This window comes from Lissotriton vulgaris, chromosome 2_1 (assembly GCF_964263255.1).
Source record: "Lissotriton vulgaris chromosome 2_1, aLisVul1.2, whole genome shotgun sequence".
Taxonomy (NCBI): Eukaryota; Metazoa; Chordata; class Amphibia; order Caudata; family Salamandridae; genus Lissotriton; species Lissotriton vulgaris.
Window position 1 is genome coordinate 498,158,022 of NC_141687.1, and position 72,089 is coordinate 498,230,110.

Consider the following 72,089-nt stretch of genomic DNA (forward strand, 5'->3'; position numbering starts at 1 on the left):
GGTGAAAATAGCGCATAAAAGTGCAAAGCACCGACTGTGTTTATCTGGTCATGCCAGACCTGGACAAAGTCACAAGTTCTGGCCGACTGTGAAGGAGCGTGTGCCGGGTATCAGGACCCACCTGTGCGCACTGAACCCAGTACCTTCATTCCTGGTGAGTAATCTGCACTGTGTTGCTTTGCAAAGCTTTGCGTCGTCCCACATCGGTTCTAAGAAGTGGTCTACAAAAGGCAGAACACCTTAGGCCCACTTCTAAGGGACTGGGGTGGAAGATGGTAGAGACCAGGTGCTCTAGCAAGTGAGTTGGAAGTTGTTTGAGCTCATGAGGCTTCAGAAAACAGGAGGAAAGCCAGCAAGTCCTTGGAGTCACTTTGGTTCTGGGTTGGGGAGATGCAGGTCCAGTTCTTCTCACTAACAGGCAAATAGGGTAGCAGGCCAGCAAAGCAGAATAGGAATCCAGCAGTGTGACAGTCCTTTCTGTAGCATTGCAGTCCTTCTTCCTGGCAGATTATCTGCTGGTTCAAAAGAGGTCCAGTATTTATAATGTGGTGCCCTGGTCCTGAAAGGTGTGAGATGCTTCTAGACAGTGGCTTTGAAGTGCAAAGATGCCCTGCCTCCCCTGTCCTGGCTCCAAGCTGGCTGGAGTGACAATGCAAGATTAAGTCATTTTGTGTGTGGACAGGGCACAGCCTATTCAGATGAAAGTGTGGTAGTTAGTGATTAGCTCTGCTCCCCCTGCCTCTCCCCACCCGATCAGGCCAGTAAATGGCTCATTGCGGCCCATTAAGTCACACCTAAGCGCCCCTTGTGTGTGACTGTCTAAAGTGACTGAACAAGGCCCAGTTTGTCACCCACCCCAGATGTGTATTCCTAGGAAGGCTGAAGGCACAAAATGGCTAAAGTAAGAAAATGCCAAAATGGCTAAAGTAAGAAAAGGTCAACTTTCTAAAAGTGTATTTTCAGAATTACAATTTAAAATCTGACTTCCCCATTAATTGTGATTTTAAATTGTGAGACCAGAGACACCAAACTTGAAAAATCCATCTTTTCCCAATTTGGAATTACACGTAAAATGTGTATTAAGGTAATCCCAATGCTATTCTATGGGACAGATATGCCTTGCAGTAGTACAGAATGAATGTCAGTCTTTTTCGAGTCTACTTGACCCACAATTTGAAGGAAAAACCCTAGACTTCATGCATGGACCTGTGAAAGTTGGCAGCTATGAAAACCTATTTGATTTAATTGACTATAATGTTTCTCTATCTTTCTAAGAATCTGGACACATCCAAGGTTCTCATGACAACTGTCTTTCCACTTAGTTCACAAATGGCACTGTTGCCCATGAATTCAGACCACTCGCTTTGTTATAGCAGAAAAGGCCACTTTATCCAGGATATAAATAATCATAAAATTTCCCAACAGATCATCAATCATGTAACTTTGGCATTTGAACGCAAACCATTTATTTATTTATTTATTTATTTATTTATCTCATTTCATTCCAAATTTGGACTTTATACCGAAACCATCAACTAATCATCAATAACTTCCCCAACATTTTCCTTCCATTTTTTCCCCTCCATTGTTGTGTCTAGTTCCCCCTATCTAACTACTAACTAGAGGAGCCCGCTCTAGGCTTCTCTTCCCTGGGGATTTTATGCCGCAGCCATCTGTGTGGGAAACGCATCCTGAAGTGGCAACTAAGATTAGAACTCTTAACTCATGAATGTACCAGCCTTCCAACAAGTACATCATGCGTTTTTTTTTTTTTTTTTAAACGGGTGGGTGGGTGGGATTCTGTTTTTACTGAAAAACTCCCTCTCTATCTACCTACGCCTGCTCTCCTCACTAAAAAACGCCGTCTAATCTGCCCTAACACTCTCCCTGCCTCGCGCTCCTGGACCCTACCATCTGTGCAAAAATCCGCAGGGGGAGACGTCTCGCGCCGCTCGCCCCTGCGGAGCCATTGCCCATGAATTCAGACCACTCGCTTTGTTATAGCAGAAAAGGCCACTTTATTCAGGATATAAATAATCATAAAATTTCCCAACAGATCATCAATCATGTAACTTTGGCATTTGAACGCAAACCATTTATTTATTTATTTATCTCATTTCATTCCAAATTTGGACTTTATACCGAAACCATCAACTAATCATCGATAACTTCCCCAACATTTTCCTTCCATTTTTTCCCCTCCATTGTTGTGTCTAATTCCCCCTATCTAACTACTAACTAGAGGAGCCCGCTCTAGGCTTCTCTTCCCTGGGGATTTTATGCCACCCAGGAAAACCAACGAGTTTTCCTGTCCCCACCTAAAATAGCACAAACATCTTGTTCATAACTTGGAATTGCACCAAACGTTGACCTGTAGTTCTTGTGCAAGCATGTCTCTTATTTCCACTAAATAGTAGGCCATGCCTATCTGGGACAGATGGACCCCGTCATCCCGGAAAAGGTGGCTCTCGCTAGCCGAGATGCTCTCATGTCGCAAAACCCCAATCTTCATAACCTTACAAAAAACTTTCATGGCTTTATTTAGTTTTCTCCTGGCCTTTTCGACTGCTCCATGGGACCTTGCTTGCCGCCACGATTGTCTGTAAACGAACTCAGTCCAAAACACACGAGTGGTCGGCCAATTTATCCTTAAAACTGTCAAGTCAAGTTGCATTTGCTTGATGAGCGTGAGTCCTGACATTTTAACCAAGTCATTCTCACCCAGATGTATTACCAGTTGATCTGGGCATCCTCGTACGTGGAACATTTGCGATAGAGTAGGAAACAAATCAACCCACTTCATTCCTCCTTTACCCTTCCATACTACCTCGTGCGTCGCACTAGGGATACCCAATGACCGTCCATAAATCTGCTTCTCCGCAAACAGGGCTGCCCACTTTATAAACGAATGTCCCACCATCCAGGTCTGTTTCTTAAACTTCGAATTTGCCCCCCGCACTGTACCTGGAATGAAATGAAAATTAGACCCACACAACCTATCAGTTTTTAAAAACAACAGCAAAATCATTTTCTAACATAACGTTTGTAGCTGCTAGCTTTCCATCTGCCTATGCGTTTTAGCACATCCACACCTAAACCCAACCTGCCAGCCTCTGTAGCCTCCCCTATCCGAAAAGAGTGTGTGGCAAAAAACTGCGGGTTTTCCCCCATAAAGGTCAACGCTTTTCTTAACACCACTAAGAATTGAGAACTTGTAATCTTCCTCCCAGATTCATGTATGAAAATCGGTCCCTTCTGAAACTTGTCCCCAGAAGCAAAATGAACCCACTCTTGCACCGGGCAACAATCTGCTACCCCACTCTTGTTCAGAAAGACCCACGTCCCTCGGCCTAGCTGATCTGTTTTCGACCTCCTCACCCAAATTCCCAATCTGTGTTCTCTTACCGAAATCTCAGCACTGGATAAACCTGTGTCCTCTCCCACCCCCAAAACCTCCGACACCCTGAAAGCCCCAAAGAACATCCAAATCATAGCTAACCTAAAACGCCCCACCTCCCAAAGATCATAACAAATTAAACCCAACTGATCTAACAACTTCTGCAATAAGTCAAACGTGATGGGAGCTCGCGGCTGCTGAACAACACTTGACCCCCTCTGTACACCTTTCAACATTCTTCTAACTAATTGATCCTCAACCGGGTCAAAACCCCAGAACAACTGACCGTAAAATGATAAACCTGACAGTTTTCCTGCTATGGTTGTATGTGACAAACCTTTATCTATGAGAGTCAAAACAAAATCACAGATACTACCTTTGACCTTCCCCAATGACTCAGATCTGCCCAAACTCTGTGTGTACTGTACAAACTCTTGCCACGCCTGCACATAGCTTCTTCTAGTCGAAGGGGCAATGGACTGCTCGACTATCTGACGTATCCTCACTCCCCTAGGGCCCATATGTTGTGCGGCACTGTCGTTTTGTGGAAATCTGCCCCTGGCGCCAGCTCGCGGAACGTCTGCCACTGAAATCGGGAAAGAGCATCAGCGATGGAGTTATTAACCCCTGGGACGTGTTTAGCCTTAAACATCATGTTGAAACTCAGACTTAAAAGCATAAACATCCTCAGTAGTTGCAACACTCTAACATCCTTAGCCTTTTGGTTATTTATCAAGTTCACCACTGCCATGTTGTCAACATGAAATAACACTGACCTGTTCTGAAATTCTTTGCCCCACACTAGCAATGCTACAATCAGTGGAAAGAGCTCCAAAAAGGCTATGCTCCTACCTTGACTCTTCCAATGTACTGGCCAACCCTCTGCACACCACCTGCCTTCCCAGAAGATACCAAAACCAATGGATCCCGCTGCATCTGAGTATATTTGAACTTGCCAAATGAAGTTGTCATCCACATACTGTAAAGGTACACCATTAAAATTGTCCAGGAAGCACAGCCACACTAGCAAATCCTCCTTGATGTGTTTCGTCACTCGCACTCTGTGGTGTGGGAGATACGCTCCCGATAAAGCCATGCCTAGACGTCGACAAAACGTCCTCCCTGCCCTCACCACCCGGCAAGCAAAGTTCAGATAACCCAACAAACGCTGCACCTGCCTCACTTCAATCTTATTGGTATCCATAATGGTGAGGAGAAAAGCCTTAATTTCACAAATTTTACTCCGTGGTAGGCGTGCATACATCTGTTTGGTATCCAACTCTATGCCCAAAAAGGTTATGACTGTATCCGGTCCCTCGGTCTTGTCTGGTGCTAACGGGACCCCCAAAACTTCAGCCCATCTCTGAAAATGCATCAATGCCTGTTTACATTGCCCAGTGTTTGCTTTTCCTATGAACAGAAAGTCATCTAAGTAGTGACAACTGACACTTTCAGGACACGTCTGGGAAAAAATCCATTGTATGAATGTGCTGAACATTTCAAAAATCGCACAAGAGGCCGCACAGCCCATTGGCAATACCTTGTCGACAAAATAATGTCCTTCAAAGAACATTCCTAATAGTTCAAAGTCAGTAGGGTGAATTGGCATTAAACGAAAAGCAGATTGAATATCACATTTGGCCATTTCAGCTCCCTTGCCCATTTTCGTCACAAGCTCCATTGCCTCATCTACTGTTGTGTAGGATACTGATGTGTCGACTTCTGATTTAAAATCATTGACAGATCCCCCTTCTGGCCAGGATAAATGCTGTATCATCCTATATTCTCCAGCAGCATTCTTGGGAATAACTCCAAGAGGGGAGACCATCAGATTCGGCAAAGGGCAATGCCGGAAAGGGCCCGCTATTCTACCAACTTCGATTTCAGTTGCAAGCTTCTTACGGACCACCTCCGGCAGTTCCTGCGCCGAACGTAAATTGTCAGCCCACCTCTGGTGCCTGGGTCCCTGGTATCCCAGTTTAAAACCTTCTTGAAACCCCCAGAACAATCGAGCTGCTGAATCAGTATCAGGATATCTATTCAACCAGGGCACTAAGTTGTTCAATTTAATTGGAGTAGGCGCCTTTCAGGAAAGTATGGAAAGGGGCACCTCTGCCTCTTGTTGCCCAGCCCCCTTGCTCTGGGACCCGCTGCTGGTCACCGCCTCTGTACCCACCGAAATTCCCTGCCGGTGCATTACATTGCGTAAGCGGATGCCGTCCCCCACAATGGGAACAGTCGTGTTTGAAACAGCATAATGGCCTGTTGCACATGCCCCTGTTGTAATTCCAGCAGGCTCCTGTACCTGAAGAGAAACCTCTTCCCCCTGTACCCGCTCCAAATTGAGCGGGACGCCATAGAAAGGGCCGGTATGGGACTGGCAAGCCACTCGCTGTATGCGTCGTAGCTGATGGATGAGACGTGGACATCCATTGAAGCCACAACTCTGAATCCACATCACCCCAAGGCTTTTCTACACAGATGCTAATACGAGCTCTAAATTCCTCGTCATAATTCAGCCAAGAGTATCCACCAAAATGTGAATGTGCCTTCCTGACTATGTCCATATATTTGTACAAGGCCACAGATCTTTCAGGATACCTTTCACAGTAGATGCTCGCATAAATCAAGAAAGCTGAGGTCCAGTTCTCAATCGTGCGAGGCACCCTGGGACGTCGCGCCAACTCCCATTCTTCCTCTTTTGACCCCTTTTTGGCCTGTAGATCTCGGTGAAGCAACTTGAATATGTCCACAAACTCGTGATTTCAAATTCGCTGTTTAGTTTTTTCTGATAAGTGGGAACCCAAAGGCATCGCCAGACCCATATAGGGAAGCTTCTGCCTAACATTAACAGTTACTCTTTGATCGGACGCCGCCTCCTTCGTATTCCCTCCCACCACGACCAGTAACTCCTGGGGTAAATCTAGCGTGCCTGTTGCTGAACTGGACGGCAGCTTACCTGGAACTGCCGCGGCACGTGGTACCACAATCTTTCTGCCCTCTCCTCCCCCCACACACTCCACCACAGGTAGTTCCCTGACATTCACTCTGTCGCTCCTTCCCTCATCCCACACTGCCCACCATTGATGCTTACCGCATGGTAGCTGTCCTGCCCGCCGCTGTAATTCAGTCGGAGCCATCCGCTCTTGATAGTCCCGTGGTGTCACATTTTGAACCGAAGAGTCCGCACTTGACCTCTGGAACAACAAAGAAGAATTTGTTGCCCCCCCCCCCCAATCCTGACCTCTTTCCCCACATTGCCCCCAACACTTTGTTTTGAATTTACACTCTTTTTGCTTTTCTTGAAATTCCCAGCCTGACTCCTGGATGCCTGACTAAACTCCCCACTCCCTTGAAAACCAGCACTAGTCCCTGGGCAAGCCCCGTCTCCCACCCCCCCATCAAACTGTGACCAAATCAGACTTGAACTCCGCTCTTGAGGCCTATCTGATCGCACAAAATCCGCTCTGGATTCGCTAGAGTAAACTTGATCAAGCTCCCCAGTATACCTTGACACAATAGGGGCAGCCGCATTAACAAATGGCCCATTCAAAGAATTCACCATTTGCGCTTCAACCATGTCGCGCTGTGCTCTCGAGTTAGCCACCTCTCTGGAAACATGGCGCACATTTTGTTTGTCAGTGAACATTGGGCGCTCCAACCAAAGCAACTGACCGTCTCCGCTCTCGCCCTGCGCGCTCTTCCTGTGTGGAATATCATATGGTGAAGGGCGTGCACATGGAAAAACATATTGAGTGTGCCATTGCCCGGCGTCTTGATCCCTAGACAAAAGTCCATGTCCTTGGTCCTGCTCGCACTCTACTTCTGAGTCAGTCTCTTCATAATATTCTTCCTCTACCTCAGAATCACTCACATCCTGAGTCCCCTGACCTGAGCCATCTCGCTGACCTGTCTGATGCCCCACCGCCGAATCCAATGGGGGCTTCCTCGCTCCAGTCTCCACCACTCTTGTCAGCCTGGCACTATTCTGAGGTATAGGGATAGGAATCAGCTGAATGAGGGGGGCACTGGTGGGTTGCGTGTCATAAACTATTTCTTCTTCGCTGTCGCTTGAATATGCCACTAAAGAACCCGACCCCCCTCTCATGATGAAGTTCTGACTGGCAGAACTCTGCATATAGTCCTTGCCCGTCGCATCCCGCACGGGAAGACAGCTAAAGGGGTGGGAAGGTAATGGCAACCCCTGTTCACCTATTCTGTCTTGCGTAAGGGCCACCTTCTTAATAGCTTTTTCTTTCCCTTTTCTCTTCAGGGCTACCTGTGTACCCTTCTTAGCCGCTCCTGAAGGTACCCCCACCACCTGCACATTTACCTCAGCTCCAAAGTCACTTGCTGCCTTCTGCCGTGTGAGGGAAGACGCTCTTCGCTCCTCTGTACCCCTTTCTATCTCCACAGGTCTTAAGGCTGCTTCCGCACCCGCGCTCAAGGAACGAGCTCTCACCTTCTTCTTCTTGACAGAAGCCGGTTGACAGGCTTCAATGGCAATTTGAACCCCTTTTGCCGCTTGTCTCCGTGGTGGGCGCTTCGGGGGGAGCATTTCCTCCAGTGCTGCTTGTGTCAGCATGTCCTCCCTACCTTCCTGCTGTATTACCCTTAAGGCAGCTATTAAATTTTCACTCATATCCATTTCTCCCCTTCAACTAAACCCTCCCTTTCTCTCACTAAATACACTATTTTCTACAGTAATATCAATATAAACACTATCTACGCTCACTATTCTGTTTTTACTGAAAAACTCCCTCTCTATCTACCTACGCCTGCTCTCCTCACTAAAAAACGCCGTCTAATCTGCCCTAACGCTCTCCCTGCCTCGCGCTCCTGGACCCTACCATCTGTGCAAAAATCCGCAGGGGGAGACGTCTCGCGCCGCTCGCCCCAGCGGAGCCATTGCCACGATGCGGTGGGAAAGGAATGGTTCTAAGTCAATGTTTAAAAACTATCACTTTTATTAAGTATGTTTAAAACTATCACTTTTATTAAGTACGTCTAAGTACAGTGCTACAATGTGATATATTTTTGTCAAGGCTTCCACGTGTTAACGAAATACACTTTTTTAAAAAATTATTTCTATAGAGACTTTATGTTATTGTATATGATGTCTGTTGTATGATTTACATGGGAAACATTTTCGTTTCTCGGTTTGTGCATAGGCACTAATTGATAAACCAGACCCTTGACTTAGCTCTCCTTGTAAATTTACTTGCTCGTCCACCTCTAAACTTTACCCGTAGAACTTTCTTTCTTGCGTCATTCAGAACAACTGTGTTTACACTACCCAACAAAAAAAACATCTTCAATCAAGGTACTAATCACTGACTTTCGTCATAAATGGCTGCAGGCGGGGGAGTAGGGTCTGTACTAGCGCGCATGCGTCGTTGCATACTTCCGTCGCTCCATTCGACGTCCGGATTTAGAGTCGCTCGTTCAATGACGGCGATTGAAGGTGTGCAGGTCAGCGGAGTAGTAGGTCGATCCTTCCGCCTGTGCGCTTTCCTGGGTCGCAGCAATGATGGCGGCCGGTAGGACAAGCGCTATCGCTGCGGGCGTGTGCGGGGCTCTTGTACTCGGTTATTGCATTTATTTTGACAGAAAAAGGCGCAGCGACCCTGGCTTTAAACACCGACTGCGGGAACGTGAGTATTTCTGGTCCTATCTTAGAGGGAGGGCGGGGTCTCTACTACAGTCACCAATTGCTTCCCAACCTCCGAGTGCCGAGCCAGGCTTGTTGAACGTGCTCTATTTTATCTCAACGGCTCTTGGATAAGAGGGCGTTGAGAAAAAGTATCTCTCGCCACCCGAGAGCGGTATTAATGGAGCCACACCACCTTATCGTTCTTGAGACATCTCCTGCGCCCCGCCCCTCCATTAATGGGGTTCTCTTTTTTTCGTAGCTCACTAATACCGTGGCTTTAAGAGAACGGTCAGAGCTGGTGTCCAACTCCACGTGAAGGGGCACAGCTTCCGATCAGGTTATCGATATTTGTAGTGCTTATTTCCTCGTTAGCACTGGCTAGCTACCACTCTCGTATGTTATTCGTGATATTCAATAGAATAATTTCCATCAGTTTACATGTAAGAGATTAGCAGTAACCAATAGTGTGCTGAATTAGAGAGATCGTATGCGGCATAATATTTCACTGACAGCCAAGTGAATACAGTTGAGCCCTGAAGAAGTGTAATGGGCGAACCAAGTTAGACAAATTAGAGACAAGTCAATACAGTGCATTCTTAAGGTGTTGCTAGTTTAAGAAGCCGTGAGATCTGTGAGTGTATAGACTCTTATGCGCGCAGCCCAAAGTAAGTCTAGCTGCAATGTAGTACCAAATAACTATCAATATGAGTAGGGCAAACCTATGCGATATACAATTATAGACGTTTTTTGTATATCAGAAGTCTTATGTACATTTAAACGCTGGGACGTTTGGCCAGTATTATGTAAAGATGCTCACCCTTATTAGATACGTGTAAAATAATGTTCATAGAGAGAAAGTTGACATGGCCCTGGGGATGAGGTAGTGCTGTGGAAAGTTCATTTTCGAACTGATTGACTTGTTTCGTTAGTTGAATAGTTGTAGAACATGTGTGGTCCAATGTGTAAAATGTATTTCTTTCAAAATTCCACTGGCCACCTTAAGCCCACCCCTTTAGGCATCCAAACTTTATTGTCAAATGAGACATCAATATCTACGTGTAACCTATTGAGGTGCTTAGTGAGACCACAGAGCATGTGTCCATATGTAGAATATTATTATTGAGCATGTTATGAGCATGAGCTATCTGTAAAAAAATAAATACTTTACACTAATATTTAGGGATTACACTTCATTTATAGTGAGTATTAATTCATCCTGATTCTTGTGCTAATGAGGTTCTGGTGCTAGTAGCTCAATCTCTTTGTAGATGTTAGGCAGTATTGATTTGTAAAGTCTCCTCATATTCAGGAAAGCTAACCAGTGCAGCATCCAGCATGTGTGCCTCCGTTAAGAGTGGCTAATAATGGGAGACGACTGACATTCCAGCCTCTCCACCTGACAGCAGTTGTCTTCACTTTATTTAGATGTTCCCATGGAGGGATTCCAACCGGAAAGATGTGGTGGAGAAATATCAAACTTAATGTGGGTTCTGACTAGGCTGCCATACTACTAACTCCTAAGGAAGGGTATGTGTGACCTACTTTTAGTAGCCTGGCCCAAGTACCAAGGCAAAATACTTGAGACACTTGTCTTGAGTTTTTATCTATCTATATCTACTATTATAAAGGAAGAACTTTGAACCTTTGAGGCGGGTAAACTCGGGAACCACAGCGCCAATCCACACACGCGATACACCGTTGTAATCGTCAGGGTGTGCAGATGGACATAGGCTATATAAACGTAATAAATATACGTTATTTAAAAAATTTACCGAAAAAAAGTAGTCCCTTGGAAGAAGCGCCGGCCGCGACGTGCGTGCTGACGTTAGGAGCGGCGTCCAGGAGCGCGAGGAGGACCGGCGGACATGGCGCTGGGAGGACCGGCGAACATGGCGCCGGGAGGACCGGCGAACAGGCGGGGGAGGAGTGGTGAGCGGCTGATGAGGTAGGTTATTTATTTAGTTAGGAGCGGTGAGCGGCGGAAAAATGATGCAAAAATTACAATTGTGAGCAAGAGGAAGCAAACGGAGCATTACGAAAGTGAGCCAAACAGTGCATTACAGGAGGAAAAAGTTACTTGTGCAGGTTACAAAAGCATACATCGTGAGCAAGAGGAAGCAAACGGAGCATTACAAAAGTGAGCCAAACGGTGCATTCCAGGAGGAAAAATGTACGTGTGCAGGTTACAAAAGCATAGAAAGTAAACATAGAGGTATAGGAGGAAAAAGTGACGTGTACAGGTAGCAAGAGGAAGCAAACTGAGCATTACAAAAGTGAGCCAAACGGTGCATTACAGGAGGAAAAAGTGACGTGTGCAGGTTACAAAAGCGTACAAAGTAAACATAGAGGTAAAATACTGCAATATATGGAGGAAGGCTCCGGGGGACCCACGGACAACGTCGGGGCGGGTGGGGGCCCTGAAGCCTAATTGCTCCCGGACAACGTCGGGATGGGCTGCTAGTGTGTAATAAACCACCCAAACAATAATGCAGTTTAAGAAGTTAAAGATCCTTACAATGTTGTATTAAAAAACTTTAAAAATTGGTTAATGGGGTTGAGGGGATTAAAGATAAAAAAAATCCTATAAGGAATACTGGTGCTTCTGTACTTCAAAAATAACCTTTCGATTTACAATGATCTTGAGTCCATTTAGCCTGATACATGCTGTTGGTTCAGCTTTTCATGGATTTGATTTTTAACTTTTAACACAGTTTTAAAGTAAAGACGGCCTGCGAGTACATGAGGAGAGTATTCTTTAAGTGGTCATTGTAACTCAGCCTTAATCATTAAGCTTTAGTGGAATGGAAAAACACTCCGCTTAATACAGACTTTTGCCTATCCAAGAAGATTGTCTTTATTGGATAAGTGTTGCATTGTCCACTGGTTTACAGAATTGCTTAATACACACTTATGCCTATCCAAGAAGATTTTTGTTGGATAAGTGCTGCATTGTCCACTGGTTTACGGAATGCCCAAGGAGCTTCCCCCCCCCCCCCTCGCACTTACCCCCTTCCCCTGCAGGTGTCCAGTGGGTGGATCCCTGCTTGGGGATCACCCCCTGAGGTGATCCCCCGCCCCCCCCCCCCCCCTCAAACAGAAATCCACTAGGGAGGGGACGCATTGAAAAAGAGATTCTCCCCTTTCCAATGATACCTATCCTGTCTTTCTATGTTGTTTGGGGGTGGGGGGTGGAGATAAAAAGTGGCACTGAAATGAGCTTATCAGCTCATTGCAGTTTCGGTTCACTGAAATGACACCAGTACGAAGTGTGCGCTGATTGCCATTTCAGTGAAACAAACTAAACAGCCTCTGTAGCTAGGCAAGCTCTTCTCCAGCTCCCTAGGTTGAATAAGGGGAAGGAAATCCCTTTTCCTGTGCCATGTCGTCTGATGTGTGGGAGTCCTCCGCACATGAACACTATTGCGTCTGACTACTCCAGTGCGTCCGCACGCAAAGCGTTATGGCACTCCCACTGTTTTGTGCGTCTTTGTGGGAGCTATTCACCTTGTGCAGCTTGTTGCTCGAGCCAGTGTGTCCATTGTAGATTTGAGGTAAATGGCTCACACATGCGTTACTTTTGTCTATTTTTTTTTTCTCTTAAACAAGGAAATGGTAATCACTCCCCTGTCGTACGGCTTACTGACTGTAGACTCTTGAGGATCAGTGGTTCATAAAAAAAAAAAAAGCCAAGGATGATACTTAAGTATCCGCCATGGCCTAGCGATAACATAGTCAATCGTTATAAATTCATGTAGGATGGTTGCCGCTGTTTGTCCCCAAATTGTTGTGAAGTAATCACTCCCATCCGTATTATTTAAAAGGCATTTATTTCGATTAAGCAGAAGCATAACGGAAGGCATGGTCCTACACCTCTACAGCCTGAGGTTAACATTCCACACCTCAGTACATGCCCAAAACAGAAGACAAATGCATGCCCTGGGTGCTGCCTCTGTGACATATAAAGGCCACTTGGGAAATTCCTGTCTACGGTGGAGATAGTCATTCTCCATAGCAACATATTCTGGTGCATTTCTAGCCAGACAAAAGTGGCCCTGTGCATTATCGCCGGCTTACAGAATAGTAATCATAAATATTTGACACAAATGAGTGCCTAGTGGCTTTTCACATTTTCAGGCCAGTGTCATGTTAAGTGACTGCTTTGGGAATGAGGGACTCCAATTTCAAACATGTGACCACAGAAGGGATTAAATAAAAATAAAAAAGGTACATCTTGGAATTTCCTTCAAATTAATTGAGTTGCATGTTTAAGAGAACCTGATGGTAATGCTACAGGTTGATGTGAATCTTGATTTCATTACTGATTTACTTTATCTCCTAGAGAATTGGTCTATGAAGTACGGCGTAGGCCACAGAAGGCTTGGCTAGGGCATCCATACTGAGTGTCTCTGAATTCCAGTGGTGTTTGCCAATTTAGAATGAAGACTGGCTTAAAACTCCGGCCCTTGGCAGCCATCTGATCCTCCAAACCTTTATGCGAGCCTCATTCAGTACAGAGTCAATGAATATCTGTGAGAAATTGGGGGCTCATTTTGCGTTTTGCCACTGAATGAAGGAGGACTAGGAATTTCTTTGTTGGGAGATTTTCTAGCTGTCCTGTTAGTGAATCGAGGTGGTTTATTCTTTTATTGTGAACTAGCAGCCCGCCCCAGCGTTGCCTGGGGCAGAAACTCTTGTGACAGAGGCTGGTTATTGGGGCGTTGTGTGTGTGGGGGACACGCATCAGAGGTGTGTTCATGCTTACAGATGTGTATAGGTTTGTAAAGCCCTTGTGACAATGAGGCCAGTTGTGGGGCGTTGCGTTTGTGGGAACACGTCAGAGGTGTGTTCATGCTTAACAGACCTGTAAAGGTTTATACATTTTTTGTGCCCAAGAGGCCTGTTGTGTGTGGGTGGGGGTTGAATGACACCAAAGTACTAACATCTGTTTGGAGTTGCTTGCTGACGCCGATTCCTTGCAGAAGGTGATGGCGTGGTGGGGTCTCTCTCTCATCTCGTGCTCGGGAAGTCAGAAAGATTTGCCGATTTAGAAACAGTGCATGTCCAATTATCAGATGCATGGATGCGTTGGGTCGGGGCGCTCTTCTGTGGCTCATATTTCAGGGGGTGATGGCACCAACAGCCTTGAGAGCAAACTTTAATTTCTTACCCCCTCCCCACCCGTACAAGGGATCCGCGGAGCCGTTCCAGATTTAGACTTGTTATGTTCTCAGGTGATGAGGACTTGCGTATTTTCTTGGTCTGGTGGGAGGTGTGAGAGTTGCCTGGGGCAGAAAGGGGCTGGGGGCAGTACACCCGCTCCCGCCCGACCCCCTTCCGCACCGACTCCCTCCCGCCCAGACTCACTCGCGCCCGACATTTTGATTTACTGCTGCCTCCTTCTTTTTCCTTACCTGTGCCGCCGCTCGTCACTGCACCGCCCTCCTACTTGTCATCATCACGCACGTCGCGTCGTGGCCAGCGCTAGGTCCCGCCGGCGCTACTTTCAGGGGACTACTTTGTTTACAAAAGTAATTTTTTTAATTTACTTTTTTAAAAATGTATATAGCCTATGTCCATCTACACACCCTGACATTTTCATAGATGTATCGGGTGTGTAGATTGGCGCTGTGGTTCCCGAGTTTACCTGGCCAAATGGTGCAAGTTCTCTCTTTATAATAGTAGTATAGACTAGAACAAGAAATGACTCCTGTTGAGGTAGTAATTGTGTGTGTTTTCAATGTCCATTGTCACCAGATGTTCATTTAACTAACTCCTGATTCGGATAGTGCAGATAGTTGTGAGAAAACAAGTCAGTCTGTTTCCTTAGGAATTGCAGATATTAGGCGCATCTAACCTTCTCGTTTACTGGTTCTGATATATTGCACCAAAATACATTTGCAGTTTTCTCACAGGTGTACCATTGACAAATATATGTATATACTTTTTGTTTATAGGCAGGAGGCGGCAAAAGCTCGACAAAGAGAGAGAAGGATTGTCCAAGGTAAGATCGTTTTCACTGTTCATAAGAAAACATAACTTGGTGTACTTTGCTGTGAGAGGGAGTTAATGTATGCTTGTAATGGGACTTGCCTCTTACCTTAATCTTAGCTCACATAGCTGAGCAGATGTCAGCATTGCCAGAGAACCACATGTGTGCTACGGTGAAGTGGCATACTGATCGCACATCACAAGCAGTAGCCACAGTATCTCTTTGAAAGTATATTGCTAACATTTTGTGTACACTATGCAGCTTTGTTTACCTTTGTTTTTGAGGTGCCACCCATCTAGCTTGCTTGAGTGGGGATAAGGGGGTTTGAAAGTTATTTCCACTGTGGTCTGTATGTCGGTGCTTGGGGCCATATCCAGACCCCTCATGATATTGCAACATAGATTAGTCAATTTTGTAAAGTATTTAGATATTTGTGACAATTAATTTTATTTACCACCCACCATAGCTTTCTACACTAAAGCGAAGTTACTTCCCCCTCAGTATGTGCTACCATGTCCTAAACTAGGAGGTCTTGCTCAGTCTTTGGGGCACACACATTCCTGATGCATTGCTCAGTGGTGGAGCAATGCATGGGTGTTTAGGTCTCGCGACCTATCGATGTGCGCAAGCGCATTGAGCGGAGCGAGAATTCATGTCTCGAAAATCCTCGTGAAACCAAAGGCTTCTTGCGCTGCGGTTTTCATTGAGTTCACGTGAATCACAGGACCAAACAAGCACGCGCATTCACGGCCGCAGAGCACATCAAAGGGCTTCGCCCAGCGTGCGCTCTGCGGCTTCTCCTCCCCTAATTGAATCATGGCCGGCCGCAGGCCGGCCGTACTTTCAGTTTCCCGGCAACGCTTGTTTATTCACGCCCCCCCCCACCAGGCTCTCCCGTCCCCATACAGCTTCCCTCCTAATCCGCCTGCCTCCCCTCACTCTGAATCCCGCCCCAGGCTCTCCCGCCCCCATCCGGCTTCCGTCACAAGACGCCTCGTGCATTGCATTTGCACCCAGCTCCCGATAGTTGCTCGGCTGCTCACTGAAGCGAGAATGTATCAGGTTTTCTATAATATTTTCTTCTTAGGCTTGAAGTGCGTGGATATAGTGCACCTGACAAAATGTTGCTGTTGTCGAAACGTGCATGCTTGCGTTTGCATTGCCTGCATTTGAGTGACACATAAGAAAAACATCTGATAACCCTTTTCCTTGTCCAGCTTGTATCCTTTAGCTGACCAAGATGGCTTGAGGACATAACAGATTAAGCAATGTCGCTTCATTGCATTTGCTTCTGTGTGCCTCTTTGGTCCCTAAATAGTCTCAGAATAGTTTACTTGTATACATTTTCTCGTAGAATCTTGTAATTGGTACATTTAGGACACTTTACAACATGGCTTAAGCAGTACTCACCTAAAACATCCTCCTAAGGCAATCCATATGTATATTACTGTGAGGTATAGCGTCACATTTGCCTCGAACGTTTTAGTCCATTCATCTTCCAATCCGGTTGTAACACCTTGCCTCTTCATGTATGTCCGTTCATGCAGCACCTCCCGCAGCCTCATCACTCATGCAAAACGCGTTTCTATCTCAGCACAAATGGTCTTTAGAGCAATTGTTTGAAGTGTCATTTTTGGACAAATTGCTTTCATGCGCGTGATGATGAACAAGCAATGGCCGCGCATGAAAGCGCGAGGGCAAAGTATACTATTGAAATGAATTGCCACGTCCACGCACTTGAATAAACCATGGCGTCCGCGCAGGCTGGGCATCTGGGGCCGCACCTGATGTGTCATGAACTCCACGCAGTCAATTTATCTCATTTGTCGTTGTTTTCTAGGCCAGGTTTTAAGGGGTTTGAGCACGGGGCGCTGGTGCCAATAACCACCATACAACGCTACTCGATCACATACTGCGTGGTACGCATTTTATTCACGTTTCACATTGGTGGGTGACACGCGGTTTTGACATCCCTGCAGTAATCCAAGGAACATTTTTTTCCAGTCGATTTTGACTTCAGTGCGGGTGGTTTTCTGGTAGCAGGCACTCTGTTTGTTTGCTTTGACATTGAGTTCGTGTTGCTAACAGTTTGTGATTGCTGTTTGAGATTGACTAACACGTCTGCATTCACCCGGATGGAGCTCCCGTCGTGCACTTGGCGCCATCAGAGGGCTCTCCAGGTGCCACGAGCGTGTGGCTTTTTTGCTTCTCACCCCTGAGCAGCAACATTGTACTGCAGTTATTTGCCGTCATTTAGCTCTCGTGCTCTCAAGGCACAGTGCGCACATTGCACTGAAAAGTACACTAATTTCAACGCCTATTCTTTCAACGCGGACGATGTGGTTTAGGATGAAAAACCAGAATGCTATTGGACGCGATTTAAGGAAGATGAATGTTGAGAAAATGGATATTAGAAATTCTAGACCGGAAATTAACAACAAATACCATGAAAGAGAATATTTCTCAGTCTGCAAAAAGTCTAAGCAGACAGATGTGACGGTGCCTAGGTGGAATGGTGTGTCTCCTGGAGCTTGAAGTGCACTGTCCGTGTTTTCACCAGTATTTCCGTGTGGTTGCATTTCCGCAGCTGTTCAAATACATGTGCGTACAAATGATCTGAGCTGGACCCCTTTGTTGTGGTGATCGGGTACAGTATGCAGTCTTGTGTAACTAGTGATGATGTAAGGTTTTGTCTCGGAGTCCTGTCCTGGCATTATTCAGCTGGTCTGTTTCTTACAGCGTTACCTGCCTCTAATCACATATGCAGCTCAAACCCTGTTGCTCTATTCTTGTCATTCATGTAGTGGCAGGGTCGGATTGGGATTGAAAATCGGCCCGGGCACACACAAAAATCACACACAAAAATCGGCCACATTTGCATAATGCCTTTCCTCAAAGAAGGGGGTAAAAAAAATGCACGCATTCATTTGCACTGGAGAAACGCACCTGAAAACAAGCGAGGCCCCTTCTATTCAGGCCCCCTGCCCCCGCTCAATATGTGCACACATTAATGGGCCGGCCCAGCGAGACAAAGGGAGTGTGACACCTCTTCCAGTTGCTAAACGGGGGTAATGAGCGCCCATTTGCCACTAGAAGGGCCACTGTGCCGCTGGCGATATTCCAACAAGCACTGGCGTTGCCAATAGGTCTCGCAGTAGGAAAGGTGGAGCTATTGGTTTTGTAAATGACAAAGCCCTTTATGTTTTTAAAATGAAAACGAAAATAAAAGGCATTGTTATTTGCAATTGTAATAGCTCCAACTTTCCTACTGCGAGACCTATTGGCAACGCCAGTGCTTGTTTTGTATATGCTATTACTCCTCTCACCACTAGCAGGACATGTCTTGGGTGTACTGACATATGATTAGCTATCCCATGCCTAAAGTGGTCAGTCTCTTTTGAAATTGATGCTGTCAGCTTCTGAACCTTCATGTTCTTAACCCTGCAGAATAGGTGCCTTTGCTTGATGAAGTCATTAACTTCTGGGGCTTTGCCTACAAAATCTACCTTCTCAATGACCTTCTTCAAATTCTTCATTGTTCTTTCTTACTTATCTGTTTTATTCCCAGTGAGCATCAATCTTGTCCATGCAGCACTGTCTACGAACGGTTGCAAGCACCTAAACGAGGACGGAATTGTTTGTGAAATACCTTTATTGTCAAAAGTGTCTGACTCTGAAAGTGATCCATCGGACTTACAATGGTTTGACACATCTATTACGATGTCCAATTGAACTTTAATTTGTACTTGATGTCACTGCAGAGATATGCTGCAGGGTATGTGGACTAGTCTTTCGAGATGGTCTTTATTGCATTCTCACAGAAATAGAAAAAAGTCATTCAATTTAAAAAAAGAAAGCTGGCGCCAAAATATTCATGGAAACTGTTTTTTAAAAACGCACTAAACTCTATCCTGATAAACTAACAAAAAACACATTTGCACCAGTCAGGATTTATAGAGCACACTAATCACCTGTGAGGGCACCCAGGCACTGGAATAGTCTGTATGGGGCTGCAGTTGAAGAGCAGGTCTTAAGTCCCCTTCTGAATTCCTGGAAGGTGAGGAAGGGAGAAGGAACTGCCTCCACTGTTGCTGCGGGGCGTGTGGTCAAGGGTTAGACAGGCAGAGTGTAGGGGTCTGGCGAGGTGATGGAAGCACAGGAAGTGGTTGAGGTATGCAGGTCCTTGGTTGTGAAGGGCTTTATAGACTAGAGTCCACAGCTTGAATTGGCATCATTTGTGTACGGAGATCCAGTGAAGGTTCCTGATGCAGGTGGATATGTGGGTTCGTCTTGGGAAGCTCAGATTAAGTCTGGCTACTGTGTTCTGTATGATTTGGAGTATTTTTGTGAAGGGTGCTGCAAGTGCAACGTACATAATCCATGCCGCTGGTGTCGAGGGCTTGCTTGATGCGTCTGGGGGAGATTGGGAGCCACTAAAAAATTTTGCGGAGAGTGAGGAAGCATGCAGAGGAGACTGTGTTGATCTGGGTCTTCCTGTTAAGTTTGTCAAAGATGATACAGAGACAAAAAAACAGAAGAATGTCTAGCATAACTGAAAAGGACGAAACGTTGGATACCAAAAACAACTAACTGAAAATATAATAAAAACTTTGACTTAAATTTAAAAGGATGTTAAAGAGGATGATCGATTGTTTTAACATGCACCATTCATGTTGTCCACCTAATGAGTTAAAAAGAAAACACGATGAAGCCCACCAAAAATTGAAAAACTCCCAAAAAGCCAATCAAGAAGTGAGAATATATGAAATCTCGTTGTACAGCTACCATTTTAAGTACTGTCCTGTGAAAATCAATCTTCGTTCTGCTCCACTCAGAACAGTCCAGACAAACTCTAAGTTGATCACAACCAGCATGGGCTTGCTTGAGTTAGGTCTGGAGGAGACCTGGCCTGGTACTTAAGTTTGGGCAGTTACTGTTGGTGCAGAACCACGACTGATTTACATACGAAAGGTCTGTTTTAGAGAGTGAAAAACGAAGGTCTGTAATGTGTCCCTTAGTAATAGCCTTTGACTGATGGAGGGAATGGTTGAATAAATGCCACTTTGAAGAATTATTCAGGGAGCCACATGTTTGAAATCTGGTGGGTCACCTCCATCACTTCCTTGATGGAGGGATACCACAGCTGTTTTATAGGTGTCAAGTGGCCGATGGGACCAAGATGGATGTAGGAAGTTAGAGGAGATGCAAGACACTAGACATTAAACCTACACACTGAGTGAATCCCAGTCTCCAGGCTGTCCTTTCTTAAGCTCTGTAGTCTAGGTTGATGGTGGAAGACAGCGGCAGAAGGCAAATCCAGGTAGGTTTTTATAAAATAATTGCAGACTGTTTCCAAAAGTGCCAAATAAGCTAATATTGCAAATGAGTAAATCCCTGAGGCTTTGCTTCTTCAGTGTGACGCTTAATGTACAGATTGCAACGATAACTGGTTGGGTGAATAAACAAAATAGATAAGGAGCTGCAGAAAATACTCTGCCGGAGCTTGTTTTGAGTTTAGGCAGTTTCTTCCTATCGGCATGTTGAGACATCCTGACCTTTGGAAAATGTGTGCAAGCCAGCATTGTACGACGCAAACCTTCATGTTTAACTATTTAAAGACGAAAGTCGGACCACATTTAATAGTCTACCTCATCCTGCTTCTTGACCCACTGAGCCCCATAAACATCCAAATGTCCAATCTTTCTATGCCACCACCACCCCCGAGACACCCATAGCATGCCAAATACTGGAAACCCCTGTATCCCTTTTACCATCTATTCTGTTGGTCCACTTTGAGGAATTGGTAAAACCCCTATTATCCCGCTTATTGAAATGTTAGAGAGAATTGGGGAAAAGCTCTCAACAATAGACGAACATACCAAGTCAAACAACCAATTTCAGAGAATAGTTGCCTCAAAAATGTCTGACACCACTGTACACAGCAAAATTGCCCAGAATAAGCCACGAGATCCTGTACTATCAGTTATTTAAAGCAAGGAGGTAGCCAATGAACCGATAATGGCCCTTAGCTCTGTTCCCAGAGCTGGGTGGTCAAAAGTAGGCAAATGTTCTGAGGGGCTAGCCGCGAGTAATAAATGTATAAATCTACCACCAGAGGCAGCACCCTACGTATGTGTTCTCTCGGGAGTGCCTGAGCTCACTACCGGAAAAATTGAAGGTCACCAGGACCTCAAAAACAAAGTCCAGTTTTGGCTGACAAAGAATAGACCGCTTCATCCAACATTAACGGGACAATCCTAAATGTTAGAAGGGTGGGGTGGATAGGCTCCGTCCCAAGAACACAGCGGGAGACCTGGTCATTGTTAACTTCCGGGATAACCTGGTTGTCCCTTATCTGCGAAGCTGGGAGCCACAAAGAGGAGATGGGCCTATAACAACACTTGAATTGTGAGATTATTACCTAAGAAACGCATATTCGCCAATCACAAGGTGGAGTGTAGAGGGATACCACCGGGGAGGTAGAAGGGGTCCTGTATCAACTACTTATCCGCAGTTACCACTTATAATTACTAGAACCTACCCCCTGGCTCAGATATGTTACTCTGATAGGACAAAGATATTGCTCCTACCAACTCTGTATTGTCTTATTGTAAGGAAAACTGACGTATTTTTCTTTTAAATTTTATCGTTATTCTAATGTAAACGAATTTTGTATGCTTTTATGGTTAATAATTTTAACCGAATAAAGTACCTTTGACTTTGAGTAGAATTGTCTGTTTTGCACCTGGAATTATGATGCAGCAGGTAGCAGACTGGTGGGCACTACCTAAGCCTTACGATATGCAAGCTTGTACCAGTGGTAGGAAGGCTTGCAGTACAATAAATCGTATTTGATTGATCATTGCATCAACGCATCCAAAACGCCTCCGCCCGACTGATCGTCAACGTCCCCCCGCCGCAGCCACATAACCCTCCACCTGAGAGAGCTACATTGGCTCCCCGTCGACAAGAGGGTCACCTTCAAGCTCCTCGCCCACGCTCACAAAGCACTCCACAACGCCGGACCAGCCTACCTGAACAGCAGACTCAACTTCTACACCCCAACCCGCCAGCTCCAGCTGCACCAGCCTCACCCTCGCCGATGTCCCCCGCATCCAACGAATAATCTCCGGCGGCAGATCCTTCTCCTACCTCGCCGCCAAGACCTGGAACACCCTTCCTACCCACCTACGTCAAACCCAAGACCTGCTCGCCTTCAGAAGACTCCTCAAGACCTGGCTGTTCGAGTAGTAGCAGCACGCCCCCATCCCTCAGCGCCTTGAGACCCTCACGGGTAAGTAGCACGCTCTACAAGTATTTTGATTGCTTAATCTCCCCTTTTCCTTACACCCATCTACTTTGGAAATTTTTCTTTACAGTCCATTTCAATGTGGACTATGGCTCTCACTGATGGAATTGTCTCTTTTCGACTATTGTGGTATGACCCTGCCCTATCTCTTCAATTTCCCCCCCCTCGCCCCCCCCTGCCACTTGCAACAGAGCCTCTTTTGTAGGGTTTCACTAGCATTTAGTGACTGGAGTTTCTGGAGAAAGAAATACCAATGAGAGGGTTTGGCTTATCTGCAGGAAGGCCACGCCAATATTACGAAACAACTACAACTTGCCAATACTGCGTCTTATTTTCAGCTTTGAACCAACCAAAGTCAGAACAAAAGTGACTCTTTAAACCACTTTTTCCGTTCGAAAAAATCTTTTTATTTTTCTTTGAATCTAAATAATTTGTTTTCATTTCAAGAAAACATTTTACAAAAATTCAGAACTTTACAACCAACATTACACAAAGTCCCCACCCAAAATTGGTGCTCATAGAGCATACCTCTTTCATACATACATCCTATATTATTTTGTGTGTACTAAATGCATATCCCATTCATACAGCTCTTCACCATTCAAATCTTCATACATTCATCATAAATACAAAACCAAAATCCCACTATGGGGAAAAAAACATAATCGGAAAAGCTTTTTAAATTATTTTCTTCAATCGAAAAGCAACACTATTCAAAATATATACAGAAGAATTATACATATAGGCCATCTCAAAATATCACATTCAGATAATCATTTAGCAAAACATTTTTTGATAGATAGGCCTAGGAAAAACTGTGGTCGACGCGTTTCGAGTTTTTTAAGTAGGGAACTCTCCTCAGGACCAGGTGGCTCCACTGCGGAAACTGCAGCACATCGAGAGAGAGCAGCGTTCTCCCAACCGGCGTCCCAGATTAATGAAATTTGAAAGAGAAAAAGAAAAACTAATCACACTTCCGTCACCTACGTGCATACTGCACAGAGTTCAGAAAAAAAAAACTTTTTCAAAGTACGGGTCACAGATCCATCACCACGATTCAACTAGAGGCGCGTTGCGCCAAGAACGAAAAATAATCCCTTCCTAGGACTCCACACGAGTATCTGAATGAGAAGAGCAGGTTAAGTGATTAGTCACCTGGTCCTGAGAAGAGTTCCCTACTTGAGGAACTCGAAACGCGTCGACCACAGTTTCCTAGGCCTATCTATCAAAAAATGTTTTGCTAAATGATTATCTGAATGTGATATTTTGAGATGGCCTATATGTATAATTCTTCTGTATATACTTGAAATGGTGTTGCTTTTCGATTGAAGAAAATAATTTAAAAAGATATTCCAATTTGTTTTTTTCCCCAGAGTGGGATTTTGGTTTTGTATTTATGATGAATGTATGAAGATTTGAATGGTGAAGAGCTGTATGAATGGGATATGCATTTAGTACACACAAACATAACACTAGCAGCCCGTCCCGACCTTGTCCGGGAGCTTTCAGGCTTCCCCCTACCCCCGCCTGCCCCGACATTGCCCAGCAGCCGGTGCCCCCGCCTGCTGCCTGGCCCGACCCTCGCGTGGCCTGAGTCAATCCCAATCCCCGTCCCCCGCCTTCCCCGACCCCCGCCTGCCCCGACATTGCCTTTTGGCCGTTCCCCGCCTGGCCCGACCCTCGTGTGGCCTGAGTCAATCCACATCCCCCGCCTTCCCCGACCCCCGACATTGCCTTTTGTCCATTCCCCGCCTGCAGCCCGTGCCCCCGCCCGCCCCGTCCCCCGCCTGGCCTGACCCTCACGTGGCCTGAGTCAATCCCAATCCCCGTCCCCCGCCTTCCCCGACCCCCGCCTGCCCCGACATTGCCTTTTGGCCGTTCCCCGCCTGGCCCGACACCCGCCTACTTACCTTTTCCGTCGCTCTTGATGTCACAGCTCCTCACCGCTTGTCCGCCGCCGCTCCTCCCCCGCGCCATGTTCGCCTCTCCGTGATGCTCTTCACTTGACCGGTCCCTCCCGCGCAATGGCCGGAGCTCCTCTGACGCCGCTCCTCGACGTGAGCACGCACATCACGGCTGGCGCTACTTGGGGGGGGGGGGGGGGGGGGCTACTTTTTTAAAAAAATTTTTAAATAGGGTTTATTTTGAAACTTTATATTGTCTATAACCATCTACACACCCTGACTATTTCTACGGTGTATCGGGTGTGTAGATTGGCGCAGTGGTTCCGGAATTTACCCACCTCAAAGCCTGAAACTTTCTATTTTATTATAGTAGTATAGATAGGATGTATGTATGAAAGTGTTGGTATGAAAGAGATATGTATGCTCTATGAGCACCAATTTTGGGTGGGGACTTTTTTTGTGTAATGTTGGTTGTAAAGTTGTGAATTTTTGTAAAATGTTTTCTTGAAATGAAAACGAATCAATTAGATTCAAAGAAAAATAAATAGATTTATTTGAACGGAAAAAGAGGTTTACAAGAGCCAGTTTTTTTCTGTTTCTGGTTGGTTCAAAGCTGAAAATAAGACGCAGTATTGGCAAGTTGTAGTTGTTTCTGGAGGACATGATTTCCTCCAAGCAGTGACAAATCCAGACCCCTAAAAAAATCTGAAGAGCAAATTAGATGGGACGTCTTTTGAGAGTGAGTACCCCTTTGTGCACCTGTGAATGTCTTAATCATGTGTTGAGACCACAGCCGGTATACTTTTTGTTAGTATCACGTTGCTTTCTACGTTAATATCTTACATGTTAACAATTGCAGTGATTTCCTTTTTTGGTTTTATTGAAGCTTCCTGATCTTAAGGATGCAGAGGCCGTTCAGAAGTTCTTTCTTGAGGAAATACAGCTTGGAGAAGAACTGCTAGCACAAGGTTGTAGTTTTCAAACTGTAGCAACATAGATTCTATCCTTTGCACATGTGAATTGTCGTCCTAGCCTAAAGAATGTCCAACCGTTACTTTTTATTATACTTTTTACACTGTTCATTATTTGATAAAGCGGTGATGTAGAGAATTTGAATTACATAATTTCTCAAATTAAGTTTTGCATGCCGATCTGCATGAATACTTTTCAGGAATTCTGAATTAGCTGGGATAAACACACTGCTAATGTTTTATAATAAGACTGATACAGAACTGGAATATTTTATTTGTAAAACAGTTAATACCCTGCTTACTTTGTGATTAGCATCCCCATATTTACTGTATAGCGCGCAAAGTACAGACTACAAGTATGTTGCCTTCTTGACAAATTGCTGCCATGCACTTCTTCCTCCCTGCTTTATTTTAACCCACAAGCACATACCTAGAGACCATAACTTCTGAATGCGTCCGAAGCACTACAATAACCCCCCCCCTTTTTTCTTTACAGGAAAGGTTCTTGCTTTCGCTGTTTAAATTTTTTTTAATTTAGTTTTCACCTAAATAACTTATAGTTCCGTGCCACGGTAATCCTTTAGCTGGCTTTTATTGCCTGCTCCAACTTGATAATAGCCACGCAGTTTCTAGGAGATACTTAGCAACTCTGTGAATTGTGTGCAGGTATGTTTAGACAGCATATCGGAAGCAAAAATATTGTGGGACAAGCTATTGTGTTTAGAATTATCAAAGACAAAAATATTGTGAAAGTACGTTTCAATAGGTGAGTAAAAATGTTCTATATATAGCTCCACATACATGCACCTTGACGATGTGTTATAAATAGAAAAAGGTACGCAGAGGCATAGTATTCTATACTTACCTATTTGCACTTGCTTTTTCAATATTATGTTCCTTAATATTTTTGACACTTTATTTTGTCCAGACAATATTTTTGGTTCTAAAATTCTGTCAGTGATCCGTGAGCAATATACTGAAGATGCCCTCCCTTGTAAAGGGCCCAACACTTTCTGACACAATTATGTATATTTAATCCTTCATCAGTCTGCCGTCATTGGATGGGCAGCAAGTTCAAATTTGTTTTGACTGTACACCCGTGGTCTGATTCATTGTTTTTTTGGATGGTCAAGCTCTCTTATCTTTTCAATCCACCATTGAAGGGGCAGTTGTCCCTGTGGCACTAGGGTTTGTATTGAACTAAATGCTCCTCATGTAACTTTTACTGTCTAGGGTGAGTCAACAATGGTTTTGAAGAGGCCCCAGTGCTCTGCAGCCTTATTTTCGCCTGCTGAGCTGGTAAAGCTATGCTATAATCGAATGTTGTCTGGGTTTTTTCTTTTTGGAGCAGCTGTTATGTGCTTTATAAATTCATTCATTCATTGCATGTCAGATTTGTGATGCTGCTCCTCCTTTGAAGTCTGTGTATTTTTACCAAAGTTTGTTCTTCAGAGACCTTTTGCCCTAATCCTGACTGAGCACTTTTGTTTTCAAATTCTCTGAAACACCTGCCACTTTAACCCGCAATGATAACGAAATGCAGACATTATGTCGAGCACTCAAGGCCTCTTGTATATAATTTAGTATATACACATATGCATACATTTATACATGTACACACTTTCCTTTGTGGGCTCACAGCCCAACCACTAATTTCATTTGTCCTTTTCAGTGTCCTTTAAAAATCCTTGCTTGCTAGTGGCCAAGCCTTCCTCTTTTTCCCTCCTTTTCTTCATTTGTTTACTCTCATGAAGCAGTGCCCCAGTACTTGTACCCTTACACTAGACCCATTGTAGGATCTGTTTAGGGACTACTTTTTCCTTTCTCTGAGAACATTTGAATAGAGCGCTGGATGTTTTCAGTCGCTCCAGGTCTGTTTCTGTAAACAGGGCTGCAAATCTTTCTCTAGTTACCTTTGCTGTGCATTCAAAAACCAAGGTCAAATTTTAGAGGCTGTTTTCCCTGGGCGTCTGTTGCGCTCCTGCCACGCAAACCGAATCGTGACCACAACGATTTACGTTCATTTATTATATTTTTTTCTTTTCAGTTGCGCACTGCCTATGTGCAGAATAAATTGCTATAGTTAGGATCTTTAATGGATATTGCCCCAATTTAATTTGGCGGACGAATGTCATGACCTCATTCACGCCGTGACGAAACAGTAATTTTCATCCATGGGGTACTTGTAAAGGTGTGGAGGACCGCACTCTGAGTCACCCTGCTTTATGTAATGCATCTTGAGCGTGGAAATGAAACCGTAATATTTCATATAACCGAATTCAAAAGAATAGCTTTATAGTATTCTAGATCGACATGTGATACTAGGGCCATGTTTAGACATATATTGTGTATTTTGACAAGCTGTCTTTGAAATATAAACCTTTCATGTAAATGGGAGAACATTACTTGGAGTTACATTAGTACCCTCTGTTTTTATCAACCGTAAGCGAGGCAGTTGAAGATGGCGGTCAGGCTGGTTAAATCCGTGTCACACACTAGCCTTCACAGCTGTGTGCAGGCCGTAGCTCCCACCGTAATTGTTGCATGACTTATTACCTTTGTCGTCCTGCATTGTGGTTCTGCTGATGGCCTGTGGCGCCGCCTACTGGAATACCGTGACTAGGTTTATGATCCCCATCGGTAGACCTCAGCCCTGGGAGCTGCGGGGGCTAGGGTTGGCGATACAGGGATCGGCAGGTGCTCCGTGTCTGCTCATTCCTGCGCAGGAAGTGCAGGGATTGCTGGAGGGTCTCAGGCCATGAAAGCAGACACAAAAGTACCCACAGATCCCTGGGAGTGAGCAACACGTGGGCTGAGTGCCCCAGGCTTATTGAGAGGGAGCTTGCTGGGTTATATGCTGTGAAACAGAGGCCACCTATCTTTATTTTAGCAGGACATCAATTGCAGAAGCGAACTCTAGCACTTGGCAGGTATAAAGTGCCACGGACACCGCTTTAGCAGCACATCAGATGCAGGTACACAGCATGGCAGGCATGAGACTGAGGGCATGCACACTACCTTAGCAAGCGGTACAAAGACTGCAGACACGTAGCAGGAGATCTGGTATGGACAGGCAAGGTGCTGTAGCATGCACGAGAACTGTCAGATGAGTTCTAAGTTAGTTGGCTGATCTAGCATGCAGATGTGATAGAAGCACACAGCCGCAGAAGGCAGGGATCTTTTACAGGCAAAGTAAGTGGTCAGTCACACTATAGTAGGAAGCAGGAGAGCCAACTAAAGACTGAATCGATGATTCCAAGCTAATAAGAGGCCAAGCACTTGATTTGCTTGGAAGCCATCTGTTTTCCCTTTAAGTAGCGTCCTTACTATGTGTTCATGAGTTGTTCCCTTTCATAGGAGCTGTTCAGGTGGTACACCCTCAGTGGTAATACTAGAGGGTATTTATATTTCTAAACCAATTAGATGTGAGCTCTTGAAAAATGTCCACCCCTTTTTCTTAGCGACGCACAATGCACAATGGTGTCAGATTCAGCAAGTTGATGTGACTTACTCTTTTAGTACTCCTTACTAATTCCTGGAGTAAGCCAGTACTACTCCTGACTTACTCGTATAGAGGAATACGTAATGGGTACTACAGAAGTAAATTAGAAGTACAATAGGAGGATGTTACTGCAGAATCTTTATATGCACCCTCAATCTCTGGATTTATGCTGACAATCTAGTGCATCCACTTTAGTTTTATTGGATTACATATGAAATTGTATCTCCTCTAGTAAACTAACTGCATGCGGAGAATCCCAGCGCATGTGTTACACTAGTGATGCATGATGTGACCTGCACATTACTGCAAAAACACACCTTCTGTGAAGCATTTAAGACCCTCTTAATGGAGCTAGCCTTAACGGGAGAGGACACCACCTCTCTATACATGCGCACTGGGGGTCCTTCTCTATTGTGCTTACATGAATACTCAGTCCTTGTGACTTGCCTCCCAACTCGGTGCATGCATGGTTGCAGATAAGTTTGCTCATACCTTAGGGAGGACTTAACGAGAATGTATTGTAAAAAGCAATAGTCTGCCTATTGAAGACAAAGCTTATAAGAAACCCCACACGGTGCCACTCAACTCTACTTTATACTCGCCACTCCACTCTCCTCTACCCCAGTAACTTTTTCTATTCCAAAGAGCAGCCTCGGGGTGGTGAGAAATAAAGGTTCAAAATACAAAGGGAAAAAAAACAAATTCGAGAAAGAGGGGTCACAGAATGAGCATATTGGTTCTATTCACAACTACACACATTAGCTCTAATTTACAGAGTTTGCCAGTGAATCGCTACTTTCGTTTTCGTTTAACTTTGCTCCTCTGCTCAAAAGCGGTCTGTTATCTGCAAAGATCTTGTTCGCGCTATATAAAACTCTCAAAATAAAAATAAATAAAAATCTTTGGTCCGCTTGCGTTGAATTCAACCAATCGCATGGATTTTACAGCTTCACCACGGTCTAGGCGACCCTTTCCGAGTATGATAAGCCCCTCCTCACATATCTCACACCACCCACCTCTACAGTGTTCACTTCTTCTGCTTTACTTAGTCATGCGTTTCCTATGAGTTTACTGTTTCCAGAATATTACTCTGGTCTCCCCTCCCTTATAACTTATTTCCCACTTTCTGCAAATGTGATCACTGCATACAAAAAAAGTGAAAAACATTATTTTCAACCCCAAAAGCTTTAAGTTTAACAAACGCGAGACCATTTGCATTGCAGAAGCTTGATTTAATGGGTCTCCCTGGAAGTCGTCTCACCTACCTGTGGAGGAGCATTTAAGCCAATTTGGTAATCGAAAGGCCAGTCAAATTGGTTAAAAAGCCAAGTGCCTACCTAAGCTGCTGCTTTCATAAATGCTGGATGCAAAGGTATTTTGTACATATAGGGCCCTGCTTCCCAAAAAGTTTAGTTTTTAGAACCGCAAATTTTTCATTTTGTGGCAGCGCATTTTCCTTCGAAATGGCTACTAAATTTGCACAGTTTTTCAGATAAAACTAGATGTCACACTAAAGATGTGTGGAAATCGGGTTTCAGTGAATAGTTGTCATTTGTGCGTCACCAAGTAGTGTCCTCAAATCTATTTAGATCCTATTGAAAACTATTTTCAGCACACTTCAGGGTTACAAAAAATGTTTCATTTTTCTCTCATAACTTATGAATTTTGGTTTATCACAAAACTGACAATAGCCTTTCCCTTCACAATTTGTTACATAATTCACTTTACATTTCTTTCTCCAACTGCAGTGAGGTGAGTATGTAAACTCCAATATCCAGGGCCATATGACAGCTTGACATTTGACCTCTAGCTTTGAAGCGAAGCAAATGTGAGATGAATACAGAATTTAAAAATGCATCTTTATTAACTTGACTTTTGAACTAAAACATCTGCCTGGAACTATCAATTTGGGGAAACACTGGTCTAGGGTCTTTGTTATCATGGTTTGATGATTAGCAAGCATTAATGCCTGTCGACCTTTAAACAAATTCCTTTGTTGCTTCTTTGATTTCCCTTGAACTTTCTGCTATGCATTGTGCTTGCTGAGGTTGGCCACTTGCTAGAGGGCAGCAGTTTATCTTTTGATTTTTCCTAGCCCAAAAGCTCCTCAGATTCACATTGTCTATTATCCTGAGCTCGAATTGCCCGGTCAAGTGGTCTGTAGTTGAGGTTATGTGAAAATACAGATAAGTGAAGTCTTGCTTTCAGTTGTCATCGTGCCTTGCAGCCGAAATGACGTGTGGCAAATTTTTTAGTTTCCTTAGAAAAGATAATTGAGATTTTCCAACTCTCTTTTATTTTAAATTTAGCCCTCTTCGAGTGATTAACATTTTATTTTAACCCCTTGCATGCTGATGACGGCCCCCATCCGTCATGCACTACGGCGCTCGTGTGCTGATGACGGCTGGGGTCTGTCCTAAACCCGCCCACTTCCGATTTTGCCGCATAGGCGCATAATCGCGGCAGCATGCAAGGGGTTAAACTTGTGATGTTAATAGCGATGTTTGCTTCCATTTTGGATTTTTTTTTTGGGGGGTTTAGGGATTTATAAATGCCATACATCTCTGGTTCATTTTGTGCTTTGTTTACACAAGTTTGTTGCCAGCTCTGGCATGAGATACAGTAGCTGTCCTAAAAGTTTGTTTAGGAGTGCGCTTCCACCAACAGAATTGTCATCTGGGTTGTACTTTGTAGGTCGCGCATGCGCTCTCTGCAAGACCTGTTTTCAATAGGCCTGTTAATTCCGCCTGCTGCTTACCAAGGTTTACTCGTGTCTGTGTTATTTACGGAGTGCTCATTGGTTGGTGCTCCCAATGCATCACTTCCGTTTATCGCTTGGGAGCACCAGCTAACTACAGTTTCCTTACACTGCAGGTGCTTTCGTGTGGGGACTGCTTTCAAATTATGCTGAGTGAAGGAGTAGGAAACTCATAGTTTCCTTATACTGTAGGGATTTGTTTGCTTGTGTGGGGATTACTTGTTTAAGTTACTGCTCAGCAAGTGAGTAGGAAATACACAATATACGCTGGTATTTCCTACTTGCTATTTTTCATCAATTTTTACACCACGCTTCATGTTTATACGGAGCAACTCGTGGTGACTAACTGGAAACTCCTAGAAGCCCTCCTGTCATGCCCCTCACCTCCCATACTGCCTTTTCAGAACAGGTCAGTCCGGGCTCCATGCACAAGTGACCTCCGTGCAGCAAGAGCATGTAGCTCTAAATCAAGGTCAGACATGCTCCTAGAGACACTTCATGCATATCCTGCTTGACCCCTTCCCTGTGATCACTGCCCTGGTTCCCCGAAAGCCTCCCACAAGCAACAAGAATTGGCATCTGGCTGAATCGTAATGGTATTTGTTGGACATAGCCCTTTTTGCTGGGTCATCCCTGAACTTTTTGTCTTCCTCCTAGTATTTTCTCTGACCTGTATTGGTGGTTTTAGGACACTAGGCACTTTAGCACTGCTGTCCAGTGTAAAGTGAGTGTGCTCTCTGTGGTAAACATGGTAAGATTGGTCTTCGCCTGTTTGGCGTATTTAATTTACCTGTCAGTCCCTTGAAAAGTAGTATCTCAGATACCCAGGGCCTATAAATTAAATGCCCCTGGTGGGCTTGCAATGCGCCACCCACCAAAGTAGCCTTTCAGACCTGTCTCAGGCCTCTGCCATTGCAGGGCCAGTGCGTGCAGTTTACTGCCGCTGTTTGTGCCACTTATGTGACGCCTCTTTTACTATGTCAGTCACCCCTAAGGTAGGTCCCTAGCTAGCCCTGTGGACCGGGTGCATTGTAGCTAAAAGGTAGGACACATTTTTCACTGTGAAACTGCGGTGTCCACATTGCATTTTGCTCCGTTTCATGTCGCGGGCACTAGACCTACCCACACAAGTGAAGTATCCTTTTTCTTGGAAGACTTTGGGAACGCGGGGTGGGTGGAAATTTGTGGATCCACACAGATTCCAGAATTTTCCACCACAGAAATGTAAGGAAAATGTGGGGAGCGTTTTTGGACCATTTTTTTAGGTTTGCAAGGGATTCTGGGTAACAGAACCTGGTGAGAGCCAGCCAAAGTCGCCCCATCCTGGATTCCCCTGGGTGACTAGTTTTCAAACTTGTATAGGTTTGCTAGGTTTCCCTAGGTGGCGGCAGAGCTAGGGTTAAAAAACTACAGCTAGGCACTTTGCCAAAAAAGTGTCATTTTTATGTCTCGCCTAGAGGACCTTTAGCCGTCGCTCTGCCCTATTTGAATTTATTATCAAAGCCAGTGGTCCTTAGACACGAGAGGGAATGTTCAGGGAATAAATATAGACTAAGTATAACTATATTTTTAAGAAATGTCCAGCCGGGACGCCCTTGGGTAGCTACACGCTTTACAAATCTAAAATCAAATTAAATCAAATCAGCCGGACAGTTTAATATCTTGATAAGAATAATGCAAGAGGAATAAGGCACAGAGTGTGATAGACGTGGGACACCAGCCGATGTCAGACTAACACACTGGGGGGGCACAAACAGGGGAGGAAAATAGTAGGCAAGGTCGGGTCATCTGAGTATCATGAATCGTAAGCAGATAATCCACAGTATACACATGCATGCACAATTTATGTCAACTATGCATTTAGTGCATTTTTGGTCGACGTTTCGAACCGTACATAATATCGGTTCATCCTCAGGACAGTAATGATTGCCTAAAGAAAAAACAATTTCACTTGAACCCACTATGTGGGAATCAGTATGCCATACAATACCAAGGGGAATAATCAGGGAGGGTAAAAGAAGGAAAAGGGGAGACATAAAAACATGTCAGTTAAACAGTCCCTTATCTCCACTACATATGATGTGTACAACTCATACCATGCCACGGTGTCGACGGCGGCAGAGTGCGGTGCATGCCAATTACATGCAGTGTGCTTGGGATTGTAGGAGCGAGGTGGGTGGGTTTAGGAGGCGCATCGTACCATGTTTGACCAGGGCTGGTGGTGATAGAAAAGTGAAGGTTGTCGGTGTGGTAAAGAGGGTACGTATGAATAAATGGTGGAGTTATGAGGTTTGTCTACATCTCATAACAAAGGCACAAAGTGATAGGATGTGAACAAGTGCAGGAATGAGGGACTGTGAGGGCATGGTCTCGGCAGACGGTATCATGGTGGCTTACCGGTGGAGTAAGCTGAAAATCAATCAGCACGATGTAGGCGATTGATTAAGTGAATTTCTATGAGAAAGCACACACTCTTGCTGGTTGCGGCATCCAGCTTGCGGGAGCGAGCAGGGGCATGCCACAAGCACGAGTGCAGTGCTTCCAAAAAGAGCAGACCACGCACGCACCACTCCCGGGCTTGTTAGGTCTCGCCTAGGCCAATCACGGCACTTGCGCTTCACTTTGGTAAAGCGCGGGTGCGTGATTGCTGCAAAAGTAAAGAAATAGATGTTTTTTTTCCCTAGTTCTTTACTTTTGTAGCAATCGCGGGTGAATCGCGCAACCCACACTCCACTTTAACCATGTTAAAGGTAAAGCGCGGGTGCCACGATTTCTACAAAAGTAAAGAAATGGAAAAAAACATCTATTTCTTTACTTTTGCAGCAATCTCAGCACCAGCGCTTTACTTGTCTCGGATGCCTGAGTTCGTCAAGGGCGAGGGTAGATACATATCCCTACAGTGCCTGAATGTTTTAACTCCGGAACCCGCTCTAAGTAAAGCGCAGGTACCGCGATTGCTGTAAAACTAAATAAATGTTTTTTTTCTATTTCTTTACTTTTGCAGCAACCGTGGCACCTGCGCTTTACTTAGAGCAGGTGCCAGAGTTAAAACATTGACGCCCTGAAGGAATATGCATCTACCCTCCCCCTTGACTGACTTCTGCTCCTTATGACTTTCTGGGAACCGTTGATTTGGGTCCCCGCTCATGAAAGAATCTTCTCCTTGTCTCCCCTTCCGCTCGTCCTACCCCTACTTTCTTGGGCACGATTATTGGCACCTATTATCCTTATTACAGTCTCCAATGTTAGTTACCTGTGCGGCTTTACCCACCTATGTACTACAGAGAGAAGTAGGGAGTTCAATAATTACACTAGATACATTTTCTTTAACCCTTCTTCTTAGTGGTAATCCATGGTGCCACCGGCACCCCTCAGAAAACAGAAGAATGCCTAGGTGAGTGATTATGACCACTAGAATGACAAGTATTTCTAGAAGTACGGCTAGATTCCCTATCAATCCACCTTTCCTCCTCGCTCCTTATGGCCTCACTGCTTCGTCTTGAGGTGGCAGAGGAGCTGTGATTTCTCCTTGGTCCGCTCTGCTTGGCGGATTTCTGCTATGTGTATCCTGCTGTTGCACCTCCCATCTCTCTCGTTCTTTGGGTGCGCTTCCTCTGTATTCTGCTTTTTCCTTCATGGCCTCTTCTTTCCGGGTTTTCTCTTTGTCTCACGGAGTCATTTCTACTGTTAGCTCTACTCTCGTCCCCCTCTGTGTGGCAGCCCGGTTTAGTGTTTGTTGTTTAGTCTGTCTCAACCCTTTCCTCTCTGTTCTTCCTAATCCTCATCCCTCCTTTCTATTTCCATGTTTCTCTGACTGTAGGGAGCAGCTGCAGTAGGATCCTCATTCGCCTTATGGGGTAGTTGTGTACCAGCCCTCGGCCTCATCAGTCACTTAGCCCCTGCCTTCCAGTACACAGTTCCTAAGTAGGGAGATACACTAGCTACTCCTCCATCTTGGTCCCTATATGCTTTTCGTCCCTTTACAAATTCTACCTGTTTGTTAACTCTACAAGGTACCAATTTAAAGACTTGCAGTTATTTTTGAAAACCCAAAGTACACCATCTTTCTGGTATTTTTCAGCCTTAAAAATTAAATACAGATAATAAAACATCCTTTACCCGTGTTAAGTAAAGCGGCACCCACGCTTTACTTGGCGCCGGTGCCGCGATTGTTACAAAAGTAAAAAAATGCATTTTTTTCTATTTCTTCACTTTTGTAGCTATCGCGGCACCTGTGCTTTACCTTTAACATGGTTAAAGTAAAGCGCGGGTGCCGCGATTTGTAGCAAAGGTAAACAAATAGAAACCAGCAATGGCATAGCCAAAGGGTCTCGCCTTTGGCTAAACACTTGTAAGGTGCCAAAGGCGAGACATATTGGCTATACCAATGCTTGGTCACTGTGAAATTGTGGTGTGCCCACATTGCGTTTTGCGCTGTTTCCTGTTGCGGGCACTAGGGCCACCCACACAATTGAGAACTCTTCACCACAGAACCTGGTGAGAGCCAGTCAAGTTACCCCCACCCTGAATTCCCATGGGGGTCTAGTTTTCAAAATTGTATAGGTTTGCTATGTGTCTGTAGGTACCGGTAGAGTTAGGGTTCAAAAACTACAGCTAGGCACTTTGTTACAAAAGGGTCATTTTTCACTGTGAAATTGTGGTGTGTCCACGTTGCGTTTTGCGCAGTTTCCTGTTGCGGGCACTAGGCCCAACCCCACAAGTGAGGTGCCATTTTTATCGGGAGACTTGGAGCAATTCAGATTTGTAAAGCAACTGTTATTAACTATTGACCTTCGATGCATTTCTGCCTTTCGAATGAAAGACCATGTGTTAAAAAAAGTCATTTTCCAAGTCTTGGCTGCCAGGTAGGAGAAGGATCTTCCTCCCGCGGTGGCTCTTCGAATGCGTGAAACTGCAGAGAGGGCGTGGCTGGACGATCGTAGCTGGCGGTTGTTGAGGTACCTGGGGCCCAGGTCGTGGAGGGCCTTGTGTACTTGGGTGAGGAGTCGGAACGTGATTCTCTTGCTGACTGGGAGCCAGTGCAGGTCTCTCAGGTGTCCGGAGATGTGTCTGTGTCGGGGGATGTCCAGGATGAGTCGTGCGGAGGCGTTCTGCATGCGTTGGAGTCTTTTCTGTAGTTTGGCTGTGGTTCCAGTGTAGAGGGTGTTTCTGTAGTCCAGTCGGCTGGTGACGAGTGCCTGGGTGACTGTCTTCCTGGTTTTGGTGGGGATCCATCGGAAGATCTTTCGCAGCATGCGTAGGATGTTGAAACATGATGATGAGACTGCGTTGACTTGTCTGGTCATCGAGAGGGAGGAGTCCAGGATGAAGCCCAGGTTGCGTGCGTGGTCCATTGGTTTGGGTGCGCTGCCCAGCGCAGGGGGCCACCAGGAGTCGTCCCAGGCAGAGGGTGATGATCCAAGGATGAGGACTTCCATCTTGTCTGAGTTCAGTTTCAAGCGGCTGTTCATCATCCACTCGGCTACGTCTTTCGTCCCTTCGTGTAGGTTGGTTCTGGCGTTGGTTGGGTCGTTGGTGAGGGAGAGGATCAGCTGGGTGTCGTCGGCGTAGGAGATAATGTTGTGGTTGTGTTGGCGTGCGATGGCTGCGAGGGGGCTCATGTAGACGTTGAAGAGGGTGGGGCTGAGTGATGATCTTTGTGGTACGCCGCAGATGACTTCGGTGGCCTCGGATCTGAATGGGGGGAGGCGGACTCTCTGGGTTCTTCCGGCGAGGAACGAGATGATCCACTCTAGTGTCTTCTCTTGGATTCCGATGTTGCTGAGGCGCTGCACTAGGGTGCGGTGGCAGACAGTTTCGAACGCTGCGGAGAGGTCCAGGAGGATGAGGGCCGCTGTTTCCCGTTGTCTAGCAGGGCTCGGATGTCGTCGGTGGCTGCGATGAGGGCGGTCTCGGTGCTGTGGTTGGCTCGGAAGCCAGACTGCGAGGGGTCGAGGGATCCGTCGAGGGATCAGTTTGTCTCGAGGAAGGCGGCAAGCTGTCTGTTGACTGTCTTCTCGATGACTTTGGCAGGAAAAGGGAGGAGCGGGATGGGGCGGTAGTTCTTTAGGTCGGTGGGGTCTGCTGATGATTTCTTTAGGAGGGTGCTGAGTTCGGCATGCTTCCATCTCTCCGTGAAGGTGACGGTGTTGAAGGAGCAGTTGAGGATGTCCCGGAGTTGGGGTGTGATGGCGGAGTCGGCCTTGTTGAAGACGTGGTGGGGGCATGGGTCGGTTGGTGATCCGGAGTGGATGGTGTTCATCGTGTGGATGGTGTCTTCGGTGCTGACCGGGGTCCAGGCGCGGAGGGTGGTGGTGGGCGGCGTCAGTTCGGTGGTTGGGTGCGTGGTCTGTGCGCCAAAGCTGTTGTGTATGTCGGCGATCTTGCTGTGGAAGAACGAGGCGAGTGAGTCGCAGAGGTCTTGTGAGGGAGTGATGTTGTTGTTTCCGGCGCTGGGGTTGGAGAGCTCTTTGACGATGCTGAAGAGTTCCTTGCTGTTGTGTGCGTTGTCTAGTCGTTCCTTGAATGCTGTCTTCTTGGTGGTGTGGATCAGCTGGTGGTAATTGCGGGAGGTGTGCTTGAGGGCGGTCATATTGTCTGTAGTCGGGTTTTTTCACCAGGCTTTCTCGAGGGTACGGCATTTCTTCTTGGAGTTCTTGAGGTCGTCGTTGAACCAGGAGGCTTTCTTGCTGCCGGGCCTGCTGGGATGGTTTTTCAGAGGTGCGAGGTAGTCAGCGCAGTTGGTGATCCACTGTGTGAGGTTGTTGGCTGCTTGGTTGGGGTCCGTTGAGCTGGCAGGAGGTTTCTGGCTCAGTGATGTGGTGAGCTGGTCGGTGGTGATCTTGTTCCAGCTCCTGCGGGGAACCTGTTGCGGGTGGTGGTGAGTCGTGGTCCTTCTGAAGCTGAAGTGGACGCAGCTGTGGTCTGTCCAGTGGAGTCCGGTGGAGTGGCTGAAGGAGATGTACTTGCTGGAGGAGAAGACTGGGTCAAGCGTGTGTCCGGCGTAGTGGGTGGGGGTGTTCACCAGTTGCTTGAGTCCGAGGTTGTCCAGCAGGGTGGTGGTGGTGGTGGTGTTCTCCAGGTGGAAGTTGGGGTCCCCTAGGAGGATGTAGTCCTGGGAGGGCGTGTGGGCTGATGAAGTCTGCGATGTCTGTGCTGAATTGTGTGTGTGTGGGGCAGGATTGGCAGGCGAAGGGTCCGTGGGTGCGTCTTGGGGTGGCTCGGTAGCAACTGGGGGTCCGGCCGGTGTTGAGGGTGGTGGCGTCGTAAGTCCAGCGGGTGGGCTGGCATCTGCGGGGTACAGGGAGTCTGGCACTGGGCGCGTTCCAGGCGTGGACGGGCGCAGACGGGCTTGCCTTTGGCGCGCCTTCGGCGCACAATCGGCGCGCCCTCGGTGAGTGAACACTGCGCGCACGCGCGGACTCTGCCATAAATGGAGAGTGGGAGGGGCGGGAGGAGGGAGGAGCAGCTGGGAGGTGGGAGCGGGGTGGCGAATGGGAGAGGGTCGAGGGAAAACAGAAGGAGAGGGGGGGGGGAGCAGCGGCAGGGAGCGGGGCCAGAAGCGCTAGGGCAGAGGGAAAAATCAGGGGGCAGAGCACAAATGCGACAACAGGGCAGCAGTACAGAACACAGCGGGGGAAACTGCGAGGACACAATCAGGGCAACAGTACAACCACGGCGGGGAAGAGAGGCGGCAAATGCGAGCGGCGGCAGCAGGGGACCGGGTGACTGTCTGGAGGAGCCACGCGGCGGGTTGAGCGACCGGCGCTGACGAGGTCAGGCTAGGTCACTTAATGACACACAATCGCACTCTGCATAATTCTAGTACACGCAATACCACTTAATTACTTTCCACATAATTCCAGTGCACACTATGCCGCAACTTTGCACCACACATTCCATGACTAATTCCAGTCTAACCCACATAATTCCACTACACACCACATATGTACATTACATTCCAAACCAAAACACTATAATTTACAACACCAGTCGCTCTAATCTTGCAAATTCGAGACCTATTGCACTGCAAATGCTTGTTTTATGGTGTGGCTGGACAGCGCAGCTATCACCAGGCAATTATGTGAACTCAAGGAGAGGGGCTTTGGCTTCGCCCGCATGCAAGAAGTACATGTTTTGATTGTTGTGTGCTTCCACACAAGTCCTTGCTCTCTGCACAGCTGCGATAATTTTGTTTATTTATCCAGCTGCCCGAAGTTGGACTTTCAAGGGAACACACACATGGTATTAAGTTATTAGAAAACGAATGGCGTTTTTTTTTCTGGCAGCAGCCTAGATGGGAGCAGGGCAGTCATTAACCTGCATGGATTTGTAGGTTTTAATCTACACAAATATTCAGCAGTTAGTTGCGTTTGCACAAATAACATATCTATTCCCACTCTACGTACTGGTAATACTTCACATTACTACCATGGAACATTCTTTTTAAAGACCGACCTATCGGTATTGACGATGCTTGTTAAACGTTTTAAAAAAGATGAGTTGTTGATTGTCTTTTGCCCCAACGACTTTGTTGTCATTATTGAGAAATATAAGAGTTGATTTATTAACTCGTTTATCTTTTTTTCTGCAGGGGAATATGAAAAAGGTGTGGACCACCTAACTAATGCCATAGCTGTTTGTGGGCAGCCTCAGCAGTTACTGCAAGTTCTGCAACAGACTCTTCCACCACCAGTATTCCAGATGCTTTTGACCAAACTACCAACCATCAGTCAGGTATTTATTTTAAAATGTTTCTGTTGCTCGAAAAGACTTCACACTGCTTGAATATGTAGAAATACATGTAGATGTTATTTCTCCTGCACAGTAAACTATATTCAATGTGTAAATCGGTTTATTAGTAAAATAGAACCGAATAAATTACAGGTGCACACAGTCTTCTGGATCTTGAAGGTAATTTACAGATAATTATGATATGGCATTAAGAATTTTACTCCACATGAAAGTTAATCAGTAGAGCAGTTAAAGATAGTTTCATTGCATCCTTCACTGCGCACGCACACACACAACCCGCCACTACACACACACACACACTCTTAAGGTATTCTACAATCTCTGTATGAACTCCTGTCTCTATTTTCTTGATAGAGACTTGTGACGCACCCAGTCGCAGATAATATTAACAAGACGTCAGATCTCAAGTGTAAAATGTTATTATAGTCTGGTTTAAAGCTGTAAACATTGCTTGTTTTTCTTCAGCTTTATTTTCCTAGTAAAAATGGCTAGCAGAATAAGTTTATTTTTTGCATTCCTTAGTTAATTGTAGAAAAGTTCAAACATTTCTGGATGTTTCTACACCTTTCCAAATTACTGCAGATTTTTTTTTCTTTTAAACTGTTTGTCTTTTTTAACAAATATCTAACAGGTTTTTAATGTGTTTATTTCTACACTGAAAGCTGTATTTTTATTCTTCATGTTTGCAAACATACTCTTTGAAATGAAAGACCTCCATACCAAGGTTTTAAGTGGTTTGTGGGAAAGATTGTGTGATCATGTTTTATATGGGATAAAGTCAGTCAATCAACTTTATTCGGGTACCACAGTACCCATAAAAGCACAATACATTACATACAAATAAAAATTTGTACCGGTTTAAATACATTCGTTATGCAGATCATAGATCACATAGTCTTTAAATTGTGATGCTCCTAAATTTTGCACTGTTTGCATCGCTCTCAATCTTCAACCATAGATCTGCGTGCCCTTACTGCCGTTTTTAAGAAAGTACAAGTGCGGAAAATGAGGTCCTTGTCATCTAAAATTAACATGGAATCAAATGCTGCCTCTAAGCTAATTGGTTTTCTTTTATTAAAATAAGAACATAAAAACTGCCTAAAATATTTAATATAACATTTACAGGAGAATATAAAGTGCTTTATAGTTTGCTCACTCCTCCCATCGCATGGACACGGGATTGAGTTTAAATTAGAGCTATAAACAAGTGGGAAGAAGAATTTAAAGCGAATTGTGGCAGGCCTTAAACGAAACAATAAACTTATCTCCCAGCGAGTCATTGGTGATAACCAGTAGGTGTGGAGTGGATGCCTATAATGTTCAATAGTCAAATAGTTACGCACTATAGTTTTGTTGACCTCTACTGCCTCGCGCTCTATCTTATATAAGGAATACAGAGCATTCTGCAAATCCTTTTTTTGCGACTAAGGCAGCAAGTGAAGGGTCCCAAAAAATACTTTCCATATTAATACTGCGCAAACTGCCCAGCACACATCCAGCCACGGGATGTCTCGACCCCTGGCACATCCGAGACAATCCTTAATAATTGACTGGGTCAGGGGTGGCTGCTTCGTTCTTCCATATAGCAATCCACATAAGTGCTGGGCGAGCCCTGATAAAATCGGTAATAAAACTAATATTGAGCTCTTTGAGATCTATAACGGGAGGTTAAGATAGGAACGTTCCATAATTTTCTATTCTCCTCCTGCTGTATACAAGAGCAGTTAACCGTCTCCCAGATCTCAGCGCCATAGGCCGCTACTGGGGCACACTGATGTTTATAAATCCTTTGAATAGCTAATACTGCACCCATCGTCTTGGGGCGTGGGATGATTAAAATAGAGTTGTTGGCCTTTGAGAACTTGCTCCTGGCGTGAGCTAGATGCTCACTCCAGGAGCCGTTCTCAGCAAAGGCCAAACCCAAATATACAAAGGATTTTACACCATCATCTTCTGGTCATCTACTATAATCGGGCGTATGGCCAGTTTACCAGGACCAATACTCATTAAAAAGGATTTTTTAAAATTAACTTGTAAGCCTAATTTTTTTCATAAAAATATTAAAACCTTCAACAAGGAGGCGTAAAGAATTTGATGTCAGCCCTATTAAAACCGCGTCATCGGCATAGAGCAAGGCAGGAATAGGTTCTTTGTTAATGCATGGGACATCTTGCGTGGCCAATTTCAGGGAGGCGTTAAGGTCATTGATACATATAATAAAGAGCCGGGAGCCAGAACACAGCCTTGTCTGACCCCCCTGCCAATATCCATAAACCCTGAGACCTCTCCTCCCGTCCCCATTCTTACTTGGACCTTGATATCTCTATGTAAATAAGCCAGGAAATTGACCAAAGTTTCATCCAGACCCTTGGATAAAAGGATTGCCCACAGCTTGGACCTATTCACTAGGTCAAACGCTGTGGATAAATCCATAAAAGCCATATAGAACAGGGATTTCTTAGTAATAGCGTATTTATTAATAATTAAATTCAGGTTAAGGCATTGCTCTCTTGTTCCTACCTTATTCCTGAAGCCCAGCTGACAAGGGTCCAAGATGTTAGTTTCCTCTGCCCAATCTAAAATTGTATTGTAAAGGACTTTAAGATTTTGAGGGTGTTGTCTATTAGGGAGATAGGTCGATAGTTGCGCGGTAGTGATCTATCGCCTTTTTTAAAAATCGGGACTATTACACTTCTGGCCCATGTTTCTGGAAATTTCGCCAAAGTCAAATTTGTTAAAAATATTCAGAAGTAGGGGGGCACAAAACGCCGGATTCCATTTAATTAAATCTATTGGCAGCCCATCAGGGCCAGGTGCTTTGTTGCCCAAGCTTTGATCAATTACTTCTGCAATGCCAATGTCTATAGGTGTAGGATTACCAATGATGGGGGCTAGGTCAGATTGGGATGGGGCACTATAAATAGTTGCAAAATGGGCCACCCAGGCCTCTTTAGTTATATTGCAGCTAATCGGTGTCAGTGACTGCCCCATGGAACGCACTTCCCTCACTGCCACCCAGAAAATATTTGCATTGTTAAGATTGGCAGCGTCAGACAACTTGTCCCATCGCTCCTTTAGGACTTCATTTATCCTGCTTTTTATTGCAACCTTATAATTATTTTTAGCCTGCCTAACCGTTATGGGGCATCTCGGGGTGGTGGTTAAAGCCCTGCGAAGGTTCCTATTTGCTTTTGAGCAGTCTCGATTGAACCAACTGGGGACTGGTGCAACCTTTTTGGGTGGTTTAGATATAAGGCTTTTAACAGTCTAACATATGTTACCGAAGTCCTCAATTATCTGCTCAGGTGCTGATACAAGAGAGCGGCAGGACTCAATCAGAGACATGTTATTTTTTGCCAGTACCTTAACAACTTCAGCATTATCTGCACCTTTCCAGCATATTCTTAAATATGTTGAGACTAATAGGTTTGACGCTACATAACCACTATGAGTAATGGTCCATCTGGCTGCTTTTAATACTACCTTAATCGGATTGTGGTCCCCAAAGTCATACGGTGTCACAGCAGCAGAGGTCACCAATTTTCCAATTAGGGGGCATACAAAGGCATAGTCTAATGTAGAGCCGCTCCCCCTTCCTCTATATGTTGGATGGTTAATCCTATGAGAACTTGCAACTAGCTCCATTACATTAGAAAGATTATGCGAATCAATAAGTCTTGCTAATTCTCGGCTTCTAATATAAGAGGGTTGAGTGCATCAGAGCCATGGCTTTGGAATTTGGCATTAAAGTCGCCACCTAATAAGATGCCCAAAGTACCTCTTTTTGCGGACTGGTTATCTAAATCGGACATAAAATCAAATCACTTTAAAAAGCTTTTATTGGGGACTGACTGAAAGTCATTGTTATAAAAATGTAATAAATAAAATTGAATGCCCCTATTCAACATTGCAACTTGAAAATCTGGGCTATGTGTTGGGATTATTTCAAATGTCCTACCGGCTGTCACCTTGAATCCTATAAACAGACCACCTGAGGGCCTTCCCTTCCTTGGTATTTGTGAAAGGACACTATGACAATGAAAGCCCTCAATGTATACGTTTCCGGTAGCCCAAGTTTCTTGGAATAACAGAATATCATGTTCCTTGACAAAATTTAACCATTCAATGTTTTCAATTTTTGATCGAAGGCCTGCTACGTTCCAACTAAGTTTTCTCAGACTTGTCCCATCATTTCTTGTTACTGGGGCATTCCTCCCTTGGGATGATGTAGTCCGTATTATTCTAGGTGAGGAACTGATAACATCATCAAAGTCAAGAGGTGTTGGTGGTCAGTCTTGTCGATCCAAACTTTGAAGGACATGAAAATTGTTGGACAGGGGTATAAATGTTCCAGTGCCACTGTTGGGTAAAATACGAGGTTTATAAAAGTAGCCCAAAGGAAGGGCACTAATATCAGTATAAGGATTAAAGGTTGCATCGTTAATAGACAAAAGATGGCGGACCTGCTGGGGCCTTCTAAAATTTAAGACCGCCCAGTCCCCCTGAATGTCTTTGTGGGTGGGGCCTATCCACCCAACTCGTCTGGCCATAATTATATCATTCCTTCTATTAGGATCAAAACATTTTTGCTTACAAAGCCAGTCCACTGACTTTCTTTGCAAGTCTGGCCAAGACTCCCTCGGACCTCTTTTTAATGGGGGGACTCCGCTTAGGACCAGTATGTATGGTGCGGAGTCCGGAGGGAGATTCAAAACGTTCTGATTATGGCTAACACTTAATTCTTTGGTTAGTTGGGTAGCTTCTTTATTGCCATTGTTTGGCTCTAAGATGGGCTTAGGGGGTATGCAGTTAACTGCATTTTCTTTGCGTAGGCCCCCCTCTCTCACCACAACTATCACCCTGAATTAGTGGAGAAGGTGTTATAATAGCGGGTGCTCTATCGGGATTACGGGCTTTATCACAGTTTGATTTACCAAACAATGTAGGTTCCAAAGCAATTATACCCTCTCCCACTTTTTTATAATTGCTGCAACATCATTCATTTTGTGCATTTCTTTCCACAAACAGTCAAGTTTTGTGACAAAACCCCCATTAAATCATCCAACCTAGATTCAAAACCCTCCATCAGGGTGTCCAGGATTTCAATTCCCAAATCTTTTGTCTGAGTCAATGGCTGGAGAGAAATCAGTTTGGGTAGACCTAGTTAGTCAATCTAACATTAAATAGTTTGGTGTCTGCTCCTCCTTTATTCTTTCCCGTAGTGTCCATAGCTGGGTCTGGAGATTTTCCTCCATGTTCCCTCTAGTTAGAGTTTTTACTGCCCGAAGCTGAAACAGTCAGTGCCTGTCGTTTAATTAGCTTGCCTCGGGTATTACTGGCTGGGACTTGTGAATCTTGGGCGGTCAGCGACATAGTCAAAGGTGCATTTATTATCTGTATGTCCGGGCTCAGTGGGACAGATTTTGCTCCTGATTTAGAAGCAGGGAGTAACTCGTTTAAACCCCCACTGGACAAGCGAGGTTGCGACCCTGCAAGGTCTAGGGATAACCGTCTCTCCGTGGCTTGGATTTGGTGAACGAGTACAGACTCAGCCCTTACAATAAAGTCATCCAGAGTGCCCGCGGCTCCCTTTCGCTTGCTCAATGAGGACATGGTGGTTAGCTATAATACTTAAGGTGATTATTACCTTGCTGTGATATACTGCTACTCCTCTCACGAAATGCCAAGGGAGGTGGCCCGGCCTCCTCTGGCCCCGGACGGCAACAAACGGCCCACCCTAAGCCGGCGTGCGGTCCCGCGACGCAGGGGCTGTGTGGACCTTTGAGCGCCTCTGGGCGCGATGTGGGCGGTTTCCGCTTCCGCCGCTGGGGCACCTGGATGTTGGAGTCCTCCCTCCGTGGCCGCGCCGCGTTGGTGGTGACGGCGGCGGCGAGGGAAGATGTGTGACACCAACAGCAGACTTGCGGCAAAGAAAACAGGTGAGTAGCCCCACCAACAGCACGGGTGAAAGCCTCCGTTCCCCAAAAACAAGTCAAACTTGACTAGAGGAGTAAGGTTCTGTTAAAGTTCTGGGAGCTCCTCTGCCAGGGAGAAACCATGAGTAGTTGATTGATTAACCCAGCATGTATCTTGACTGGGCTTTCTTTGTCTTTTTATCTCAATTGTTCAACGACTCCTTTTCAAGTTTACAGGACATGCCTTAATATGCACAGTAAGCCCAAAGCAGGGCCCAAGCACTTTTGCTGATAGTATGCTTGCTATATGAGCAGTTTTAGCTGATTGTGGGGCAGTGCGAGGCAGTAGCAATAGCAGGAGTTGAGCGAGGTGAGGCACAGGTTAAAGGGCTCTCTCTCCCCCTCCCTTCCTGTCCGTCTTCTCCTACCTTAGCTCTCCTCAGCTTCCTCTGCCCCCTCTGCCTCCGTTGGTTTCCTCCACCACAACACAAACTTTTGGCAGCCCCTGCCTGGCTGAGCACCTCAGCTCCTCAGGCGTCTTCAGCTTCGGGTGTATTCTGGACCCCACGTCTCCTACATGTCTCCTGCACTGCGCTCGCATGTCTTCAACTCGAGCTCGCAGGCTGCCCTCCGCCAACGAAGGCTGTTCACCGCCTGCCAGGCTCAAATCGCGGGGCTTGTGCGATCAAGTCGGAAAACATGGGTTCACAATCTCGCGAATGCCGAACGCCGACTCCTCCGGCAGACCAGCAGCTGAAAACAGGCTCCTCCTCTTGGCTATAAGGGATAAAGTATCCCCTGCCATACAGAGGGATAATGCAAGTCACCTCCGAGTTCCAAAACCTTCTAAAGTACCTCTTCCTTTGTGGTCGTTCCTCTGTTTATAAACCCCTCCGGACTTGCCTATCCTTATAACGTACACTATGGGGTACTTTATCCCTTATATAATGTGTTATACTTACACGCACACGTCTATATGTACGTGAACCTCTCTCTGTGTGTGTCATTATATATATATATATATATATATATATATATATATATATATATATATATATATATATATATATATATATATATATATATATATATATATATATATTTCATATTCACTTACCAAAAGGATTTTGTTGTGGCTACTGGTGGCATGTTTTGACCGCTTCCCCGGTCTTTCTCACAACAAAGTTGCTATATTGCTTTCTTGTTATACCAATAACAAGGTTTTAGAAAAACATTAAAGTGACAGTACATGCAACATTTGTTGAAGTGACCAAGTGCCTTATTTCACACCCAACGTAAACCTTTAAGTTGCATAATTGCTTATCACAGTATAAACCAGCCATAGTTACTGGCAGTTTAAAATTGGGTAACAATTCCTTTCATAAAGTGCATAGTGCAAGAAAGTGTCATATTGTCTATTCTGTCTCTTTTCCACTTCATAGACATTGGTGTGCAAATGTCGACATACAATCTTGTAAAGAAAAAATACTTTTCATTTGAAAGGGTTAAAACAATTGACTATAAATGTAAAATTATATAAGCCAATAAGGTTTCCTTATCTTCAATTGCAATAAGTTCCGTGTATGTTCAAAAACAACTAACCTATAGATGTACTACTTCAGAATCGAGATATATATCTGAACAGCCTTATGAGTTGCAAATTAACTAAATTAGAATTCACCCCAACTAGCTTTATCACCGAGCGGACAGGCTTAACCTAGAGGCAACATATAAATTATGTATGCAGTACCAAAAAAGGAGTTAAGTCAAAACTGAACACAAGGGATATCTCAAACCAATTTAGAAAGAGTACATTTTAATAAATAAATTCTCACCAAAACTACAATACAATAATGGTAACTCAAGTTATGAATGTTTAAAGTTCAAATACGTGGCCAATCTAGGTCATCTGTTTGCATTTGACCGGTACCTAGGCGCAAGTTAAGTCCGACTGTGGAGTATGAGACCGATAAAAACATCAGGTGTGACACCATCTGAAGTTTTACCTAGGGACTTAGTCTCGGGCTGGAAGTAAAAAATCCTCAGAGGGGCAAAACAGCAGGCTGTGGCCGAAGAAGGCTGCACATTGTTAGCCACTGAACGAGGTCTTGGTGAAGTCAATGACTTTTGAGAACTTTAGGAAAGCTCAGAGCTGGAGAAATTTGAATTTTGTGCTAGAGTAAGGTCCCTCGCCGCCCGAATACTTTTAGCTGCCTTTGCCCAGTAGAGATTTCTACCTTTCTGACTTCCTGCGGAGCAAGACTATAGGCCATAGCAGAAGAAGGCTGTACAAGGCAGATATCATCTTCGAGGCCACTGAATAGAGTTTTCTGCTTTGGGAAAGCACCAATTGAGAGTAACCGCAGTCTTTAGCCCAGCTGCAATTAATCAAAGTTGAATAGGCTTACAGTATGGTCCCAGGTCTCAGCAAACATTGGAGGGAGAACACTTTGACACTAGCCAAAGTGCAATGAAAAATCACTCGAGCAGTAGGGTCCAGTTGGGTCTGGTGAGCTTGGCAGTTGCATAAAAGGCCTCTTGTAGCTTATGTCCCTGTAGCTTGAACAGGAGTTCAGCTTTAAGTCCCTTAGGGTCCACTTCTTTGTCCTAGGTGTAAGAGAAGGAGCCAGTGCAGTTTTCTCTTCTTCCGGCACAGCCAGCAGGAGCAATACATTTCTGTTCTTTCAGAGGTCCAACAAGTGATCTGAGGAGGCTATTGGGGCTGCTATATGTCTGCCTGGCACAAGCCTGACGGTAGGGGAAGCTCCTAGCCACTTCCTAGCCAACGAGGTAGAAACGCCCAGGGGTGACCCAACCCACCTTCACACCATTTCCTCTGTACCCTACTGCAAAGAACCCACATTGCCCTCTACCAAAAAACAAGATTGAAAAACCCTTGTTTGCCTGTGTGGAGGTGTGCCCATGGAATTGATAAACTCCTGCTCTGTGTTCACTGTAGATCATTTCTGGGGGCAGGTCCTCTCCCACTGGGATTGGTGTCAACTGACAGGGGACCAAAGCGGAACCATGCAGAGGCATGAGCGAACATTTGCCTTGACAGTCGGCTTCTTTGAGAGGATGACCTTGACGGCTATACCCAGGAACATGATTACCTTCTTAGGAACAGTAAACGCCTCCCTCTCACCCAAACCCTTTGCCTGCTTTGGGAGCGGTTTTCACACCTCATCAAGTTTGCTTTCAGCTGCCAGGTGACATTGGGATCACATGGAAATAGGCTTAGAGACTTTAAGCTTGGAAAATATAAGTCTCTAAAAGTATATTTTCCAAAGCATTTATTACAAATCGGACTTCACCAATCAATTTGGTTTATAATATTTCAATAAGTCCAAGAATAAAATGTGGTGGTTTCTAGCAGGAGATAACATTACTTTATTAATATTGTATCCCAGTGCTTTCCTATGCAACAGCCAATCCTGTGCTTTTTCACTATAAATACATGTTTAATATTAGCATTTTACATGCCCTACTGTTGAACACCATGCACCCCACCATGTAGGCAGTAAGACCTACTTGAGGGTTGCAGGAAGCTGGGTTTCTGTTGCAGTAATCTGCCCTCCCACCCCAACACACACTTTTTGCCAGACTACTGATGCACTTTCACTTTGTGCCCTGGGTCCCTGCCAATCAGGTTCCCAGGGCCCGTGCTCTTTCCCCAAAACTGTACCTTATATCCCCAATTGGGACCTTTCTGGCTACATGTCAGTCACTTGTAAAAGGTACCATGGATACCAAGGGCACTGTGGCCAGGGATGGCCCCTAAGGGATGCAGCACTTATTGTACCACCCTTAAAGGCCCTGTACCTTTACACACACACAGCCATAGCAGGCTGCGTGTTTTTGTGCAGAACAAAGTGAAGATTTGACATGGCACACTGTGTGCCATGCCTACAACCCACTGCCTTGGCATAGTACAGAGTAAGTAGTTCAAAGCCGTTAATCTTACATTCGTTGCAAATCATTGTTTTATTAAATTCTGCATGAAAAGAAACTTAGTTTTTGGCTATTTTCATTATTTACATCTTCGCTCGATAGATGAATAATTAAATATTAATAAAAGAGTTAAGAGGTAATTGTGAAGAACACCACTTTGTCCATGTAAAAGGGAGTAATAACGTTTTTATAAATATCCAAGTATCCTTGTTTACATTCCATCAAGAAGCTGTTGTTTTAGAACACCAGTCCTAAGAGATTCTTTTAATTGGGTATCTGAAAGAGACACGTCGGTGATAGATTCCTTACCTTAAGAATATCCCCAGGGGTCAGACTGGATCCGGAAAGCTTTAGTCAGCAGTACCCCTGTGCGTCGATAGGCTTAGTCATAGGGCTCCGCGTGCCTCGTTGGTGTCTTATTCGCCGAGAAGACCTCACTGGAGCTACTTAGACGCGTGCTGACGTTGGTTCTTCTTTTTCCGCGCCAGCAAGCACAGATCCGGAGAGAGTGGTACCCCGTCCCTTGTTGACAAAGTCAATTTTTGTTATTAATTGCAAGTACACTGTACCCCTGGTGCATAGGATGCCCTGTTTCCAGCTTTGTGAGGCCTGTCCGCGCACGATGTCGCTGACGAACCCACACCGTGAGTGTCTCTTCTGCCTGGGGCATGACCACACACCGAGTTGTGTTCCCACTGCCGGGCCATGGCCCTGAAAACTTTGCGTGAGTGCTCCTGAAAGTGGCTGGAGGCCTGGGAGTCAGCCCTACATCGTTCCAGGTCCCTGTCCTGTGGGAGGTCAGAGCAAGCACCATCATTCGAACTCTATGCACTCTGAGGTAAAGGCGAAGCACAAAGTCGAAGAAGTGTTGCAGCTCTTCGTCCTCCCCTCGCCGGTCGCAGGACACAGCTGAGGGGACAGGTGGCACAGCCCCTGCGGCTCCAATGGAGCCAGAGCAGTTACCGTTGGCTTACCCACCTTTCCCGGGTCCATCAACGACTCCGGCCGAATTGCAAGAGTTTGTGTCTGCAATGGCACGTACCTTCGGCCCCATCGGATCGCCTTCGGGACCCACTGTTCTGCATTCCTCGACATCGCCGGCTCTGGCGTCAACGCCCAGAGGCCTCCATGGGTCCGGCTGTAGCTCCACGTTCTTGCCGGTGGAACCCGTACTGCCCCAACCGACCTCACCGAAGCCGGCTGCACTGATGCCAAAGGCGTCGATGCCAAAGCCGGCGACTGACGCAGGCATCGACTTTTTCGACATCGGCACGGTGCTGATGTCTCCCAATGCCGATGGGGGGGACTTTTACCCTTTAATTCAACAACGTCCTCATCCACTTGTGGAGGAAGGGGAGGACTGGGAAGGGTCTGAGGACCCGCTCGAAGCACAATGTGAGTCTGTCCTCGACTGGGATGTGGGGCAGGGCTGTGATGTACAGGGCCACAACTATGCTTTCTATTAGTGAATTTTGAGATTGGAGGTCTGCTGTTGTTGCAGGTCTTCACACTCCCCTTCAAAAACTTGAGCAGAGACCTGCTTATGTCGGCTGTGAACTACATTTCTATATCCCCATTGAAGAGTTATCCCTGAATTGTGTAAATTTGCTTTACCAAAATTATTCCTTGATATAACCGGTCTTGATAGCTTGTGTGCTTCATAATCAGGTTACCGCATTGCCTTCAGTTTATTAGCTGGGATTATTTTTCTGTGGTCTCCTGCGCTGATTTAAAAAAATCCTTGAGCTGAATTCAGAATGTTTTGCCATCTGACTTCCTCTTCTCCTCCTATTCATGGCCCCACCTTAGAGTGCGAAACGTGATCATTCAAAGCTCTTGGAAAAGATTCCCATTGATAGTACTCGTGCACCCATCATGCTGTCTCTTTTGCAGCAAGTTTTTATTGCATGCTGTTAAACATGTTGCTCTAAAAACAACAAGTAATTAAGCAGCAGATAAATTCATAATACATTTAAACAGTAAAGTGCCAATCTGATTTTGTTGCACTTGTACATTCATGATTCTGCTATATTACAATCTTTATTTAGGAATGTTGGTGGAAGTATTCCAGATGTTGAACTTGCAGTAGGGTTTATCTCAACCTTCTGGAGAGTTTACCTGAGCACACAAACATCCTCTCCTCATAGAAATGAAATCATACTTTAGAATTTTAGGAAACCTAATACTTTTGCTTTACCATTGTGGACTTTAAGTTTTCAGAGGCTCAATCCACTGATTGGAAACCATAAGCGTCAGAAAGAAACCACTTCTAAAAAGCTCTTACGCAGACGTTTATTTTGCAGCTGTATAACACTCTTTATACAGTCTGCCATAAAGGTGATTCTAACAGATGCAGGGCAGCAAGCGTAAAGTTTTTAAATGTGAGGTTGAGCAACATGAAAATATCGTATTCTCCCAGTTCTGAAAGTGGTGCTTGAAACGTTTGTCAATGTCTTGTTAAATTTGCAAGGCTCTCACGTACATGACTGTCTAGATATCCATTCTATTTTCATTCATTTGCATCCTTTTTTTTTTTTCTTCCAGAGAATTGTTACTGCACAGAGTTTATCAGAAGACGATGTTGAATGAGAAGGGGCTATGACATTCTGATGTTTCTTGGATGAGAAATTGCACATATGATGATGATGGGTGGTGTGATGTAAAATCCACCATGGCACCCAAATGGACTGTATAGTGCATTTAAAACATTTTAGATGGGAGAGGTTGGATTTTATTTATTGACTTTTGATAACAAAACCTTTATATTTGCATCCAATGAGGTACCTCTAAATGGTAATCAAATTACTTTGCTGTTAACTGTACAGTTAAAATGCACAGGTTATAGCATTGAAATTACTGCATTCTGTAAGTAAAAGGCAATAAAATGTAATCTCCCTTTGTTTGTCTATCATTAATTATAGTCTTGTCCAGATGTTTATTTTTAATTAAGATTGATCAAATGTGCATTCTGTATAGTTAATTGAAAATGTGTGGTCGGCAACCGGGCGTGTAAGTTAGTTGGTGTTTCATCACCAAACCATCTGTTCCAACACCGGATCACCAAACCATCTGTTCCAACACCGGATCACCATTTTATTATTTCCTATCGTAATATCTCAAGAAGATTAATATTCCTTTATGTTTAGTATAACAGTTTGTCTGCTGTGTGTATTTCTGCTTCACTTGACAGTGACTACTGCCATTCCTGTGAAATGGCCAACCACTTGTGATGAATTAAAAGTAATACAAAGTACCTAAGTGAGGCAGTTACCTAGCACAACATAATGAATGACACAGTTCTATAGTTAAATGTATCACTTTTGCCTGTTACATTTTAGGTTTTGCTAAATACATTTTAGGTTTTGCTAAATACATTTTAGGTTTTGCTAAATACATTTTAGGTTTTGCTAAATACATTTTAGGTTTTGCTAAATACATTTTAGGTTTTGCTAAATACATTTTAGGTTTTGCTAAATACGTTTTAGGTTTTGCTAAATACATTTTAGGTTTTGCTAAATACATTTTAGGTTTTGCTAAATACATTTTAGGTTTTGCTAAATACATTTTAGGTTTTGCTAAATACATCTTTGAGCAGGAGGTTTATGAGAGTTGAGGACCTAAAGGTTGTTGAGGGCTAGATGAGGCAGATGGCTAGATGAGGCAGAGAAGTGAACCGCGACAGGATGCGGGCTGGCAAGAATACGCACTACAGGATTCGCTCTCCCCGCGCTGCGTTAGGAGGGGGATAGGCATGGACTAAACTGCACATGTCTCTTTTGTTAAAAAGACAGAGTAACCCTTAAAGCAGACACTACCATCTCCATTGCTGAAGCTATAGCCGGGCCATCTCTGCCTACGGAGAGGAAAGTAATAAGTATGCCCTGATCGCTCCCATTTTTGGGTGCTTGCTCTAGACTGCGTGCATGCGCTGTTTCGAACTGAGACATGTTGTATCTACATCTGGGCTGACAGTCACACTTGCCATTTGCTTTCACCATGGTTGATAATTTTTTTTTTTTTGTTCTCGTCATTTGTGAAGAGCATGCATACGTCATGCCTCCTCCAGTCTTTAGCCCACCCCGAGCGCACCGCCCAGCTACGTAAAACTTTTCAGTGCACATGGTTATTCATTTTTTTTCATAACTACTTAATTTTTTTTTAAACTGGGTTGGGGTAACTCGTCCTGCCAAACATTAAACTAGCGCCAAGCACCAATTTCATTTTTATCCCATGCCTGGCTGCAACCACCGCTTCCTCCTCCTGCACCATGCGTAACATGAAGCCTCCAGTGCAGCTCCCTCTCTCATGATCCAAAGACACACAGATGATGGATGGAATGTAGTACAAATCGAACATTCAGTCCCAGTCAGGAGTGCGGAGCTAAATACATCATTCTTTTGCTGACCATGCCACCCCAGTTTAGACCCAGCCCGAACTGCCAAGCCGAAGGTCCTCCCTGGACCTCAAACAAGAATCCTAGGACCGGTTTCGTGGTATCACACCTATTCAGTCAAGCTAGCTTGAATCCAGTGGCACAGTGAGCAAGAGCACACTTATGGGCATACCCTGCACATTTAGAGCGAGAAAGTAAAAGACACACAGATGATGGACGGAATGCAGAACAATGAGGGCAGCATTACCAAACTGAAGAAGCTCCCACTACAAGTGGCACTGTATTGCTGTAATCTTAGATGAGAACGCGCAGTAGTTCTTACTTGTGCATAATTGAGATAGTGCTAACAAAGCGGTAAGTGTTTGCTAACTTCTAACTACAGATTCCTACATCAAAGGATAGGTTCACTTAGGCCCTTGTCGCTGCGTCAGCCTCCACATAGGCATCGCCACTCTTTCTAAATCCCCTTTCTGTTTTCTTACTGCTTGTTTTCAGCACAGAAATTCTCTACTCTTCTCTGCTTTCTGGTGTGTGGTTATGTTTGCAGGCAGTCTCATGGTAACATCTAGCATACTTCAGCAGGCTCCCTGTCGCCCAGTCATTTGCCCCTTCCTCCTAACTGCACTGCTCAGGGGCAGTCTGTACAAATTGGCGCAAGCTAAAAATGGAAAAAAAGCGGAGTAGGACAGGGAGCCCCCACCACATGGCAGGTTGTCATGCAGCTACACTGGAGGATGGCTTGGTGGATGTCGCAGGTTAATGTTGCTACTGTGACCTGTGCCTACAGAGAGCTGAATTTTGACATTGCTAGAGATCTGTGCCACACTAGACGTGAAATTTCAGTGTCTTGGGAATCACTGGATTCTATTCTCCGGATACAATCATGGAGCCTCCTGGTACAGGACAATTTTGCGAAGATTGATCCAAATTGATTATTGTACTCTACTATAAACAATGATGATCTATTGTGGAATTTGTACCTTGTTAGTTCACTCCTATGTTTATTTGCTTTAATTCGGTTATGGTTGGTTTTTGATGACTGCGAGGGAGTGTCTGAATATTTCGCCTATTATTTCTCTGTATTTATTCCGTCCCCCATGAGTCTTTCCCAGTTTGTGTATGGATCCCACCCAGTGAACCCCTTGGCTGCCCTCTCTTTGGATGTAAACGTTGCCCACCTATTTCACCCACCACGTGCAATGGTGTCTTGAAAGTGAGTTTAAGTCTCCGCCTCATCACGTACACTGTGCTCATCTGTCATTTAAGTTTTAACTTGGCAAACTAAGTGACAGTTTGATATTACTTGGGATTGATTCAGCACCGTGTAAATACCTTTTGTATCCGCTGTCCACATCGAACACACACATGGTTATGTGCAAAGTAAACTATCCTTTACTGAACCCTTTTCCATTAAGACTTACAGAACCATTTTCAGTACAGACTTGGCTTATTGCAACTTAAAACGTGTTTGTAGGACAGCAGGATCGAATAGTTTCTTACCTGTCGGTGTAGTTTTGCAGCTTGAAGATCTTTCTGGATTCACTATGCTGTGCATATTCCGCTGTCTTGTGGTTGTGTCCGGATTCGTAGTCTTTTCTTTGTTTTTTTGTTTTTTTGTAGCCCTTGTGGGCGTCGGCGTCACACCTCCTCGGGCGCATTTCCGGTGACGTCGGCATGCTCCCACTCTTGGGCGCCATCTTCGGATTCTTTTTTCCGTGTTTCCTTCTTTTCCGAAGCCATGGCAATGTTCTATTCAAGGTGATCATTTCTTTACCACTTGTCCTTATATTCTGTTACTTCTTCTCCTCCTATCACTTTTTTTTTTTTTTTTTTTTTTTTTTTTGACCACCTCTTCTCTCTCCAGCCTCATCTTTCTGGCGGAGGTGGGTGGGTTCGCTAGTGAATCCAGAAAGATCTTCAAGCTGCAAAACTACACCGACAGGTAAGAAACTATTCGTTTTGCAGCGTGAATCTTTCTGGATTCACTATGCTGTGCATAGATTTCGTAGCGGTTTCTCACTTCCGTGGTGGCTGGGTGGAAGATGAGCTCTGGTTTCTGAATATATGCTGGAGCACCCTTTGTCCGACTTGTGCTTCCTTGTTCATCTGAACATCCACGCAATAGTGCTTCGTGAATGTGTGCACCGAAGCCCATGTTGCCGCCAGGCATATGTCTTGTATGGGTGTATTGGCCAGGAAGGCTATTGTAGCCCCCTTCTTCCTAGTGGAGTGGGCGCGTGCCCCCTCTGCCAGTTCTTCTCCTGCCCTTTTGTGGCAGAGTTGGATTGTTTGCGCGATCCATCGTGCAATAGTGTTCTTAGTGACTGCTTTGCCCATGTAACTGTTGGCGAACAACACAAAGAACTGTTTAGTTTTCCTGTGTCCTTTTGTCCTTTCGATGTAATGCATGACCGCCCTTCTGGCGTCCAGGGTATGCAGAGCTCGCTCTGCACTAGTGGTTGGTTTTTGGAAAAAACTTGGTATCTGTATGGACTGGTTCATGTGGAACCTGGACACCACCTTCGGTATGAAGTGTGGGTCGGTCCTCATCACCACCCTGTCATTGTGTATTTGTAAGTAGGGCTCCTGTAGCGTTAACGCTTGCAGTTCGCTCACTCTGCGTAAGGACGTAATTGCAACCAGGAAAGCAGTTTTCATAGTTAGCATCTTCAACGAGGCCTTGTGAAGTGGCTCGAAGGGCTCCTTCATGAGTTCCGTCAGGACCACGTTTAAGTTCCATGCCGGTGGTGGCACCCGCTTGCGTGGTGCAATCCTTTTTGCTCCTTCCAGGAACCTCTTTACAACTTGTGATGTGAAGAAGCTTCTGCCCATCTCACCCCTTTTGTATGCCACTATAGCCGCCAGGTGAACTCTCAAGGAGGACGAGCTGAGCTTTTTGTCTAGTAAGTGTGTCAGGTACTTCAGTACCGTGGAGTCCTTCTTCATTTTATTGTGAAGTCTCTCCCTCCTGCACCACATCGTGAACCTTTTCCACTTTGCGACATAGCACTTCCTTGTGCTGGGCCTTCGTGCCTCCCGAAGGACCCTGAGGGTGCTCTCTGGCAATTTTAAATGTGCGAATTCGATGTCCTCAGGAGCCATGCTACTAGGCTCATGCTCTCTGGTTCTGGGTGCAGCACCTCTGCATGGAGAGCAGGTCCTTTCTCCTGCTGAATCTGTGGGGCGCACACTGCGCCATCTCCATGATCTGCGAGTACCAAGTCTGTCTCGCCCACTGCGGCGCGACCAGTATCAGGGTCATGGTGCTCGCCCTGCACTTGCTCAGCACTCTGTGTATCAGCGGTATCGGGGGAAAAGCGTATGCAAATTTCCCGGACCAATCTATCCATAGGGCATTCCCAAGGGACCCTTCTTCGTGTTGTCTGGATGCGAAGTTTCGGCATTTCGCATTCTGGCGTGTTGCAAACAGGTCCACTGATGGTGTCCCCCACCTGTTGAACAGCTTCCTCGTCTCCTGAGCATTGAGCTCCCACTCGTGGGATGCCGAGGTCTGTCTGCTCAGCCAGTCTGCTTGAATGTTCTTCTTGTCTGGTAGGTGTATGGCTAGCAAGTCTATCTGGAGAGGGATGGCCCACCTCCATATCTCCTGCGCCAGCGTCGAAAGCGTTGTCGACTGTGTTCCACCCTGTTTGTTTATGTAGAACATTGCCGTGGTGTCTGTCTGTAGCAACACCCTCTGCCTGTACAGTCTTGTCTGGAAGGCTTTCAGTGCAAGGAAGATTGTCTTCAGTTCTAGGTAATTGATGTGCTTTGTTGCATCTGCTGGCGTCCAAAGACCCCTCACGTTGAGTTCCTCCATGTGAGCGCCCCATCCCTTCAGGGATGCGTCCGTGGTGCTGGTCACTGTCGGAGTTGGGAGTGTAAGAGGCTGCCCCCTTGTTAGGTTCTCCAGGGTCCACCATGCCATCTCCTTCTGCACTGCGTGCGTTACCACCACAAGATCCTCCCAACTGCCCGAAGCCTGTGACCATTGTTCCTGCAGCCATTCCTGCATGGGTCTCATGTGGAGCCGCACATTCGGCACCAGGTGGATGCATGATGCCATCATTCCCATGATCTTGCTCGCAGTCCTCACTGTCCGAGCTTGCCCCTTCCGGTATAGGCGAGTTTCCTTGACCAGTGCCCTTGCTCTCTTCTCGCTGGGGAACACTTTGCCCTGTATGGTGTTGATCTCTGCCCCCAGGAAGATCTTCACTTGCTCCGGCTCCATTGATGATTTCTTCCAATGGACGGAGTGTGCTCGTCACTGTATGTGCATGCTGCTTGCACTTCTGGTACGAGCTTGCTTTTACCAGCCAGTTGTCGAGGTAAGGGTATACGTGTATCCCCTGTCTTCGTAAGTGCGCTGCGACTGCCGCGAGGCACTTCGTAAATACCCTCGGTGCTGATTTCAGTCCGAAGGCCAGCGTTGTGAACTGGTAGTGGCCCCCTTCGATAGCGAACCTGAGCATATGCTTGTGCTTGTCGTTCCTCGGTATGTGTAAGTAGGCGTCCTTGAGGTCTATCGTGACCATGAAGTCTCCGACCTGCAACTGCGGCAGCACCTCCTGCAAGGAGGTCATTTTGAACTTTTGTGTTCTTATGAATTTGTTGAGGAACCTCAGGTCTAGGATGGGTCTCATTTTGTCGTCGACCTTTGGTACTAGGAAGTACGTTGAGTATATTCCCTTGTTCCTCTCCCTGAAGGGAACTCTTTCTATGGCCTTTTTTTGTAGGAGTTCTTGCACTTCTTCCTGAAGATTCGCCAGCTTTTCTTTTGCTGGTGGCTTCCCCCTTGGTTTTCTGTTTGTTGGTTTTTTCTCCAACTCCAAGCAGTATCCGAATTGAATGATGTTTAGGATCCATTTGTCTGTTATTTCTCTCCATTCCTGGAGATAGAACTTTAATCTTCCTCCCACTGGTGTCATGTGGTCGTAGGTCATTAGATTGTCCTGACCACTTTGTACGCGGTGCCCCCTGGGATCTTTTCTGTGGTCGGGCACCCGGGGGAGTGTGAAGTCACTTCGAGGTGGGCTGCTGTCCCCCTCTTCTATTCTGGCCACGTCCATTTCTCCCTCGAAAGGACTGACCCCTTGGTTGGTATTGCCAGGACTGCTTCTGGTGACCTTGCTGAGCCTGCGAGTCTGCCTGGTGCGTCTGCTGGAAGGCCTGGTGCGAAGTACCTGGTTGGTTTCCACCTCTCCCGCAGGGCCTCCGTGCCGGGGTGCCTCTTCTGTTGCCTCTAAACTGCAATGCCCCCATGGATCTTGCAGTCTCGTTATCTTTTTTGAGTTGGCACAGTTTGTCGTCCACCGATGCTCCGAAAAGCGTTTCGCCGTTGTTCAGGATACTGTGTTGCACCTCGGGTTTGAACCCTGAGATCCTGAGCCAGGCGTGTCTCCTCTCCGTGACACCCATCATCATTAGCTGGCGGTGTTTGCTCCGTCCAGGGCCGTCTTAAGGCAAGAATTTGCCGCGTTCTTCCCTTCTTCGATCAATTTTTCGGCTTTCTGCCTGGCCTCTTGGGGTAGGTCCTTCACCAAGTGCCCCAGTCCCTCCATGATTTGGTACATGTGCCTGTTTAACAGGGCGTTGGAATAAGCCATGCGCCAGTGGGTCGCGGCATTTCGCTCGATCCTTCTTCCCACCAGATCCATCCTCTTGCTCTCCTTATCCGGCGGTGGGCCCGAGGTAGTAGATACGCTCGCCCTCTTCCTAGCTGTGGCCGTGATAATGGAGTCAGCGGAGACCTCGCCTCGAATGTAGGCCGGGTCCTTCGAGGAGTGCTTGTATTTTTTCTCTGTTCTTGGAGTTACTGCCTTGCATGTTGCGGGCTCCTTGAACGCTTCCTTTCCCTGCACCAAGACGCTCTCGAGCATTGGGAGGAACTGGCTTCTTGTTTGTGTTGGGAGCAATGTCTCTAGCAGGAAGTCTGCTTTCTGCTTTTCTTCGTCGAGCTTTAACTTGAATGCAGTCGCGGCAGATTGTATCGCTGAGTTGTATGCCCCGATGTCGTCCGGCGGCGAGGGTCTCAAAGGGTACGAGTCGACCGCCTCCTCCGGGCTCTCTGTGTCGACGTCTAGGTAGTCCTCCTCGCATGGGTCAGAGGTGACCGACTCGTCGTCCACTCTACTGCCCTCTTCGTCCTCGTAGCTGTAATCCTCGTAGGGATTCTCTTCAGCTTCCCGGTCGTCGACCATCTCTTCGCTAGGCCCATGGTCGTCGACACGTTCCTCTTCCTCCTCGACCAGATCTAGCACGGTGTGCTTGGTCTTTTGTGGAATCGTGAACGCACTCATCTCGGCGGCGACCTCCTTTCTCTGCTGCAAGAGGCTCGCCATCTCGGCTTCCAGCCGACGTCTCTTCCTTTCCACCTCAGCCACGTTTTCGGCTTCGGAACGTTCGGCGCCTGGCTCGGCGTCGAGATCTTCGGCGTCGACGGCTTGGACGTCGAACTGGCTTTCGGGTCCTTGGACGTTGCCGAGGCTTTAGGGTCTTTCTCCCTCGACGTCGATTGATCCTTTTCGGCGACTATCTTCGACGCTTTCTGCTGGTCAACAGCCTTCGGCGCCAGGGACTCCTTCTCCGAGGATCCGCTGGGCCTGCTCGTGGTCGGGCTCTTGGCCTCGTGCTTTCGAGACTCAGGGTCTCTCGTGTTCTTATGGGACGTCGAGTCTCCTACCTTATCAGGTGTCTTCTTGTAATCGGTCTCTACGACTGTGTAGCCGTCTTCGGCGGCAGCGTTGTCCTCCTCCTCTGAGGACATCCCCAGCTCGTACAGCGATGGCGTCGGATTTTCCTCCGAGGGCGGCGTGTGCTACCCTCTGTCTCTTCCTCACCCGGAGGGTCTTCTGGACGAAGACGGCGCAGGCGTTGCAGTCCTCGCTTCTGTGTTCCACCGGTAGGCAGAGGTTGCAAACCGGGTGCTGGTCCTTTTGTGCGTACTTGTGTCTGCAGTTCGGGCAGAACTTGAACGGCGTGTTGTCCATCCTCGGGCGTTCAGGCCTCACTGAGCTATGGACGTCGACGCTCGTCAAAGTTCTCGAGGTTTTCACCTTCTCTCCTCTTCGTCAGTGTTCTGCGAAGTCTTCTCTAGTCTTCTTCTTCCAATTTCTCCTCCAACTTCCACTCTTTTCAGTACTTTCTCCAAAAATGTCTGGAGCCCAACGGGAACGATCCAGACCCGACCGCGGAAAAAAGAATCTGAAGATGGCGCCCAAGTATGGGGGCTACAAAAAAAAAAACACAAAGAAAAGACTACGAATCCGGACCCAACCACAAGACAGCGGAATATGCACAGCATAGTGAATCCAGAAAGATTCACGCTGCAAAACTGCTGGTTACCGCCACTTTTTGCTTGATGTGATGCTCTTAATGACTATTCTGACTGGGATCCTGCTAATCAGGGCCCTAGCCTATCTGCTTTCTCACTAAATTGTTGTGTTGAATACCTAGGTACATTATAGATTGGATACTGGGTACCGTTATCTGTCCGTAGTATATTGTACTAATGTGCCCAGGGCATAGGTACCCCAGAGGTCTCATGGGCTGAAGCAGCAAGCATTATGTGACCCATGAGAGACAAAGCAACATGAAACTACAGGCCTACCAGTTGGTGCTTGCTTCGCTTAAGATATAGGTTTCCTATATCCAAGGATCACTGTACTTAAAACCTATAAGTCACCCCTATAGAAGGCCTTGGCAATCCTGAAGACCGGGCGCTTGGTTCTAAGTGAGTGGGTGCCCCTGCATGAGCAGAACACCCCTGCAGATGACGGTTCCATTCTCCTGTGTTGTCAGTGAAACAGCCATATACTATATAGAGGGGTCCCACGTAAATTATGTGATGACCATCTCAACGAATCCTATCCTGTTTGTTATCAAACCTGTTGGGATTATAACGGTGTGGGAGGTATGATTCCAAGCACTGCAAGAGCCCTTGTTTAGGCTCTGTGTTCCTCGTTCAAACCTACTAGACCAGGACAGCACATAATGGTTGCTGCCGTCCAGAGACATTTCTGCCCTCCTGCTGCTTAGCCAAGGTGGAGCAATAAGCGTCTTGTCACAGGGAGGTGTGGCCACCTCCCATACAGGATTTAGTGTATTGAGACTGGGTACGTGTGCTTGTCAGTGGCAGAAAGTCTGAATGAGTGGCACACTTGGTGTCCCTGTGCATAGTCCAGTTCAAACCAGTCTCCCACTCTGGCGCAAAACTGGACAAAGGACATGAGAATAACATACCCCCCTGTCCAGACCCTCCCCTGAATCTTCCCAACACTTTTCCTAGGGTACTTAAGGGCTTACTAGGGTGTAGGTCCCTAGATTTGTCGTGGAATAAGATTCAGATCACACACACACACCACTGTACTTCTACCATCTGGGCACTCTGGACTTTGTTTGGGCCTGACCTCATCTCCCTTCCATTCTGCTGCATTGTGTGTGCCAGTGAATCATACAGGAGACTTCCAAGGCCTGTGAATCATCAAAGATGCCTTGGAGTGAAGGAGTCCCACCCCCTGCACCGTAACCAAGTCGACTGGTCTGCAGATCCTGAGCTCCTCCAGATTCAATGGGCTCTGCTGCACAGGTCGTGGTTTTCCACAGCTCCCGAGGCCTGTCCTGCCCTCTCACCAAGTCTGAGGCCAGTATCCCTCATGGGGGTTACAATAAACAAACAAACTCCTGTGCACCGCGTCCAACTTGTAGTTGCAGATGCTTGTGGCTTCTTACACGAAGATCTTCGGTCTCCAAGTGGTCAACCTCGAACACCTCCAGTGACCAGAATCTTCAGCCACACCATGTGCATTTTGGCCTGCATATTTTTGTGAGCTGCTTTAGGTCCCCATTGCCTGTGGGTCCAAATGAGGGTCACACTTGTTTTTTTTGGGCTTGATTGCTCTGGGCCTGCCATGACTCCCTGCCTTTGGTGAGTCCCATGGACCTTGCTGGTCCCGACTTTGCTCCTTCTTTGATTCCTGCGTGGCTTGCCTTTGCCAATGCTTTTTAGTGCTCTTGCTGGACACTGACCCTCTCCACACCCCCCCCCCCCCCCCTCCTCCTCAGCACTTCATATCCTTAGTGAGACGGCTCGTGAACATCTCCTGGTCCTCCTCTGTGGCACCTGGTCCTCACAGCTGCGGAAGTCCTACATTGGGTTCTACAGCGGTTTCCGATACCACTTCACACGTATGCACCCTTCTTCCCTGGTGTAGTCGACTTGGGTACTAGGGTATCCACGGGTGTGGTGGCTCTCCAACCTTCTGTCTTCCACTGGGTTTCTTCAGGATCCACTGGGAAGGGTCCTTAATCTTTAAAAAATCCAACCGCGACTTGCACATAGAGTTGTACTAAGCATGTGGTGGTTTTCCCACACTGCACACGCTCTCTGTGGGATCCCTATCTACTCACCTTGGGTGGTTCCTTGGTGTCCCAGCACTCCTACGTCCTCTCGACATTGTCTTGACCCGAGTTGTGGTTCTTTTACCAACTTTTTAGTATATGGTTTGTTCCTCCTGCCCCCTCCCTTCCTTGGGGCCACTTTGAATTTCTTCCTATTTACTTTGTTTCTTCGCTAACGTAATGTTTGCATTGTTTATCTCTATGTTGGAGATACTGGAACGTACTAGAGTATTGAATAGTAAATACATACTTTTATAAATACTTGGTGTGGTTCTTTTCACTTAACCCCTTCGCTGCTAGGTCTGTTCCCCAACCCCCTCACCACCCCTTTCTTAATCACCCTACCCTGCTAACCCTTTTTTGGGCTATTTGGGATAGTTCCTGCTTAGGCCCCTGTAATTTTTTGACCACATAAGGTATTCATGCCAAATTTGCGTCCTTTACTTTCAACATCATGGAGATTCTAAAGTTACCCACGGTGTTTGGATTCCTCTTGAGCGGACCCGGAAATTAGCCAAAATACAGCAACATTTTGGTTTATTTGGGAAAAAAGTGCTGCAAATGAAAGCGTCTTGGTTTTTCCCTGCAAATGGTATAAAAAAAAGGGGTTGTGGGGCTGAAATCATAATTTTCCCAGCTTTTAGGGAATGACAGCCTTTGGTCAGAAAACCATTTTCTTTTCTTGTACAGTTATGGCACTTTTCTGGGACATAGCCTATCTTTTTGTGCTTTCAACCTCCTTCCAGTTAATGGTAGAAATGGGTATGAAAGCAATAATGGATCCTGGAAAGCTATACATTTTAGTAAAGTAGACAAAATTCTGAATTATGCGAGGAGTAAGTGGTGTATATCCTTCAAGGTTTCTTTATAGAAACTAACAGTTAAATAGGAAAAATTTGAAAAATAGTTGAAATACCAGCCTATTGTGTCCACCTGTAACTTCTAATTATGACAGCTCTTTGAAAGCAATATACAGTTGCATCCGCTGAACCTTACTGGTTGTGGGGATATATAGGACTTGTAGGTTCACCAAGAACCAGACAAACCCAGAGCCAAAAACTGAACAGCGACTTGCAATGTTTTTTAATTATGTACCAGGTATATAGCAATATTTCTGGGAAAATGTATACATGGAAAAATCGGTATTCAAGACACCTATTTATTTCTGAAATGGGACCAAAATATAGAGTTTAGAAACTGTAGATATTTGCGCATTTCCAAAATAGGGAATACTCATACTAGCATGAGAATTATCTGTCATTTTTCAAAAACGGCTTCTTTTTTTACACATTGACTTTCATTTGGGAGGCAGAAATGTGTCGAAAGTCAATAGGTAATAACAGTTGCTTTACAAATCTGAATTGCCCTAAGTGTCCCAATAAAAATGGTACCTCACTTGTGTGGGTAGGCATAGTGCCCACGACAGGAAAGGCGCAAAACGCAACGTGGACGCACCACAATTTGACAGTGAAAAATTACCCTTTTTTGGCAAATTGCCTATCTGTAGTTTTTGAACCCTAGCTCTGCCGGCACCTAGGGAAACCTAGCAAATCTATACTTTTTTGAAAACTAGACACCCAGGGGAATCCTGCATGGGGTGACTGGACTGGCTCTCACCAGGTTTTGTTACCCAGAATCCCTTGCAAACCTAAAAAAATTGTCAAAAAAACCCCACATTTTCCTCACATTTCCGTGGTGAAAAGTTCTGGAATCTGCGTGGATCCACAAATTCTCCCCCCCCCCCTCCCCCCCCCCCCCCCCCCCCCCAGGTCTTCTGAGAAAAATGGTACTTCACTTGTGTGGGTGGGTCAAGGACCCGCCACGGGCAAGGGCCCAAAACCTATCACAAACTAACCTGGATTTGCTGGGGGGGGGGGGGGGGGGGGGGGGGGGGGGGTGGGTCCCCATGAGTTTTTGGCCTGGGGCTCCGCGGCCATCTAGGGAGATCACTTTTTTCTGAAGTTTCTGGGAAAGTTCTGCAATCCTGCGTGGGTCCACAAATTTCCTCCCACCCAGCGTTCCCCCAGGTCTCCCGATAAAAATAGTACCTCACTCACTTGGGAGGAAATTTGTGGATCAACGCAGATTCTAGAACTTTCCCACACAGAAATTTGAAAAAAAAGGTGATATTATTTCATCGTTTGCAGGGGATTCCGGGTGGGAGAATGTTAGTGGACAGACGCAAGCCATACCTCGCTAGACTCCCCCAGGTATCTAGTTTACTGAAATGTGTGGGTTTGGTAGGTTTCCATAGATGGCTGACGAGCCCCGGGCCAAAAACTGATAGGACCTCCCCCTTGCAAAATCAGGTCGCTTTGTGATGGGTAATTTGGTGTCGCCTCAATACGTTTTGGGCCCTTGCCTGTTGCGGGTCCTTGACCCACCCACGCGAATAAGGTACCATTTCGCTTAGTATACTTGGAGAAAGGCAGGCGTCGAAAATGTTTCTTTCTACAGTGTGACAATTTTGGCAGAATAATGCAAGGAAAATGTGACACACATTTTGAGGTTAGCAGGACATTGTGGGTAACAACTTGGATACACAAGAGAGACATCACCATGTACTCCCATAGTTGTTTAGTTTAAGACCATATCTACAGTGGGTTGGTTATTCTTAGAATGTACACCTTGGCAAAGAGACAAAAAAAAACCAGATTATTGGATACCCTACTATTCCTCAAGGACACACATATACTGGTTGGATTTGGCATGAGGGCGAGTGATGGTTCAGTATATAAAATGTTATTAACGATCTTTCACAAAAATGAAATGCACTGTCAATAATTGAAAAGACAAAAAACTGAACCAGTGACTCAGCTCGTGAGCTGTAAAGCTATGTCAAGGCCCCAACTGCTTTACAGGCCATTCACACACCTTTCATACGTGATGCACACAAGACCATTCACACCACCAGGAAATGAATCAACACATTACAACATTCACAAAAAGGGACAAGGCACTCCCTGCTTGAGAAAGACAGAAAATACAAATATCCCTGCACAACCACCTATTCTTCAAGCAAACAGATGTACTGGTTGGATTTGACACTGGGTGAGTGATGGTTCAGTATATACAGTTGTATTAACCAGAGATTTGACAAAAATAAAATGCACAGTTAATAATTGAAAGTACAAGAAACAGAACCATTGACTCACAGCTCTTGAGCTGTGAAGCCACGACAAGGCACCAACCGCTTTACAGGCCATTCATACTCCTTTCATATGTGTGACACATACAAAACCATTCACACCGCCAGCCGTGGCCCCAGCACATTACAACACTCACACCAGCAGACAGCGCCATTCAAGGGACCATCACTTTCACATGCCCACATTCCAGACACAGCAACCACACATGCTCACGGTTTGCGTGGAGTGGCAATTAGCTAGCATTATGTGTGGTGACCAGCAGCAAGTCAATACTCACACAAAGCCACCCAAGCGCCCGTCCTCGTTCACCGCCAGCCAAGCACCCGTCCGCACACACCGCCAGCCTAGTGCAAATCACTGCACTGCCAGCCAAGCGCCAATCCACGCACACCGCCAGCCAAGCGCCAATCCACGCACACCGCCAGCCAAGCGCCAATCCACGCACACCGCCAGCCAAGCGCCAATCCACGCACACCGCCAGCCAAGCGCCAATCCACACACACCGCCAGCCAAGCGCCAATCCACACACACCGCCAGCCAAGCGCCAATCTACGCACACTGCCAGCCAAGCGCCAATCCACGCACACCGCCAGCCAAGCGCCAATCCACGCACACCGCCAGCCAAGCGCCAATCCACGCACACTGCCAGCCAAGCGCCAATCCACGCACACTGCCAGCCAAGCGCCAATCCACGCACACCGCCAGCCAAGCACCAGTCCACTCACCGCCAGCCAAGCGCCAATCCACGCACACTGCCAGCCAAGTGCCAATCCACGCACACTGCCTGCCAAGCACCAATCCATTCACAGTGCCAGCCAAGCTCCAGTCCATGCACACTGCCAGCCAAGCTCCAGTCCATGCACACTGCCAGCCAAGCGCCAGTCCACGCTCCCCGTCATTTTATTTAAACAAGAAAACAAACATATTGCAACTAAATACAAAACTTTAACTACAAAACAGCAGTAACTAAAGACCTCATTCTATTGCCAAATGTTAACTGAACAACTATATAAAACCATACAGACCAGGCAGTACACTATTAGACTCATGGTTGCTCCCAAAAACTCTTTTGAGTGTGATACAATCTGAAACGTGGGCGCACACAGCCTAGGATGAGAAGGACAATCCTTCTGCACACCTCTTTGCAAGCAGACTCTACATCTCTTACATGGATTGTTATTTTTTCAGAAAAGTGGCTATCTTTCAATCTAGCCACATCTTCCACCACTCCAACTCTAGGGACACTTGCCTGTTCCACAACAACAAAGCTGCCTATCACAGACTCCTGAAACTGAACAAAAGTCAACTTTGACGCAGGAGAACAATCCTTGAATACAATGCATTGAAAGCTGCTAAATTGAAGAGATGGATGGACAACTTCTTATACCAAATGCAAGCCTTATGATTAGCAGTATAAGGTTCCAACCTCTGATCTACTGTATCAAAACCACCCATGTGCCTATTGTAATCTAAAATGCACACAGGTTTGCGCACTACAGCAATCTGACGCCAAACAGCCACAGCTGTAGTACTCTCATCATGGCTGGCAGTCAGCATGTACACATCTGTCCTGTCCCCAAATTTCATAGCTAGTAGTTCATCACTACGCAGGGAACTGCACTGTCCCCTCTGAAGTTTTTTTTGCAAACAAGCGCTTTTAGATAATCTTTACGGTTAGAGCGGATTGTGCCACAAGCAAAAGTATCAAATTTGAAAGATTCCTTAAACAATTGCACAGCAGTGTAGAAGTTATCAAGGTACAAATGGTGGCCTATGTTAAAAAGTCCTCTAGCAAGATCCCACACAATTTTCTCAAACTCCAGACTGTCCTACTCTCAGACAACATATACAGCTTAATTCCAAAACATGCCCTCTTGCTAGGAATGTACTGCCTAAAAACCAAACTGCCCTTGAACAGGACCAAAGACTCATCAATTGATATTTCTTTCCCTGTAGTATAGATCTCTGAAAATCAATCGACTAAGTGATCAAGAACAGGCAACTAACAATTACAATCCAACCCACAAAATGTAGTATCTGAAGCAAACGTAAATACCGATCACCATAGACGGCTTCCTTATCAAGCCCATCCATAAAGTCAAACCCAAAAACTTCTTGATCTCTTCCAGATTTTTGCGAGTCCACCGGATAGCTCTAGAGTGAGGCCTAAGTCTGACACTGCTGTCCCTCAAAAATTGTTCAGCATACAAACTAGTCTGCTCAACAATCTCTCCCAAACATACATCATCCATAAACAACTGAAAAAACTTTATAGGCAAAAAAAATTCACAATCCACTCTACACCCTGCATCACCACTAAATGCAGGCAACACCATGTTTGGATCAACCCAGAGTCCAGCACTTCAAGTGGGAAGCCTTAAAGCCCCAGGCTGCAATCCAGATTCCTCTTGCACCATCGGCACAGCAGTGTCCTCCTCTAAAACAGGCACTTCATCCGCACTGAGAGTAGCTTCTTCATCTGATGATTCCATGTGGAGAGAAAACTCACTGCCTGAATCCTCCCCTCCCTCAGACAGACTGTCAGTCTCATAATCCTGTTCAGGAAGATTCAAAAAGCATACCAACCACCTGCTGAGCAGTTCTTCTATGGCTAGCCATAATGCTTACTAATAAAGGTAACTTGTCAAACAAGTCAACAAAAACAAACCCTTTGTAAAAATCAGAAATAAACAAAAAGTAGCTTTAGTACAAAGACCTGTATACTCCAACACTATACCACAATTGCAAGAAGCAGCTAGACTTGCCACCCCTACTCTGCACAGACACAGTAAGGATCAAGAATATCCCACTAAAAAAGATATGGAAAAGAAAATTACACGTAAGACAATGCAAAACACATCACAAAGAATTTCATGCTCAGAACACTAACAAATATGCTGCCATTATGACCGAAGACATACAAAAAAATGTCATTCATGCATGACAATAATACTAATTTGGAGTAAACACAACAAAAATGTTTTTCTTGCCAAATAAATACAATTATGCAAAACTGCAGAACAACCACTGCTGAAACTGCAAACAAGAATCAAAAGAGTAACACTAGAATAAACATTACAATCGCATATGCAAATAATGCGCCAGTCTACACACAATCCACCAACCAAGCTAAGGGGTAGGTGGGCCTAACAGTATAAATAAAATCTTCACCCCCATAAAAGGGGAAATGGAAAAAACTTGATAAAGCGCGCTGCGGCTTCCTGGCGCTGGGGTCTTTACCAGACTCACAGAGGGAGACCGGGGAGGCTAACCAGGAAATGCCTGGGAGAACAGGAAAGTTTTAAGAGCTTTTCGAAAGTGAGAGAAGATGGGAATAGAACGAATAGAAAGAGGAAGACTATTCCAGAACCGAAAATCGGGTGCCCCCTGTTCTGGATTTACGGAAACGGGGATGTGCAGGAGGGAGAGAGAGGAGGAACGGAGAGTGCGGTTGGGGACGTGAGGAGTGATGAGAGATCCAATAAAGAGAGGGGCTGAGTGAGTGTGAGCCCGAAAAGCCAAGCAGGCCAGTTTGAAGAAGGATCTGAGGTGCACAGGAAGCCAATGAAGGGACTTAAGTGCAGGGGTAATGTGTGCAGATTTAGGGAGACGAAGAATGAGGCGGGCTGCCTGATTTTGAATGGCCTGGAGACGGTGGGTTTCACAAGTGGGTATGCCCACGTACAGGCCATTCCCATAGTCAAGGCGGGAGGTGATGAGAGCCATGACTATGGTTTTGAGAGCGTCCGTAGAGAAATACCGGGAGATCTTCCGGATGAGGCAGAGGGACAAAAAGCAGGAGGATACAACGGAGCTGATTTGGGCATGCATAGACAGGTCGTGACTGACCTTGATGCCCAGGGTTCGGACTGAGGAAACCGGTGTAGGGGGGGGGACCAAAGGAAGGGGGCCAGTGAACCGTGGACCAAGGGTTAGAGGAACCACCCGTGAGGACAAGCTCCGTCTTGTCTGGATTGAGCTTCAAATGGTTGATGCTCATCCAATCAGATATAAAAACTAGGGTGGAACAGAGCTTTGGGAGGGAAACAGAGGGGGAGGAAAGATCAAAGACGAGCTGGAGGTCATCTGCGTAATTGTACACAGAGACCCCCAGCTCGAGAAGAGAAATGATGAGGGGGTAGATGTAAAGATTGAAGAGGAGAGGAGACAGGGAGGAACCCTCGGGGACCCCACAGGTGACCGAGCGAGAGGGAGCAGATAAACCTGAGAGATGAACCGCTTGGGACCTGCCCTGAAGAAAGGACGCTAGCCAGGAGAGTGCAGCGCCCCGGATGCCCGCTGCGCTGACACGGTCGAGGAGGATGGAGTGGTCCACCGTGTCAAACGCAGCGGACAAATCGAGGAGGACCAAGGCTTGGGGGAGGTTGATGTCAGTTTTCCCCTTGAGTTCGTCCAGGACCGCGATAACCACTGTCTCTCTGGAGTGGCCTGGACGAAATCCCGCCTGATGGGAGGCTAGGAGGTGGTTCTCCTCGATATAGGTGGACAGGCAAGATGTAACATGACTTTCAAGGATCTTACCCAAATAAGGAAGAAGAGAGATGGGCCTGAAGTTGGAAGGGAGAGAAGGGTCCAGGCCAGTTTTTTTAAGAATGGGAAAAACTATAGCAGATTTAAAAGATGAGGGAACAGAACCCAGAGCCAAAGAAGCGTTGAGAAGGGCAAGAGGAGGGGCGGGGCAGCTGGTGAATAGAGTTTTGAGGATTCGTTCCTGAGCACAGTCCGCCGGAGAACCAGACTTAACTTTAATAAGTAGTTTCAGAAATTGGTCCATAGACATGGGTGGAAAATGATCCAGGAAAGAAGAGGGCAAAGGAGGGGAGCAGGAAAGACCAGGATGGGACACCGTGGGGATATTGGCTTTTATGTTAGTGATCTTATCTATGAAGTAATCATTGAGGGAGGAACAGAGGGTCTGGGATGGAACAAGGTTAGTGCTAGTGCGCTCAGAGGTGGCTAGGTTATGAACCAGGGAGAAGATTTCTCGAGTTTTATTGGCCGAAAGAGCAACTCGCTCGGTGAAA

General features: G+C 45.9%; 1 protein-coding gene across 1 annotated transcript; it reads left to right on the plus strand.

Annotated features, from left to right (window-relative positions):
• Window positions 1-8,752: 8,752 nt before the first annotated feature.
• On the plus strand, window positions 8,753-53,001 carry TOMM20 (translocase of outer mitochondrial membrane 20). Its single transcript, XM_086955397.1, has 5 exons — window positions 8,753-9,051; window positions 15,005-15,051; window positions 25,139-25,220; window positions 40,077-40,219; window positions 52,648-53,001. The coding sequence occupies exons 1-5, from the start codon at window positions 8,925-8,927 to the stop codon at window positions 52,690-52,692; spliced, it is 444 nt and encodes a 147-aa protein (XP_086811523.1). The 5' UTR covers window positions 8,753-8,924; the 3' UTR covers window positions 52,693-53,001.
• The last annotated feature ends 19,088 nt before the right edge of the window (window positions 53,002-72,089 follow it).

Excerpts from the sequence above, each read along its gene's own strand:
- TOMM20 (XM_086955397.1), top strand. The coding sequence starts at position 8,925 with ATGATGGCGGCCGGTAGGACAAGCGCTATCGCTGCGGGCGTGTGCGGG. Across the intron at positions 9,052-15,004 it reads TAAACACCGACTGCGGGAAC|GCAGGAGGCGGCAAAAGCTC; the intron begins GTGAGTATTTCT and ends TTTTGTTTATAG. Across the intron at positions 15,052-25,138 it reads AGAGAGAAGGATTGTCCAAG|CTTCCTGATCTTAAGGATGC; the intron begins GTAAGATCGTTT and ends GTTTTATTGAAG.